Genomic DNA, 68,141 nt, shown 5'->3' on the forward strand with positions numbered 1-68,141 from the left:
TCAAAATTTCCATAAATTTTACACCTCTAGTCTCCTCTAAGTCGGGAGCAGCCATTGGATTCGGGGTGGATAAAAAAATCAATGTTTAAAAACAAATGGATTTTTAAAAAATTAAAATCTGATACGTTAAATATAAATTGTCCAAAAGAATCCATTTAAAAAAAAATTTGGTACTTCCATCCAACCCACCCTTGACAGAATGGAGGCCTTTCTGTCTCTGAGGGGAGACCAGATAAATGAGGGTAAAGGGTGGTTATTAACCCTGATTGATTACAGATCCTCCTCATCCTGATGCCATGGTTTTAATATTTTTGTTCAGAAAAAAAACATGTTCTTGTTATTTGATTATAATCCCTTTTCTGTACATTCCTTGGGGGAGTTTTTTTTTATTTTTGTTGAAGAAAACCATTGTTTTTATTATGTGGTTATATCCCCTTTTCTCTACCTTCCTTTGAAGGGTTTTGATTTTATTTATTTTAGAAAGAGAGAGATAAACTATTTATTTATTTGTTTATTTATTTAGAAAGAGAGAGATAAATAAACTGAGAAGGAAAGCAGGCCCGCAGGCCCGCCATGAGGAGGCGCTGCCCGACCGAGGAAAGCCCGGCGGCTCTGAGGCGACGCGCTGAGGCGGGGAAAGCGCGGGCCCTCAACATCCCGCCTCAGCCCGCTGAGGCCGCTTCCTTCCCCGCCGCCACCGCCACGACGAGGACGAGGACCAAGGCCGGCTAGGCCCGTAGTTCCCCTGGGCGGCCATGGCCATGGCGGGAAGAAGCGGGCCGTGGTGGCCGTCCTGGTGGCGGCGGCGGCGGCGAGGAGGAGGAGGAGGAGGTCCCGGTCGGGGGCTCCTCCTGGCCGCCTTGGTGGTGCTGCTGGCGGTGGCCCTCCCGGGAGCCCAGGCGGCGCGGAGCCGGAGCGGCGAGAAGCAGAACAGCCTCCGGCGGGCGGCCTCGGGCGTCTACCAGGGGGTGAGCGGCCTCTTCGGCGAGGAGAACGTGCGCGCCTTGCAGAAGGTGAGGCCCGGCCAGGCCAGGCCTGGAGCGGGGTTGAGTGGGGGGGTAGCCCGGGACCTTGAGGCGAAGGACGGGGCCAAGGCGAGGGCCTCCCTCCGGCCCCAAGGAGACCCCCCTCGGGCGAAGGGGCCTCGACCGCCGCCTCGGCTTCCCACTTCGTCCCAGGGCTCCTTCCTCGGGTTGGGGCCGCTTTCCCTGAAGGAAAAAAAAAGACATTGTCGGGAAGGGTTTAGGGTTATTCATATTTATAAGGGCAAATTATGCATTTATCCTAGGACAGAGCAGGACTGTATTTCAAAGCAAAGCTTGGGTTGGGTTTCAGGGCTGCTTTTGAGGAGAGAGGGAAGGCATTGGGGGGGTGTTGTTCCTATAAATGGCAAATTTATGATGTCGCGATGCAATAACTGGAGGAATTGGGGTCTGCTTGATTTGGGGGGCTAAGAAGTTCCCCTGAGGAGATGAGAGACCTTGGGAAGGGTTTATTTCTGCAAATTATAAATTTATAATATAGCAAATCCAGGAGGGTCTCCTCTATTGAGAGTGGGGCTGTTTTCCCCTGAGGAGATGAGAGACCTTGGGAAGGGTTTATTCCTGCAAATTATGAATTTATAATATAGGAAATTACAGGAGGGTCTCCTCTATTGGAGGCTAGGCGGTTGGATTTATGGCCATTTTCTCTTGAGGAGAGGGGAGATTTGGGGGGGGCTTAGAAGGGTTATTCCCATTCATAATGACAAAATGCCTTTATAATGATGTGTTATAATATTGCCATGCAATATCCTGGCAAGTGTGTAATACTGTGTGTAAATTTCATGTTTGTAATTTATGGTCATGAAACATGCTGTTATCTCCAAGACCTCAAATGGTGGGTTTTCTCGCTTTCCCCCAGGTTTGTTCGACTGTTTGCCAGGGAAACGGTCCGGTCCGTCGTAATTGTGACAGAGCAAATTGAAATGCTTTGATGGTTTTATGACTATGAAGAAATTAAAGGGAAATAATTGCTTATTACACCCTAGGGGGTGGGGAGGGGGGGATTGTTGTCTATGGCAAAAGGGGGACGGGGGTCGGTCGTTTTCTTCATGACGGAGTGGCTTTTTGCATAAATGTGGCTTTTCGAAGTTTTTAAGACGTTCCAGCTCTGCAATTTGATGATTTGAGGGTGATGATGACGCAGGGAGGTGATCTGCAAAACTCTGAACCCAGGACACTGAAGGACGGCCGTATGACAATATCGATCTTCTTCAAATGGGTTGCCCATACGAGGGTGCAATATGGAAGGAGTAGGGAAAAAGTTGATTGTAGGCCTTTCAAGAGTATTGTTTTATTTCTCCACTGGACATCTCGAGCTTTCTAATTGTTTGGTGTCTATGATGTAGTTAGATCAGTGGTTCTTAACCTTGGGTTACTCAGGTGTTTTTGAACTGCAGCTCCCAGAAACCCCAGCCAGCACAGCTGGTACTGAAGGCTTCTGGGAGTTCCAGTCCAAAAACACTTGAGTAAACCCAAGGTTAAGAACCATTGAGTTAGATCTTAACCAAATTTTCAAGATATCTCTTGCCCGCTCCCCCCAGATTCATATTTTCATGTATGCATTTGTGCTTTTAATAATTTGAGGAAACCAGCATCCCCATTTCATGTTTGTTGTAAAGGAGAGTAGATAAAAAGATGGCTAGAGATGCAAAGAGGTTAGATCTTCATCTTTAATCGTCTTAAAACAACAGAGCTCGAAGGGTTCCTGTGGATCATCAAGTCCAGCCCGTCAAGGAAACACAGTTGAGGAATCGAACTCCCAACTTCTGGCTCTATAGCCAGAGACCTCCACCACTGAGCTGTCCGGCAGTTCCTTGAATTCTTGCATCTAAGAAGACGGATTTTGTGTCCTTTCGGAAAATCATGTAGTGATAAGTCTGTTCATGTTAAAGTGGCTGTATGGCTATGGTGTGGAAGGAAGAACGGCAGTGGGTGCAACTCATATACTGTATGCCTTTCCCAGATTTCCTTTCGCTCCTTCTAAAATGATTTCTCCTGCCCAGCTCCTTACAAAGGCACGCATTTGGTCCCATGTTTTGCAACCGGACACAATCATCCCCAGCAGCGTGTTAAGGGAGACGTCTCCCTGAACTGAGCCAGAGGACGTACAGTATTATGGGTTTGTTCACATAAATAGTGGACAGCAACCTTCTCATTTTCTGCAGAAACACTTCTTTAGGCCATGAATGAGTTGGAGCTCGAAGAAACTCTGCCCTTGAAGCCCACGGAGGAGTTAAAATCAAAGTAGGGAAACTGGAAGGGGGAGAGAGAAGGTTTTGCACTCTCCCCAGCACTTTCCTATTTTCCCTGCTTCTTGCACACACATGAAGGCCCACTGGGCTTCCATTTTAAGCTTTTCCATGGAACATTTTTCCTGGAGCTAGGTTGCCGGATTATGAACAACAATAAGGTTCTTGTCGTTTGCAGGAGCTGTGGAGGAGAAAGGAGAGGTTTCAATAGGTGCCCCTTTTCCCAAGTTGCACTTGACAGTCGGCACCTGCTGAAATGCCCTCCTCCATTCTGCTACTTCCTGTAGCCAGAGGGTGTTGCTATGTGCACACATAGATAAAGGCAATGAGCCCATAAGGCTTGCTGGCAGGAGAGTGAGGGGTGGAATATTTATGTCTTTCTAGCAGAAGGAAAGCTTCCTTTGAGCTGGAAGGCGGAGGGACAAGGCTTGAAGGATTCGTAGGGCACCAGGGACAATGGAAAAGGCGCTCTTCAGTATTACCCTAAGTTCATTTCTGCCTTTGTCGGTTCCCTGTCTGAGCTGTCTTTTTACTTTCTTGCCTGACAAGCCTGCACAGGAAGCCCTGAAATTGGCATTTTTTCTCCTCCCTGGATGACCTCCGTTCTTCTCTCCCTGCATGACAATGCTCTTTGATGGCAAAGCTTCCTGCTGGAGTTCTTTTTAGAGATGCTGTCACCCATGCTTAACTCTTCTTGCCCCCCCCTCCAGCAGCCACAATGGAAAGGTCATAGATCTAAAAATAAAACCACTTTACGGAGATAGGAGGTGAGAAGGGAAGAGAAGGATGTGGGTACGAGATTATATCAAAAGCATTTATTATTATCAATAATGCAGGGAGTCATGGGAGAGAAATATGCTGATTGGTTGTTGTTTTTTTCTGAGTGCCTCCTTCCTTTCCCGTTCATCAAAAACGGATGCCTAAGAATCTCTCCAAATTTTAGATCTTGAAAAGAAACTCTTGAAGCCAGAGGTCATACTGACTCGTCACAGTGATTACATCAAAGCTTCTGGAAGGGTGCCTTGGGAAGAGTCCTGAGGCCCCCTTCCAGGACTTGAAGGATGCAGGAGCCAAGAGGACGGTCAAAACCGTATGGCGCTTCGTGGCATGTTCTCTGTCCTTGAAGGCACGTTGCTGGCACCTGCAGTGCCTGTGCTAAGATCTGTTTTATACCAACCTGTGTGTTTGATTGAGAGTGGATGCTTCAGCGCATGGGAGGAGCAGAGTCCCCTTGTTGGGCCAAAGGCAGCCTATAAATAAGACAAATAAACAAATAAAATCAACAGCTCTAAAGGCATAAATGTAAGCATGTAATAGAAGCAGCCCCTTTGTGATGCCTTAGTGAGGAACCAACAAAGCCAGATGTCCTGCACGAATTAGGAGAATCTGTGTCTCCCAGATGGGTCAAACTACAGTTGATGTGATCCTAGTCATTCCTGCTGCTTTTGCATAGCAGATGTAGTCGTGAGCGCTCCAGGTTGTTTACCTGTGGTTTGTCAACCAGGTATTGTATCCTGTGCAAATTAGGTATCCGCCTGGAAAACCTCCCCATTTCCAGCCCATTCTTTAAATACTGTCAGTGGACTGAAATCTTCCAACGCTTTTTCTCAACTCTGCTCTTACAGTTTTTCTCCAGACTGACGGAACGATTTGTATACGGCGTAGATGTTCTAGTCGATACCCTCTGGAGAATATGGGCAGACCTTCTGGATGTTCTTGGGATTGATGGTAGGTGTAGAGGACTAAGTTAACTTTCGCTTTCTCTCTCTGGTACATCAGAGCCTCTTCTTGAAGCCCAGGTTCTGAAACAATTAGTGACAGGGGCTATGAAGGGATGGAATAAAACTGTTATATGCAGCTGTGAATATTAGATCAGAGATACTAGCAGAAGAACCCCTGGTTCATTCAAGCATAAACAGAACACCGGCCAACTGTTGTTAAAAACACTGGGGTTGAGCAAAGAGACCAACAGCAGTTTAACCACAGTTTCCTTTAAGGCAGTTGGTGGTACATTCTTGCGTGCAGAGGCATTCAGAACTGCCTGTACATATCTACAATGTTGGACCACCTCTGGCTGTCTCAATTTCTTAATCTTATGAGCCCTATCCTCCTCATAACAAAACAAAACTTATTACAACAGGACAAGCAGATACCAAAAATCTCTTGCATTTGTTGAAGTTCCCAAGGGTAGCCCCACGTCATGCACATCGCCGTGGCCGGCTGAAGATTTAGTTGATGTTTGTAGGACTCCTCCTTGCATTCTCTCCCTCCCCCTCTCCCATGCTAGCAGCCCTTTCTCTGATGGGACATTCTCCCTTAATTTCCAGGTTCCAACCTGAGCCATTATTTCAGCCCCGGATCTCTCGCCAACAACCCCACCCGTGCTCTTCTGCTGATGGGTGCCGTCTTGCTCGCCTATTGGTTTGTCTCTCTCCTCCTCGGGTTCTTCTTTTATCTCCTGCACGTCCTGTGCGGCCGCTTCTTCTGGATCGTGAGGGTTGCCCTCTTCGCTCTCTCGTGTGTCTACATCCTCCAGAAATATGAAGGGGAACCAGAACATGCGGTCCTTCCTCTGTGTTTCGTCGTGGCCGTCTATTTCATGACCGGCCCGGTGGGCTTCTACTGGAGGAGGAGCAGTCACAGCACCCTTGAGGAGAAGATTGATCATCTTGACAGCCAAATCAGACTGCTGAATATACGGCTTTCTAGGGTGATCGAAAACATGGACCGAGGCAGCGACCAGTGAAACGGAGGATCCAGGTTCACCTTTGACACCAGCTCTCTAGGAAATCACAAAGCACTGTCTAGTTAAGAAAAATTAGCAAAGCAACAAGCCGACACTGGGGTAAACAATGTGCAACATTACGCTGTTAAATGTTATGAATAGTAGTTTTATCTAGACAATACACTGAAAGAAAAAACAAAAGTTACTCTTGTAAGATAACATTCTCTAGCTGTATATTCAGAGATTTTTCTCCATGAGTACAGTTTTATCCGCTTACATTTTTCCAGGCATTTAAAACATCTTTTGTAAGTTTAAAAGAAAAAGTTTTTATAAAAGCCTATGGAGTAATCTATATAAAATTACTGCAAATTCAACATAAGCTTTAGGCACGTTTGGCATTTGGAACGAAGAGAGCGAGAAGAAATTCTACCAAATGCCTCTGCAGAAAAATGTGATTTGTGTGGGGGCATCTGCTTCTCATTTTTATTTTTATTTTCACTTTTGGACCTTACTCTTTATTTTTTTTTCCATTCCTTGGTGGCTTAATTTCCATTGCCTCAAGTTGCCTTTTCCCATAGTTGGCAAGAAAGGCGATTCTCCTAGCGAGATGAGAAGAATTTATCCACCATGGTTTTTAATGGCCAAGAAGGATGTCTTTGTGACACTGTGTCCTTTAAAGACCCAAATATGTATTTCATCCGTGTGTGTTTTTCCCTCTTTAGGGTTGTCACATTAGAGACAAACAGCCATAACGAGAGTGCTGGCGAAGGCGTACTAGTAAATGCAAAGACTCCCCCTTTCTCTTAATGTTTTCTCCCCTTCATTTCAGGGATGAAGGTAGCCCTATAGATCCACGCACAGAACAGGACATTCTCCTTCCACTGCAGAGAATGAGGTGGATTCACCTATGCAAGAGCACATTTTCGATAGGTCTTCTGCACAGGTGGATTCACCCATTTATGACAGTGGATTCTGAATCCATCCACCTGCCTGTGCAAGTAATGAAGCGGCCAAAGAAAGGAAATTAAAAGCACGACTCTGCTCTGTGGATCTCCCCACTTGCTGTTGCAGAGGTTAAGCAGAGGAAAAGAGGTGAGGTTTTAGCTTCAGTGATACCAGACATAGTTGGAAAGAGGACAGTAGCACACAATAGGGAAAGGTGACTTGGACTTTGCAATAAAATACGTAATGTATATATCTAATTACACATCACCTTCAAAGAAGAAGAGGGTGGGGAGCTCTCCAATTCCAGGGCCCTTACTGGCTCCATTGGGGGGGGGGGGCAGAAAGAAAGGCAGATAAAATAGCACTGCCAAAATTTTGGCTACTGAAATCTTTTTCAGGACCAGTTGCCGGCAATAAATTAAGCAAAATTATAAATCATACTTTTGGGAAGATTCAGTGCTTTCTTTGGCTTTAAAGTGACATTCCCTCCCCCCCTCCCAATTTGGGTCCGAGGGGAGAATAGTCCCCAAAAGAGAGGGAGAAACTGGGACCAGCCGCAATCGTTCATCAGAATGACCTATGGTGAAATTTTGTTCTGTGAAAGATGCTCATAACTTAGTGACCAGCCTGGGCATAGTTCCCGTCTCTTGCTCAGAACCAAATCCTTCCCAACCCAAACCCTGTAAGACTTAATTGTTTAGAACAAGTCATGCCCTCTGGCATGCTTTCTCTTAAGGCTGCTGGGAGAATCGAAGGAAGCCGAGGAAAGTTGCTGGGAGCATAGAATTTCTTGTTCATGAAGGAGGCTGCAGGATTTGACCAGGGTACCTTGCACTGAATTGATGATGATGCCAGAATTGCCATATTTGTTTTTAAAACTAGGTTGTGTTGGGTTTTTTTGGTTGCTGTTTATATTGACAATTGTTGGCATGCCAGATTTAAAAAACAAACAGTTGCCCAGTAGATTTTTTTAAAAAATCATGACAGCATTTATGGAAAGCTGGGTTATTCTTTGCTGCCAATTTGTTCCAGAGTTACTATCATTGATGTGAAGCCGAACTGTTTCCTAGTAGGTTTACCGAAGACTGCATCCATTCTCTGTAATGAGATGTTCCAGCTACGGTCGGAAAGGTTAAGTCAAGCACTGGATTTATTTCGCTGTTGAGAAAAACACATGTGAAACCTTTATCCCTCTTGATCTTAATGAGTAAGAATGTATTTATTTTTATATATAAAATGTTTCACTGTATAAGATGATTGTTGAGAGAATATTGATGCCAAGATTTCATTTACAGCATTTGATCAGTTTGTGTAAAAATTGCCCCCCCAATTTATGTGTGATGTGTTTTTAAAATTAGACAGTAGCACAAAGTATTCTCCAATGTACTTGAAAAATGTTCTAACCGTGATTGCATGGTGCAGCTGTCATTCTTTAGAAGGTAAATTTGATATTGTGTTGAATTTTTCTCAGTACCTATTGAACACAAAACACTGCTTTTCCTATAGCTGGCTTCCCCGTCCTGTTTTTCATAATCCCCTCCTACGGATAGTAATCGAATTTCCCTGTTTTTGTGCTGCTGCTATATTTGAATGTCTGTGGAGGCACTTTAGGCAGAAGAGGGCAACTTTATTGTTCTTTGACGTGGATATGACAAGAGACATGGGGGGGGAATGCAATGACAAGAGTGCCGTTACTGCTAGTCATGGACAAAGAAAGGTGTGACATCTGCCTCTTTTCCCTGTGGTTGTGCGATTTGCTTCACTATGTATCACTGCTGTTTGAACTGCTTGTGCTTCTGTTGGATTTGTATATAAGTTCAGTTATTTCTTCACAGTGTGGCCTTGTATTCATCTCATGGAGTTCATCACAGGTAAACCCATGTTAGTGAGCATCTCAGACGGCAAGATCGATGTTTATTAGATCATAACATAACATGCCTGATTTCTCATTGATAAATCAAAACATTTCCTCCAGTTCCCTGGTGGAGTGAGCCTTCTTCTCCTTTCTGTTGTGGTAGTGCTTCATCCCTATCGGCAGTAACCTTGAATAATATTAATGAGGCTTGTCCTTGGGACAGCCTTAGTAGTCTTGCTCTTGATTAACAAGGGTGGATTTTTAAAAAAATTCCACACAGTGGCTAAAGCAAACCATATAAGAAAGAAGCGTTTGCATCCCAGAAAAGAGGAATTAAAGGAGTGGGGGGGGATGGATTTGAGCCTTTGTGCCTCCTGCCTGCAGGTGAAAGATTGACCCATTGTAAGTTTAACATTCTCAGCGTGAATGCCATTTATACACCTGGAGTAGAAAAAAATGACCATGCGTATCTATCCTTCGGTATTCATTTTTGATACGAGCCACTTTCCCTTCCGTAACAGCTGAGGGCTGTAGCTTGACAGAATACAAGGCCTGTCAGAACAGTGGTTCACAACTATTTAGCAACAGAATCCTGTCGAGAGGTTCCCCAGTATCCTTTGTATCTAAAATCGAACTGCCATGCAGAGTCTTGCTGTAACCCATCAATGCAAATATAGTAGAAGCACCAAGTGTTGTATCAACCATGTTGATAAATAGATCAAGAGTTTCTGTATTCTGAATGTAATCCTTTTTGAAAAGTTATATTGGGTGTTCCAAGTACTGTACTGTATACCAAACCCTAATGCCCTGTTTGTCCTCCCACATATAATCTGCTTTTTAAATGCTTCTTTGCAAAAAAGAAATACGAATAATATGGCCAGTTCTTAATTTCTTCTATAGCTTTTTCTTCTTAGTAAGGCTTTTTTTTTCCTGCGAGTGAACAGCCTTCCCCGTAAACTGTATTTGGCAGCTAATTATCTGTCTTGACCATTTGCTTTTATCTCTTCTTTTGGTAAACATGGAAGTTTTACTGTGTTCTACATGTGAATTTAAACTTCTAGGATGATTCCATTGAGCTATGATGCCAAGTGCCATGTTTAGAAATTTGTCTCTCTCTTTTTTTCTGTTGTAAAGCAGGGGAGATAAAACATACTGATCGTAACACTGATTATCTGCACTGAATATAGTGACTTCGTATCCTGTTTTGGACATCTGATCTGAAGTATTAGATAGTTTTTTAAAACACTGTATACCAAAATTGTGTGTTCTATTTAAAAAACAAAGATTTTGGTCAGAAGCAAAAGTTGTATGTATCCTTTCAATCTACGATCTTAGGAAAATATTAGCTGGTGATAATGTTGAGTAGCCATGAATTCAGAGCTGTTTTCTATTCATGCATTTATTTATTACCTGACCACCAAATCAATGTACTACTATTTAGTGGATTGTTTGTAGACTGATTTCACAACTAAACTATGGTGTTGTGGCCAATTAAAGCTTAAATGTTTACTGTAATTTTCCAGTCAAGTGCTTGGAAGTCATCTTTAACGGTTTGGGAACTTAGACAATGGAGTTTATCACAAAGAATAACGCGGTGGACCAGCTTTGCCGAGAGAAAGTCTGTGTAAGAGCCACATCAGGTACACTATTTTATTTATTTGCACCCCCCCTCTTTCCCCTCCTTCAGCCACCAAAACGACACTCACATTGTAAGACATTCAACATGAAAATTAAGACAGGTGAAAAACATAAAAAGGCACCCCTAAAAGAAAGGGTGCCAACCAGACCGTTCAGCCACAGTCTGTCTTAGCTGCCCAAGGCCTGTCCGAATGAAAAGGTCAGATTCTCAGGTTGGCAGATAGAAAGAGGACCAGCCTAGCCTTTCATAACGGGGAGTGCCAGAGCTTAAAAGCAAGCGGATGTCCCTCCGCCCCAAACCCATTTGCTGCCCCCTCTCTGGCTAGCGGGACGAGGAGGAAAGGCTGTTTCCGAAGTTCTTAAAATCCAAGCAGGGTCATACGAAGAAAAGGCCTAGATGGCCTGGTCCCGGATCGTGTGCCGGGCCTTATGCAGCGTCACAAGCGTTCAGAATTGTGCCTAGAAACGGGAGCGGGTGGTGCCATGAAGCCGACGTCACAAGGGAGTCGTGCGTTCCCAAAAGTTGATTTGAGAACCCGTGACTCGAAGGAATGCTGCGCCAAGCCCTTGCTTTTCGACAGCGGTGGGCGTGCAGAGCAGTGGACCGTGGTCCCAAAGGGGAGGTTTCTGAACCATGGGTTGCTATGACCAAATCTGACCTGAATGGAGTGAATTCACTTCTGGCCTCCCATCAAAAACTGGGCCTGCAGAGACTCAGTATCTCTTCCTTCAGGTGCTACAAGAGCAAGATTCTTGTAACCCCCCGTCCTCTGTTCTGTGTGGATGTGTACCATAAAAACTGTCCCCAGTCCTTTTCAGCCCAAGTTTTTTCTTGGCAGTGTCGTTGCTGTTATGTGCCTCCGGTAAATAAGGGATCTCCAAAATGTCTGGCCCTCAACCACTGTGCTCAGCTCTTGTAAACAGCAGCCCGTGCTTCCTTTAGGGAGCCAGTCCATCTCGTATTGGGTCTTCCTCTTTTCCTGCTGCCTTCCACGTTTCCCAGCATGAGGGTCTTTTCCAGAGAATCTGGCCTCCTCAGGATGGGCCCAAAGGAGGACAGCCTCAGCGCCATCATTTTTGCCTGCAGAGATAGTTCAGGATGGATTTGCTGTAGGACCCACTTGTTCATCTCTCTGCCCATCCAGGGTATCCACAAAGCTCTTCCGCACTGTATTTCAAACAAATCCATTTTTCCCTCTCAGTTTCCTTTGGTCTCCAGCTTTCACACCCATACACAGTGCAACACAACAAAGGTTGCCTGACACTTTAAAGTCATTGTGTGTTTTTTTTTAAATTGCTTGAGGGTAGGCCAAAACTGGTACTGCATGCAGCATGGCATCTCGTGTTCAGTTTACAGGGCTGCAAGGTTCTAGACCTCACACATTTTGGGGGGCTAAATGAAGTCCCTGTCGGACCTAGCATTCATAGGGACCCACTCCATGGGACTGCTTTCAGAAACGCAAAAGAGGAGGTAGCAGAAGATTGGCACCCTGCGGCCAGCCCTGCCATTGGGCAGAATGAGGCAGTGGCCTCAGGCAGTAAATGCTGGTGGGTCCCCATCACCCCACTCAGAGCTCTACCCCCCCCAAGAGGAACTGGAAGGGGGGAAAACTCCCCTTGCTGCTTCCACATGAACCTTGCTCACACTGACCCACATTTTTCTATTGCTGTACCTCCTTTCTTTCCAAATCTGGATTGTAAGCTCTCTGGGGCAGGGACCTGGCAGTTGCTAAAATTACTTCCGGCAATCTTAACCAAAGATGGGGCGAGGTGCTTCTTTATAGCACAAAGATTTGGGTAGGACTCGATTCTGGGACTTGCAATGCCCCCAAAATAATTTGCCTTGAGTCCCATGGTTTGGGGGGGGGCGGGAAAGCAGCACGGAAGTGCAGTGAATTAAATAAATGCAAATGAAATAATTAAATGCAATCAACAGGTATCAGCCTCCTTTGCAAAAGGATGCAAGCAAGCATCCTTTTGCAGGCTTCGAGAATACTGTACATTGATGCAAGCAAGCCTTAGGCTGCACAAGGTTTGAGGACTCCAATTCCCATGAGCCTGCCCCAGCCCAGCGAGCTGTGATGCATGATGGGAGTTGCAGTCCAGCCATCTCTGGAAGGCGACACCTTCCCGAGCCTTCACCTTAGTAGGGTCCTGCAGTTCATCTAAAAATGGAAAAGAAATAGATTTTAAAAATAAAACCCGCCACAGAATAAAATCCTGTTGCTTGTAGCCTTTGCTCCTGTAAAAAGAGGGTAAAAGAAAACATCAGAGAGAGTTTTCTTTAGAATACAAATGCAAACATAGGCGATAATACGTATGTCTCTCCCCCTAGCCCTGCGGCATGCTGGGAGTCGTAGTCCAAGCCGGCTCCTCCCCCTTCTTCCCAGGGTTCGTTCCTTCCAGTTTGGGGGAGGGAAGGGGGAAGAGGCACGGCCACGCCACGTGACTGTGGCGGCTGCTCTCGCGAGATCCGGCTGGAGAGGTGAGGCGGAAGTCCCGCTGGGAGGCGCCCTGGCTGCTGGGGGCTCCACGTGGGTGGCGGCTGTGGGCTACGAAGCGCCCCGATGGGGAGAGCGCGCAAGAGGCACAACTGGAGGGCCCGCGGGCCGGGGGGACCCGGGACGCCGGCGGATCCCCCGCCCCAGGAGGAGGTGCAGCTGGAGCTGGGCGGTGAGTGGGACCCCGGGCTCCAAGAAACGTTCCTTTTTTTGGACTACTGTACAGAAAGTAACGATCCCAAAAGCTGGCTTTTTAAAATTTTATTTTTTTATTTTATTGGCTTGGTTGTTTCGGGAGTAAAAGTCCTGATGGGGGGTGTGTGATCCCTTCCTTGGGCTTGTTGATCCCTCGGCGTCGTCTTAGGTGCTCCTCATGAGCTGTCAAGTCGAGTGGGGAGAAATCCTGCGCTTGGAAGGATCGTAGCAACAGCTCCGTCTAGCCCGCTCCACGGTTTCCAACGGCGGGGGCGCCTCGGGTCGTGGTTAGAGCGCTGGGGCGGCGAGGCTTGGGAGAGAGGCAGTTCCCCCCCCCCCAAAAAAAAATTCATCGGGATACCTCCAGCCAGTCCTTCATCGCTCAGCCTTGAACCACCCGGGGGGGGGGGAGTTGCTAGAATTAAGCAGGGAGGACTGTCAACGCGCCCCCCCCTTGAACTTGTGGGAGGAAAAGCATAACTTGAGTGTCAATTGATGGATATACAGTAATAGGTGTTCAGTGGTCAGTATGGGTAGAGGAAACGAGTTAAAAGCATGGAGAGGGGATGAGGAGGGGAAGGCTAAGGTGTCTTCTGAGGGGTATGTGAAAGGGGTGAGGTGTCCCTTTTGACTCACTCTTGTCTCAAAGGAGCCCAACATAACACAGCCGTTGTGGTTTATCCAAATGCGAGGATGCAGGAAGCTATGAATAAGTTGGAAGTTTTAGTGGCTTGGAATTGTCACGGAGAGTGGAGTTCTGTCTAGTTAGCCTGGGAGTCAGTGTCGGTTTCTTCAATAATAATAATAATAATAATAATCTTAGATTTGCAGAGCTGGAAAGGACCCTATGGATTTTTCAAATCCATCCGCTGTCATGGAGGCCCAGTAGGGCATCGAACTCCTCACCTTAAAGTGCTGAGCTGTCTCAGCGGTTCATGGGACTTACTTTGGAGTAAACACATCCAGGGCAGGGATCAAAAGTAACCTCTCTCGCTGGCTCGGTGTTTTTCTTCTTCTTCTAGATGAAGCCCTCTTGAAAGGCGTCGATGGGAGCAACGCGCTGGTCCTTCCGTCGCGGAAGAACAAGGAGAAAACAGTCCCTCGCGAACAGAGCTCGGCCAAGAAACCCCTGAGCAAGAAGCAGAAGAAAATCTTGCAGAAAGTTTTGGAGCAGAAAGCGAAAAAAGAAAAGGTGGGGTTTGGTGGTTGGGGGGCCCAAAACAGAGGGTGGGAGAGAAAGCTAGCAAGCAAACCCGTTTAAGGGTTCTGAAATTTTATCTATTCACCTTGGGTAATTTTTGCATTTGGACTTCTCTCTGCATTCTTTATACCATTCATGATTGCACATGCCTCTAACGGTGTCATCGTCTTGCTAGCCTTTATTCCGCAATTAAACAGCCCTTCCAATCGTAGGGAAATTGCTCCAGTCCCTTCATTATTTGGGGTTTCCCTCTCTGTACCCCGAATGTGTGAACCCCCGCAGCATGATGAGAGTTTATGGGGAGTTTAGCCCAGAACACAGGGAAAGGTCAAGAGTTTTTCTCTCTATATGTCACCCTGCTTGTTCCCAGCATGCAGTGCTTAGGGGAGAGGATGCTTCGTGTGTTTGACTGGATGAGCTGTTTGAATTCACGTGGCTTCCTTTTTTAAAAAAAAACTTCTAGCGCGCTGAGTTGCTGCAAAAGCTGAGTGAAGTCCAGGCTTCGGAGGCGGAAATGAAGCTGCTTTACACCACTTCCCAGATCGGGACGGGAAAGCGGATGTACCAGGTGAAAAGGTAAGAAGGGAAGGGCCTGACCTCACCTAGGCTCCTGGTTCGAGGCCGTTCTGGATAGCTCCTTGGTTTAGGCAGAGGCTGGGAGTTTGATTCCCCAAGGGGCCTCCTTGAAAGGGGCTGGACTCGAGGATCTACAGGGTCCCTTCTTTTGAGATTGTCGAGGGGTAGCAAAATGTGCGTGGAACAGATCTCGGATTGGTATCCCTTCCCCAAAAAAGAATGGAAGGAAGGGTGTAGAATTCAGCTTGGTGTTTTCATCAAAGTGGCATCCACGCTCGTTTCCAGTTCCGGATCTGTGTCCAGTTTGAGCCTTCGCCTTGTCATCCCCCCCCTGCCGGTTTGACCGCGAACCGGCCTGCCTTTTGTGTCTGATGCTCTAAAGCGCCTGAGAAGGTGGGGTCATGGTTACCATCCATCTGTTGACCTGTCAACCTGGCGTTGGTCTTTCAGGGCGGTCCAGGAAGTGAACGCCTCCCATCCGGAAAAAATCAGAAGCGTTGGTGGCGCAAACAGGAAAAAATGTAGGCTGGAAATGGAAGAAGAAGCCGGGAATTCCGGAGAGGAGGAGGAAGAGGAAGAAGAGGAGGAGGACGAGCCAACGCCGGAAGAACAAATTGAAAAGGTGCCCCTGGAGGTTCCTAAAGCCAACATGCCGTCAAGTCCGGTGGCAAATACAGTCGCACTTCCACCCACTGCACCGAAGCAAAGCGAGCCAGCTTTTAAGCCACCGTCAGAGCCTGCGGTTTTTATTCCAGTGGACCGATCGGCTGAGATTCAGGTTGGTGTTGAATGCCGAATCCGTTGCCTTAGAGGGGAAAAAACAGTAGGTCCTTCATGTTAGGCTTGTGATTCTCCTTTGTTGAAAGTCCTTTTATGCTGGGGGGGGGGGGTGAACTACAACTCCCAGAATTCAGCAGGCAGCTTTCTGTCAAAAAACACCGTCTTTCCACCTCTGGTCTCTAATTACGATTAAGCCAAAATTGGTAAAGACACGTATGTTGACATTGTTGTTCATCCTCTGTTGAGGAGTACCGGTTGCAAGGGTGTTGAGATCTGGAACTCGAGGCGCTGTCCGGGAGGTGGTTGTTTGTAAATTGGGAGCTGAGGTGCCCCGTGGTAGAAACGCGGTGGAATCTGGAGCAAAACCCAAAAGTGTGGAGCTCTGAACAGGGATGATGAGTTTTCTCCTTCCCGAACCATCCCTGTTCTTGCATCGAAGCCTCCTCTGCTGTTTTGCATAGTGGGACTTGTTTTTGAATAAACATTGAGAGGATCGTACGGTACGTTTATGATCCCAATAGAAATGCTTTCTGGGCAAGCAAGACCCATTAGCCTTAGAAAAGACCCGCTTCTTAATCAGTGACATGGACCAGTTTGGCACCTTGCAGTTTAATGCTTTGGTTCCCTTGTGGGTGGACGTTCAGTAGCCGTCTGACACCATCCCAGGGGGGTTGGCTTCTTTATCCATGGAAGGCCTCTCTTACTTTTGAAAGGAAGCCAGGCTGAAGCTTCCGATCCTCGCCGAGGAACAAGTCATCATGGAAGCCATTCACGACAATCCCGTGGTCATCGTATGTGGAGAAACGGGCAGTGGCAAAACCACGCAAGTGCCTCAGTTTCTCTACGAGGCAGGATATGCTAGGTGGGTCCAGCCTTCTTCTGTAGGGTGGGAGCAGGGGAAGAACAGCGAATCCGGACAAAATTTTAAAAACGTCCAGTTTTTAAAAACCAGGACTTTGGAGTGCTGAACCGTACGGGCCAGGCCTGCAATAGTTATTTTTTTAAAAGGCATCATTTCAAGGGCGGTGGGTCATCTGTTTCACTAAGATACCTTTTAGTTTTTCTACCGATGGTTATACAGTGGTGCCCCGTATAGCGAGGTTAATCCGTTCCGGATTAACCTTCACTATGCGAAAACATCGCTGTACGGGGCAGGAAAAGCCTATTGGAATGCATTAAACTTAGTTTAATGCGTTCCAATAGGCGCCAAAACTTACCCCTCCAGCGATGTTTTCGCGGTCCGGCGGCCATTTTGGAGCCGCCGATCAGCTGATTGGCGGCTCCAAAATGGCTGCCGGACGCCCCAATCGTCGCAAAGCAAGTGCGGCGATTGGGGCAGCTCCGTATAGCGATCCCCAAAAAGGGATCGCTATACGGATTCTTCGTTGTACGGTGCACTCGTTAAGCGAGGCACCACTGTATATATTTACCGTACCTTCCTTCAGAGGAGAATCGCTACCGCTAGGAACTTCCAGGAGTGTTGCTTCTCCTTTTGAGGAACCAAGGGGGTGGGGACAGTTTTGGGGGGGCCCCAAGAGCGAAATAACGGCTGCCCCCTGACTTATGAGAATCAATTCTACTCCCAGCTCCAGAGGCATCATCGGAATCACTGAACCCCGGCGCGTGGCGGCGGTGTCCATGTCTCAGCGCGTAGCGACGGAGATGAACTTGTCACATCAGTAAGCGTGCTTACCTGGACCCTTCCCGAGGCTTGCGTATCGGATGCTTGGGTGGCCTTTGGAAGCATTGCAGCATCCTTTTTCCTCTCCACCCAGGGTGGTTTCCTATCAGATCCGCTACGAAGGGAACGTCACGAGCGACACCAAGATCAAGTTCATGACGGACGGCGTGCTGTTGAAAGAAATCCAGAAGGTAAGGGGGGGGATTCTCCTCCCCGCTGAGACACAAATGGAAACACACCGGCATCCGGAAGGAATGGTTCTCACTTAGGTCGCATCCTGTCATGTGTTAGTGGGAGCAGGAGACGGAACTTGGGAGAGAACTGAACGGGTCGATGAAGGCTGGATTACTTCTGCTGTCCCTTCTCGCCCCCCCCCCAGAAGAAAACACAGGTTGGGTTTTGCAAAAGGGGGGGAAACAACCGCAGCATGTCCATTAAGGGAAGCGTGCAGACTTGCTTTCTTCCGTGTGTATGTGTGTGAATGTCTCTATGAGAACACCCATTTCTTCCTCTCACATTATGTGACAACCTGTAATTTTTATCTGTGCTACCGCTCTTTACAAAACACAGAAGCAACTGTGGAACTACTTTTTCATCTTGCTTGCTTGTTATTAGTTTATCGCTAACCTTTTCTCAAGACTTTCTGCTGTTCCTCTTCCTTGTTGAGCAGCTGAGGTCTTGCAAGGACCCCTCGTTTTCCTACAGCAGATGAGCTCTTGCAAAGTTCGTTCGGCTTTGCTTACAAGCCAGAGACCTTTGTTGAGGGCATGTCAGCCAGGAAACAAACTGAGTTCCAACTTGGTTAGGTCACCGTTGAGCCTGGAGCCCCCAAATCTCTGTTGATGAGTTTCCCTGGATTCTGACCACTTCCTTTTCTGTATCTTCAGGATTTCTTGCTGTCCAAGTACAGTGTCATCATCCTCGATGAAGCCCATGAAAGGAGCGTGTACACGGATATCCTCATCGGCCTTTTGTCTCGCATCGTACCACTGCGGGCGAAAGTAAGAGAACACGGAAAGGTTCAGTTCTGCTCACGCTGTGTTACAAGGCGGTGTGAGCATCTTGTAACACCCAGGGAATGAGTTGGCTGGGCTTGGTCCCTACCAAGAAAAATTCTAACCGGTGTGTTCCCCTGTTTGCGTATTCCCAGAAAGGACACCCATTGAAGCTGATCATCATGTCGGCCACGCTCCGTGTGGAAGATTTCACAGCCAACGCCAGACTTTTCCGAACTCCTCCCCCTGTTATCCAGGTAAGGGCAGCAGCTGGACAACATCTGGAAGGCGTTGGGTTGTGTCACCTGTTTTCCAGCTCTTTTCCCAGTTCAGGGGCCCAAGGGGGGGGTGAGCCTCAACCCCTACTTCTGTAGCAAAAGCATGGGGTGGCATCCAGGCACACACCTTCCCCGGTGAAGCCTGGCATCTGCATACCAAAAGCAGCAGAGAAGGATGGGCAAGCTAGACGGTTGTTGTAGAGACAGCGATGCTCTCTGCACGTGCTTGAAGGGATTCCTGTTTCCCTATCTTGCATTTTTTGTCACGGATCTGGGGTGTGTTACTAAGGAGGGGCTGTCAACCCAGTGGCTTGCCGCTCACCCATCTTGAAAAATCCTGAAAAGTCCCAGCAAGCTGGTCTCGAGGATATGTGAGCTCGCCGTGTCAGTCCTCTGGACCTCTTTCGTGGTCTTCCTCTGTAGGTGGCTGCTAGGCAATTTCCCGTGGCCGTTCATTTCAACAAGAGGACCCCTCTGGACGATTACGCTGGGGAATGTTTCCGGAAAGTTTGCAAAATTCACCGCATGCTACCCCCGGGTAAGTGCACGCTTCCCGTGAATCTCCCTCCCACCAGCTCTGCTGCCATCGTGACATTTACAGGCTTTTCCTACCTTGCAGGTGGGATTCTGGTGTTTCTCACGGGCCAGGCTGAAGTGCATTCGCTCTGCAGGAGGCTGAGGAAGGCTTTTCCATTCCACAGAAACGCATCCCAAGGTAACTCCGGGACCTTCGTCAGCTGCGTCGACGTTTCCTTTATGAAAGCGCTTGGCCATTTCAGACGGTCGTTCTCAAATCTGGACCATCAAATGCTGTTAGATTTCAACTAGGGATGGCATTTTCATTATTCTCAGACTCCCAAACGCAGGTGTTCTTTCACATTTTATTTTTAACATTCGCAGGACTTAATAATAAAAAGGCTACTTTCTTTTTTCCCCCCAGGAGATGAAGACAAGGAGGATTCTGTCGAAGAAACCCGGAGATTTAAGAAATCTAGGCGGGGGAAGAATGTGGTAAGTGTGATGTCCCCATTAACGTCCCTCTCAAAGTTAATCAACTTTCAATACACATCCAGGAAATGCCCGCCAGGCAGAGGGTTGAAAAACCCAATGGATTTTCCTGCCTCTAAATTTCCCTCTTTTGTTTATGAAAATTCAGTGCTTTTGTTTTCTTCATGAGGACTACATGCTTATGCTGTTTGTTTGTTTTTAAAGCAAGCTAGAATCCAGGGTGGGAGAAAGTATCTTATGAAACTCAGTGTGACTGGCATAGTTTTAATAGACGCCGATGGTCTTTTAGAATAGCCTTCCAGGTAAACCCCGCATCCGTTACCAATCCATCTGCACCACCTTGTGTGAAACTGTTGATCAGTGGCACAAATTTCTGATTTTCCGTAGGTCTCCAGAGATACTGCTCATTTTCAAGCATGTTTCAAAGTGGAGGAAAAACCCTTCTTTTCGTGTGCTTGATGGTGCTTTAACATTTCAAACCGAGAGAGTCACAATGGCAGCTATTTCCTTTCCCTTCTTAGGCGCTACCCAAAATTGACCTGGATAGTTACTCCGTGCTGCCGGTGGATGAAGGCGATGAGGACAGAGAGGCTGGAGCTGATGAGGATGAAGAAGAGGCCGACGCCGCAGGCTCCGATCTTGACCTGGATTTGGGGGACGGTGGGGTGGAAGAAGGTTGGTCTCTTAGAAATGCGCCCTACGTTGGGGCAACACATGATCCTTAACGAGCTGAGCTTTTAAGCAAGCGAGAGGCAGCTCTGTAGCCTCTGGATGATTCCCACGAAGAGGCATCTCTTTGAAGGCGTCTACCAAGTAAAACTGGGTAGTCGGCGCAAGATTCTTGCTTCTGTCTAGAAGGGTTTGGGACTGTAAATGACCCCTGTAATCCACAATGGTGCATTCTGTTCTCTTCCCCGCCTTTCGTTCTCTGTTGGCGCTCCTAGCAAGAGTGGCCAGCAGAGCAACTGACGGCTATTTATGGACTTTACAGTTCTGTTTTCTTTTTCATCCCCTCTTTTTTTTTCTTTTAACACAGAGGAGAAACAGGAGTCTTCCCTCCCACTCTACGTGCTCCCCCTTTACTCCTTGCTAGCGCCCGAAAAACAAGCCAAGGTAAAGATCCAACGCCTTGGGAAGGATGGGGCCCAGTGGATAATGTGACAGTTGAACACTTTAACCTCAAAAAAAAAAAAGGCACCTTGTACGCTTTTATTACAGTAGATGTATCACAATTCAGTTTCAAGGTGCGGATTCTTTATACTAAGGATGGACAGATCTGAGGCTGTCAGGAAGAGCTTGGCTGTTTTTTTCCACTAGAATAACAGGATCCACTAGAACTCAAAATTTCTGGAATGAAACAGTAGCAGGCGAAGGCAGGCAGGCCATGGCTTTTCCTGACTGTTCAGTTTTCAGTCCCAAAGCTAGCATTCTCACACAAGTCTCCTCTTGTTTTCCCCTTAAGCTTTCTTCATTTCCTTAGCCTAGTAGTTCTGAAGGAGAAAGAGATTTCTCTTTTCATGGTTACTCAACGCAGTGAGTTTGAAACACTTTGCCAATCTCCTGTAAATAACCCCGAGACCTTCCACTAAATCTCGGTGCACCCAGTCTGTCATCTCTGGCTTTAGGCTGTCAGAGCAGTGTGATCCACATAATCTACTTTGGGAGGGGGGTGTTGAAAAGTGAAAAGGAACCTTTCATTTACAGAAGTATGAGAAAGTCTTCCAAGGGGGAGATGCCTTGCGGGACTTCTGCAAAACCTACTGAACAGAGGGCTTGAGTACAGTATGTTCCTTGGGCACAGGTTGTCTTGCTTTTGAGTAGGCACAGAAAATAGGGGTAGGAAGTGGACTCTTCTGAAAAAAGGCATAACTGGTTGGAAGTCTGGACACAGCTCCCCGCGACCGCATTTCATTGCAGCGCTCCCCACTTTCATTAAAAAATAGGGAAGGGTCACTGTCACCCTTGTTCCGTATGATGTGTTTTCTCCAGTGATCAAAACAAAAACGGTGTGTCTTGTCCCAGGTTTTCAGACCCTCGCCTCCCGGGACAAGGCTGTGCGTCGTCGCGACCAATGTCGCCGAGACATCGCTGACCATCCCCGGCGTCAAATACGTGGTCGACTGCGGGAAGGTCAAGAAACAGTTCTACGACAAAGTCACGGGAGTGTCTTCTTTCAAAGTCACGTGGACCTCTCAGGCCTCGGCCAACCAGCGAGCGGGCCGAGCCGGGCGGACGGAGCCCGGCCACTGTTACAGGTCAGCTCGTGTTCCTCCTCGGCTCAGCCGATAAGGATTTGGGAATATGTGTGTTTAAAACCACCTCCACCCCGGGAAAGCCCTCCGAGAGCTTTTCAGCGGTCCTCGGCCAGGTGATGCTACCCCTCTGTTAGAGCAGCCCTGCTTTCTTTCCTCCTAGGCTTTACTCTTCGGCCGTCTTCACGGACTTCGAGGAGTTCACCGCTCCGGAGATCACCCGGCGACCGGTGGAGGATTTAATTCTGCAAATGAAGGCTTTGAACATCGACAAGGTGGGAGTCTGTTGATCCTCATCTTCTTGGAACGGCATGGCAGGAAGGGATCATCGCGTCCAGCCTCTGGGCAAGGAGGCCCAGTGGGGGAATCGAGCCTAAACTCCCGAGCGATCCGGCATCTCCGAACCGCTTCCTCTTCTGTTTGTGTTTGCTTTTAATAACTTTGCAGCTGGGAGCCTCCGAATTCAATTCTTTACACGTAGGTCGGCGTGGAGGCAAAACCCTTCCTACCCAATGTCTTTAGGCAGTGGCCCTCAAGAAGAATAATTTTAAATCCGTGCCCTCGTATTAATCATCTCCATGTGCCTTCAAGTCAGTTCTGATTTCTGATGGCTCTTTTTCAGGATTTTCCAGGTAGAGAATACTCAGAAATGCTTTACCCTTCCCTTCCTCTAGGGGGCACCCTGGGACTTGTGCAGCTGGCCCAAGGCTACCTAGGCTGACTCTTTTCCCAGAAAGCACAGTGGGGGGAATTGAACTCCCAACCTCGAGCTAATCCTGCCCTTCTAGACAGTGGAAAGTTACATAAAAAGTTTGGAAATTTTCCTTTTTAACCAACAGCTCCAGGAATTCTGCCGCACACAGGGGAGGGGGAGGAAGTGTTGCCCTCTGCTTCTTTATGGACTACACTTCTCAGCATTCCTCGCTCTTTGTGGGGGCTGATGGGAACTGTAGGCCGGGAAGAAAAGCCAGCTACAGAGGGAGGCACCACTGCCCAATCTTGCTCCAAGGCCTGACTGCGTGTTAGAACCTTGTTAACGCCCGTTGCGTGATGTGATCTCTGAACGGGAGCTGTAGATATACAGGCGTGGGGAGAAGAAGCAGAAGGTTGGCTTGTTCTGTACATTGGCTTAAAGCCTTACAAAAACACATGAGAATAGAAGCCCGTTGTTTTATTTCTGCAGAGAACAGATAATCCACTTGGCGCAGAAGGGGAATGACTCGTCCCTGGTCATTGGAGGGTGTAATCCTATATTGACATTTATTTAGGAGAATGTGTCACTGCATTCGTAGGATTTACTTCAAAGCAGATAGAGACAAGCTTGGGGAAAATGTGTGGTTCAGGGTGTTTTGTGAATCTGACATTGGAGTCTTTCGTTATACCTCCCCCCCCCCTTGTTGGTTGTTTCTCCCCAAGAATCTTGAGACTGTTACCCCTTGGTACAGGGTTGAGAGTTTTGGGTGGGAGGACCCAATTCCTCCTGCAGATCCACCCGTTCTTGCTCAGCTTTGCCCCTTTCCTCTCCAAAGAGGGAAAAGCAATTTGTTTAACTGATTTCACTCCCCCTCCCCAAAAATAGGTCAGCAAGATGTCAGTAACGTTACGGAGGCCAGACTGCTATGGCGGGAGACGTGGCTCGTTCAGTCCTGTTTTCTTTGCATTGCCTTTTATCCTTGTTATTATCTTACAAACGCGGAGCTGGGAGAGACCCTACGGATCATCCGGTCCAGCCCCTGTCAAGGGGGGGCCCTTGCACAGAAGTTGTCTTTTTCCTGGGGTTTGACCTGGGGTAAAAGTTTTGAAAAATCAGTTCTCCTGACCTGTAGAAGCTCAGCCTCGCCTTGTCGATTGACGGAGCGAAAGTGGTTCCTCCCGCTGCATTCTGCAGTGGTTGAGATCACATGACTTCATTTCGGCTGGGATTCTCTCCCCTTCCTTCAGGTGGTCAACTTCCCGTTCCCGACCCCACCACCGACAGACGCCCTCGTCGCTGCAGAGGAGCTGCTGATTGCCCTTGGGGCCTTAAAAGAACCCCCAAAAGCTGGAAGGTAAGGCCTCTTGATTCGCTAAACCACCGTTTGCTAAATCTTTGACTTCTTTTCCCCTACTCCTTCCTTCCCCCTCTGTTTTTTTTTCTCCTCCGTTGCTAGTTTCTAAGAAACGATGGATGGATTTTGGGGAACCCTGTCCATAGATTTAAATAAATTTGGGGTAAGGTTTTAATCAGCTGATGGTTAATTGCTTAAAAAGCTTGCTGCGTGTGACTGCAACTTCAGTATACATGCTCTTTCATATATATGCAGAAAGAAGCATGGAAGTCACTGGAGTTTAACCTGCAGAATTTTTTAACAGTGCCTCCCCTACTGCAGCAATTATCCTGGGATTAAAATGGGGGGCAGTTGTTTACTTGTTTGTTTATCTATGTATTTGTTATTATTTTTCCCAAATGCTTTGGGCAGAATGACCGTCCTGTTCTTCTCCTTCCAGGCTGAAGAAGCTGCAGGAGGCGAAGCTAAGCTGCCCCATCACCCCACTTGGGAGCACCATGGCATCTTTCCCGGTGTCTCCTTGTTACGCCAAGATGCTCGCCCTGAGCAAGCAGCACAACTGCCTGCCCTACGTCATCGCCTTGGTGTCTGCCTTGACCGTCCGGGAGTTTTTCGAAGAGTTCAACCGGTGAGGAGCTGCCGTTTCTCAGAGAGAGAGAGAGAGTTCAGTCTTTGCTTCTTGAATCTATTTTCTTTTTCAGATATTTGTTTCCAATTATTTTGAATCAAATGCCTTTTGCAAAGTGTTGCCTCCTGCAGCCTCGTGATGCAATGGTTAAACTGCAGTACTGCACTTAAGACTCTGCTCAAGACGTGCGTTCCAATCCCGACAGGCTCAGGTGACCAGCTTGAGGTTGACTCAGCCTTTCATCTTTCCGAGGCTGGTAAATTGAGTCTCCAGCTCGCTGGGGGCAATGTATAACCTGCATAATTAAAAGTGAGAGTGCTTTAAATGTTGCGGGGCGGTATATAAGCTGCACATTTTGATTTTAATAAAAGGTCCGGGGTCTGCTCATGCCCTGATGGGATATCACTTTTCAAATGTGGCACAAGACCGAGAAGAGATGGATAGATCGGGTCCGTTTGCAGAATGGAATGTGTTGTTGTTGTTGTTGTTGTTGTGCTTTTTGTTTGGCTGCTCTTCCAAGGGGTAAACCGAAAGGTTTAACTTCCTTTGTTAGGAATCCACCAGCTGTCGACCAGACCAGATGGGCGGGATATAATTCAAATAAATAAATAAATAAATAAATACAGTTAATAACAGCACTTTTTGAACAAAGAAACACATCCACAGTAGGCGGGGCTTCCTCCCCTTGTCCTTTTTGGGATCACATGGCCTCTGGGCTCGCCCGATGTTATCCTGATCCCCTACGGCGATCCAAAGTCCTCTCCAGGCGAGTCGCCAGGCCCCTTGATACTGGCTGGACTGCTTTTTTTTGTTTTTGGCACGTTGCAAGCAGAATGAAATGCTTACACATCACATCATGATACGAAAAGCTAAGCCCTCCTGAGTTTACTGGAACCGATTCACGACAAATTTTGCAGCCGTAGATGAATCGTTAAACCCGGAGGCTTTGTTTGAAAGGCTCGCAGCAACTTGAGTCGGTTGGGACTGTTCTCCAGAAGACAAGTTCTCCCTGAAAATGATCTCTATCAAGGATCCCACAGCATTCTGGCTCCTGTATGTTTGTTCCCTTCCACAGGCCTGCTGTTAGCGAGGAAGAACAAGAGGCGTTGAAAGGGAAAAGGGCGCGAGTCGCCCAAATGCAGCGGATCTGGGCCGGACAAGGGCCTTCCCAGAAGCTGGGGGACCTCATGGTGATGCTAGGTGGGCCCCTCTTCATTCCTTCGTCTCTGCGGCATATATATTTTTAAACAAAGGAGGCTGGGATTCTCACTTGCTACAAATCTCCCCGTCTCTTCCAGGAGCTGTGGGTGCCTGCGAATACGCCGGATGTACCCCTCGGTTCTGTGAGGCCAACGGCTTGCGCTACAAAGCCATGATGGAAATCAGGCGCTTGCGGGGCCAGCTCACCACCGCAGGTACGGCGGGACAGCCGAGTCATGGTGGGGCTTGGGTTACTCCCCCAAAATGTCCCTTTGACCTGATTCCTCTGAACCGCCGCTTTTGACCCCCGATATTACTGACTTTGGGGATGATAGGAGCTGTAGTCAGGACATTCAGAGGGCATTTTGTAGAGCTCGGGAAATGACCGTAAAAAACTTTTCCTTCACATGATTTGGTATGTAGCATTTTGAAAACCGTTGTTGTTTTTTTGTCGCGTCGTGCTTTTGAAACAATTTTTATACAGCTTATTACTTTTCTGTTCTAACATTTAAAAGGGCTTAAGCAATGTTATTTGTTCCACCCATCTCATTCACTTCATTCCGTCGGTTACTTTATTTTTGCAGCGTAACTTAGGGGCATCCTTGTTACAAAAAAAAGACAGAGAGAGAGAGGATAATTTGCTAGTGGCGACTTTTCCAGGGGCCGTATTCTGACCTCTGAAAGCTGCCTGAGGTTTCTCCTGATCTTGTACGTTGCTTTTCGTTGCTGGGTTTTTCCCTCCCACCAGTGAACGCCATTTGCGCCGACGCCAACCTCTTTGTCGATCCGAAAATGAAGCCTCCCACGGAGACGCAGGTGAACTTCCTGAGGCAGATCGTCCTGGCCGGGCTGGGCGACCACGTTGCCCGAAGGATCCGGGCAGAGGAGCTTCTGGATGAGAAATGGAAGAACGGTTACAAGGTAGACGGGGGGGGGGTGTGGATTCTCCCAGCTCGGATTTTCCCCCCTGTCTTTCCTTTTAATTGTGTCACATTTCCTGCCAAAACGGATGTGGGAGGGTCTCTGGCACAAGGGCCTGAGATTAAAGTGTGTGGCTTTAGTACCACCAGATGTACAAAGCCAGGGTGGGCAGTCCAATCGTTTTTGTAAAATCTGCTTTTCTATTTATACTGGAAACCTATGGATGGTGAACTGGAGGCAGATGCAAAAGAGAGGGGAGGGTCTGTGTGCTAGGAAGCAAGCCCTGACTCATGCAGAGAAGCAACAAGAAGCCTCTTCTAGTGTATTATTCTACTGTCCCTTTGGAGACACAGAGAATGAATGTCCCCATGGGGCAAATGATGTTTGGCGGGAGCTAGAGATCTCACCGGCCTCTCATGTTTGAATTTCCTTCCTTCCCCACATTGTCGTCCTTCTGCCAGACGCCTCTCCTGGACGATCCAGTATTCATCCACCCCAGTTCGGTTCTCTTCAAGCAGCTCCCCGAGTTTGTTGTATATCAGGAGATTGTCGAAACCACCAAAATGTACATGAAAGGTAAAAAAAAAAAAGATCTCCCTTTTTAAAAACGACATAGGGAAGCCATTGAAACCCTCAAGCACCAGCAGAGCTTCAACAAAAAAGAAGGGAGTCTAAAACTCTACAAAGCCTAGCTCCCAGCATTGAAAAATACAACATGCAAAAAGGTTCAATGAACTCTACCCAGCCACGAGGACCGGTGATCACTGCACGCAAAACACTAGCTAATGACACCCATCAATCACAGTGATAGATCATCTCCCCCTTCCTATCACAACAAAACACCCATAATAAAAAACACCCTGATCACCATAATCACCCAGTCTCCTGAAAAGGACAACAAGCTGATCCCAACAGCTACAAATACTCAACTATCCCACACACTACACCAAAACACAGACAAGAGTTCTAATTCCTGTCCTCTGAAGATGCCCGTCTCAGAGACAGGCGAAACATTAGGAAGAAAAACCTCCAGAACACGGCCAAACAGCCCAAAAAAACTACAACCACCATCGGATCTTGGCTGTGAAAGCCTTCAAGAATACAGATGCCTTTATGTTTGTTTGTTTTTGAGCCACATTTCCCTCCTGCCTTTTTTTTTTTTCATCACTTGTTTCTGTTCTCCCGAAGGTGTTTCGGAGGTTGAAGCCGAGTGGATCCCGCTCCTTTTGCCTCCGTACTGCCACTTCGGAAAACCGCTGGAGACGCCGCCTCCTTCTTACTGCCCTGAAACCGGCCGTGTTCGCTGCCACAGGCCAAGCGTCTTCTGTAAGTTTCTCAGGATCGTTTTCCTTTCTCCGGGAAGATGCCTTCCTTCACCGTTCATCTCTTCATGTTTTCTCAGCCCAGCTGTGCTGCGTTGGTTAGGTACATGTCGTAAGACAACAGTATCGATGCCGGAAAACACTGAAATAGCGAAAGCTATATATTGCATGGTCTCTGGCTCCTAGTGGCCGATTCTGGTAAATGCACCTTGGAAATACATATAAATACAGTGGTACCTCGACTTACGAATTTAATCCGTATTGGAACAGCGTTTGTATATTGAAAAGTTCGTAAGTCGAGGCAAACTTTTCCATAGGAATGCATTGAAAACCATTTAATCTGTACCTGCTGTTATCCGTTCATATGTCGAGGTGCTGTTCATAAGTAGAGGCATTAGTTCCCATAGGAACTACAGTAATGCAAAGCCGGTTAATCTGTACTCTACCACTGGGGGGTGAATTTTTTTTTCTTATTTTGACCTAAGATGAACTTAGGTCAAAAAAAGGGCAGGAAAGGGTTTTTTTTTTTCGGTTCGTAAGTCAAGGCTCCATTCGCAAGACGAAGCAACTCTTTGCGAACGGAGCCATTCGTAACTCGAATCGTTTGCAAGTATGGACATTCGTAAGTTGAGGTTCCACTATATGTGTTTCTGGGGTTTTTTATTTAGAATTCTCTCTCTCTGTTTCTCTCTCTCTATCTCTCTGCAGATCGAGTGGGCTGGGAGCTCCCAACCGTGGAGACGGATTACCCAGAAGGAGCCGAACGCTACAAATACTTTGCCAAGTTCTTGCTGGAAGGGAAGGTAGGCGTGTTTCTTTTTTCAGAAGGAAAACGAAGAGAAACGAGAGCTGAAGCACTGGATCGACTGAAGCTCATGCGATGGATTATCTCGAGATTCAATTAGGGGGGCTGCCCGACAGATCGATGCATGAACCCCCACCTCTCCTTCTCTTAGGTCATCAAAAAGTTGGCCGCCTACAGCCGCTGCTTGCTGTCCAGTCCAGTCACGATGCTGAAATCGTGGTCCAAGTAAGTCATTACATAATTATTGTGGATCATTATTTAGACAGGATGGAGTTTTCTTTGAGAAGTAGCCAGCAGTCTGCAACAGGCTGGGAATTACATGGTCTCAAAGAGCAGTCCTGGGTTTTCAGGAATTGGGGGGAAATTCTTTTTAGGAAAGAGGAAAAGAAGACAGATCACCAGACAGGTGGAACCGGAATGGAGTATTTTGAAGGAGGACATGGCTGGGCAAAATCTTGGATCAGAGCAAAAAGAAAGAAAACACTGCAAGAATTTGTTGCAGTTTGTCTCGATTTATGCACTCGGCTGATCATTTGTGTTGAAAATCCCTGCAGGCTCCAGCCGAGGACAGAATCCCTGCTCCAAGCCCTTGTCTCGGAAGAAGCAGACCACCGAGATGCTTTACTGGCTGCGTGGGAGAAGAACCCGAAATGTAAGCTTTTTCCCTTCTGTCTTTTTTGGCCATGCTGAGCTTGAACACAAATGCGCCATTTCCCTTAGAAGGACGTTGCTGTGGCAGAGAGAACCCCAGTCTTTTAACCAAGCCAGTCTTCTTCGTTGGGTTTGTTTCCTGAAATAACGCCGCTTTGGTATGGTTTCTGAAACGCCTCTTAAGAGCAGCTCTCGAGGAGGCGAGCCACTTAGTACACCCAGGAGACTTGACCCTCCATGGCACTGAATGGGGAAGCCATTGTGAGCAGAGATGGTTTTGCAGGCAGCTCTATGAAAATTAAAGTCATGTGTTTTGGGACCCCGATGACGTTGGGGTGGTGTTCACCTTCTCAGCGGTGGGTGGGAGACATGGGACCCGACACACACCCCGCAAGTTTTGTGCTCCTTACATGGACTGGCCCATAGCTCAGTAAAGCTTGCATCACGCGTAGATATCCTTTAAATTCAGCCACCAGTATCTCTAGATCACGTAATTTAGAAGGGAAAAGAGCAGTGGTGTTCAGGTAACCTCCAGTTGCATCCAAAGGTCTTGTTTCAGCCACGGGGCTGTCCTGGAGCTTGGAAAAAGCGTTTCCTACTCTCAGAGCCTGCTTACCTTACTCTAGAGTAACTCCACCGAAGCGGAAGCAAAATTCTCTATCGCACACCTGCTTTTGAAACACCCCAGAGAGACTTTCAATGGAGTGTTCCCTCAGATCATACTGTCTGTTGGTTGCACATTTATTTATTTACAGTTTTTTTGTTATTATTGTTGTCGTTGATTCTTTTTTACTTACTGCCAGACTCCTGGAAGGCCAGGATGTAAATGTTTTCTCCAAATCCATTCCAAGTGTCATCGTTACCCCCCGGGGGCCAATTTAATATGTAATGAAACATTCCATCAAATCACAATTCTCGGCCAGATTTCGCTTTTTTTAAAAAAAAAATTCCCCTCCCTTGATAACCAAACTCTTCTGTTTTCAGATCTGTTGGCAGAGTATTGCCAGTGGATCCCCGAAGTCACGCACAAAGAGGTCTCGAAAATCTGGCCGCCTGTACAGTGAGGTCAGGAAAGGTCGGGCTGCGAAGATGCCTTCTGGAACCAGCACCAGCCAAGGAAATGGAGAAATGCAGGAAACCTGGCTGACTTTGGAAGGAGAAAAACAGGCTCTGAGGAGCCAGCAGGATATGGTCCCTCCCAAGGAGTCTCAGGCTGACTAGAGATCTTTCAGTTCCAGGCAACCACCAGACCTCATGCCCAGAAAGACAATTATACATATAAAGGATTGTCTTCCATTGAATTGAATGGAGAGGCCATTATGAATGGGGGACTGCACTTTTCTTGCTTGCTGGCTAAAATAAAAACAAAGCGCTGGGCGATGATCCTATTAGATTTCGGCGAGTAAGTTTCGGGCATCGCCCTGACCCAAGCGAATACCTTCCTTCCTTTTCTTTCTTTGGGTTTGTGGTTCTTTTTAAAGACGATGCCGGAGCACGGGCCGGATCAAATAAAAGAATTAAGCGAAGAAAAGGGAGCTGATCACTTTGAGGTTCGTAGGAAAAGAGAGACTTAGCCCCCAGTGGGCTTTGATTGGCCTCTTGTCTGCCAAAGAGCACCTGAATAAATGAGAATAGAAGCCGGAGGTTTTGCCAAGGGAGTGCCGTTTCCGAAGGCTGCGGGGAAATGGATGCCGTTTTGTACCACGTGGATACGTGCCTATTTCAGAGTGTGGCGGAAAGGATCTGTATAATGAAGGCAAGACACGAGAGGTCCTGCAGACAATAGCGGTTGTAATTTTAGAATTATTTTTGTCTGACCTCTGAAATGGCAGCTACAGCGCAGTCTTTCACATGTACATAGTTCCTTTTGCCATCAATTCATAAATGTATACTTTTTAATAACTGTTTTGCAGTTAATAAATATATACTTTTAAATTACTGGTGTCTTCCCCCCCCCCTCTGTGTTTATCAGTCTCTTCTCCATTCTGCTTTACAAAATAGAATGATCCCCATCACCAGCCTGTTTTCTTGTATTTTAAATCGAAATGGGAGGCACCTTCATATGCAGCTAGAGAAACAGCATCTTGGTTCCGACTTGTGCATGCACAAATATCCCTAGATTCCTTAATTTCTTTTGATTAATTATTATTATGTTCCTGGCCCTGCCCCAGAACAGAAGCACACGAGGTGGCCCACCAGTATCAAAATTGTGTTTTGAGATGATGGATAGTTTTTGAATGCTTCTCTCATTCCCCTCCTCTTCGTGCTTCAGAGGAATAGATCTGGGGGGGCAGAAAATTCCCATTCCGATCAGATTTAATGCCCGAGGATGATGATATAATAATATCTTAGAATTGCAGAGCTGGAAAGGGACCGTGTGGATCAGGGAGTCCAGCCCCTGTCTAGGAGGCACTGTGGAGGAAATCAAATGTGCGACCTCTGGTTCCACAGCCAGAGAGCTAAACCACTGAGCTATCCAGCAGTTCATGGAAGATGCAACCCAACCACGTCGGGGGGAGGACTCGATTTCCCCTGCTTTATCAAACTACAGTGCAATTTTGGGGGAGTTCAAGAAAGGATTTCCTTCCATTTTGAAGGAACTCAACCCCGAGTGCTCACTGGAAGGACAGATCCTGAAGCTGAGGCTCCAGTCCTTTGGCCATCTCATGAGAAGAGAAGACTCCCTGGAAAAGACCCTGATGTTGGGAAAGTGTGAAGGCAAGAGGAGAAGGGGACGACAGAGGATGAGAAGGTTGGACAGGGTCATCGAAGCAACCAACATGAATCTGACCCAACTCCGGGAGGCAGTGGAATACAGGAGGACCTGCCATGCTCTGGTCCATGGGGTCACGAAGAGTCGGACACGACTCAAAACGACTAAACAAGAAAGGATGCCAGGAGCTAAAAATGAAGACTTGTGCTAAATTGATGGAATAAATTGGATGAACATATTAGAGTCCAACAAGCCCCCAAGAACCACGAAGAAGCTTATGGCATCCATGAAGAAGCTTATGACATCTTGAAGCTGGCACAATCCTTGAAAAAATTCCACCAGGACACATTGGTTTTCAGGGGGCACATAAAGCTTCCTTTAAATTTTTGGAAAGTCAGAAGCCGGAAAGAAAAACAAGAAGTGGAGATGCCGGGGATTGAACCCGGGGCCTCATACATGCAAAGCATGCGCTCTACCACTGAGCTACATCCCCTGGATGGCTGCTGGGGCCGATCTGTGTGGTACAGACTCGAGACAGTATTGTGTCTGCCTTTTGCAGAGGCGCCCCAGTGTAAAATTTTAAAAAATGGATATTTTTATGGTCCTCGCCGTGTCCCTGTGCCGAATATATAAAATTCGGCACAGAGACTGAATTCTGCAAGGGTTAAATCTTTGCAAGCATGCATCGTTGGTAGATCCATGCTTGCAAAGATCTAGCCCTTGCAAAACTCGGCTTCTGTGCCTTTAAGTCTTCTTTCTGCTTGCTTTATCAGAGCTGTTACAAAAGCATTGACGCAAGCACTTCCTCGTTAGTATAGTGGTAAGTATCCCCGCCTGTCACGCGGGAGACCGGGGTTCGATTCCCCGACGGGGAGGCTGTGAGTTATTTTATTTCTCCTTTTTCTTGCTTTTTTCTTCTTTGGGACCACAGCTGCCGCGAATCGCCCCCTCAGTGCAGGATCATGCAAAAGAAGAAGGGGATGGATCATTTCCCCCCAACCCCGCGGTGAGGGAAGACAGATTCTTGGAAGGCTCCAGCAGAAAGCCCGGGCGTGCACACATAACGCACCGATCGGGTGCTTTGGAAGCATCAGTACAGTATTTAAAAGGAAACATTCAATGCATGCAAAGAGAAAGCCGGCGGTGCAAGCAAGGGGGATCGACATGCATGCATGCATGCATGCATCCATTCATTCATTCATTCATTCATTCATTCATTCATTCATTCTGTTGAAGTTAAACTTTCCTTTGGAGGGATGTTTCTCTCTCCCCCCCCATAAAAAAAAAGCGAAGTGCAAAGCAACGTGAAATGCTTTGGTAAGGAACAAATGGGCAATTATAAACGTGAGTTTCCGAAAGACTTTGCTGCCATTCGGCCCGGCTGATGTCATCAGCGAGTAGCGCTGTTCCAAACTCCTTTGCACGCGCCGCCGAAATAGCTCAGTTGGGAGAGCGTTAGACTGAAGATCTAAAGGTCCCTGGTTCGATCCCGGGTTTCGGCAGGTCGTTTTGCTACTTTTCTGTGTATTCATCTATATACGTATTCATTTTTTTCCTTGGTGGATCTTGGCCGGGTGAATGAATCTCAGGGGGAGGAAGAGTCCCAAAGGCGAACGGATGCGGTCCTCCTGTTCTTCCCATGTTGAACAGAATGCAATCAAGCATTCAATTTCGAACGGGGAAGGCGGCGGGGAGGGGGTGGTGGTGTTTGAGTTGTCTGAACACCCTGACGCGTGTCAGTCTTTGCAGAACGCCTGGATCCAGGGATGGGCTTGTAGCTGAGCTTTCCAGAAACCACAGGAAAGGGCCCCCACTCCCTGGATCAGGCCAGATCTCTCGCTTTAGGACCTTTAACCTTAAATACCGCCTGTTCGTCTGAATGGGTGATCATAATTGGGCTGTTGATCTTGCGATTGATTATAAACCCGCATCCGCATCGGTTTCTCGGCCGTGACTTCCCCATTGACCACCGTGGAGCCATTTCTTCCTTATTAGTGCCAAGTGACGTTTTTTCCAGCTTTCGCCAAAGCACTTCCTCGTTAGTATAGTGGTAAGTATCCCCGCCTGTCACGCGGGAGACCGGGGTTCGATTCCCCGACGGGGAGGCTTGATTATTTTTCTCTTTTTTTTTTTTCTCTTTAACTGCCCCCCCCCCGAATGCAGAGGAGGAAAGGATAAAAAATTAGAAATACTGTACAGGATTTCCTTCTCACGCGCCCAAATAAGACTTTGGTATATAATGCTTTTGGGGGTCCTGCTTTTTGGCAAAACCGTGCAAACCAGCACAAATCAGGGGTTTCCTTCCCCACTTCCTTTTATTCATTAGTTTATTTATTGGTCCGCCACGCTCTCATTATTGCACAAAAGCCAGCCTTGTCCTTTCCTTGCAATATCATATGTTCCAGAAAGGACAACCTACGGCCAGGGGATGTAGCTCAGTGGTAGAGCGCATGCTTTGCATGTATGAGGCCCCGGGTTCAATCCCCGGCATCTCCACTTCTTTTTGAGTTGTTTTTTTTTTTTAATATCATTTTATCTCTGTTGTCAAAGTCGAACGTGGTTTCCACCATGGCAGTATATCTACTAAATAAAATGTGCGCTGATCCGTTGCCATCATAAATGCCGTGTAGAGGAAAAAGGGCCCCCAAGAAAGCATGGAATTTCCCGCTAGGAATTTCCAATAAGGAAAAAGCTTTAAATTCCCTTGATATTTTTCTTTCTTTCTTGGGATTTTAAGGGATCTGTTGTATGCTGCTTTGAGGGGGGGGGGTTAGCTTGTGGCTGGGATTTTATGTGCAGCAGGAATACAGTACACAGGGATCATTGCAAACTTCCCTTCTGTCAATCTGTATTTTTTTTAAAAGGATCCAGCTGCATTTGGAGGGGAAATTTAAATAGCCTATGGAACTAGAAGGTGAATAGGAAGAGATAAATAGTATTTTCCTGTGTATAAGACTATACTTTTGTCTAAAATCTTTAGACTAAACATTGACGGTCGTCTTATACACAGAAGTAAGCTGAGGAGAGAACAAAAACAAGTGGAGGGGAAAGCAGGAATCAAAGCGATCCTCCAGCGCTTTGATCCCTTTCCCCCCTACACTTGCTAAGCCCCACTTAGATTTCTTAATTTTGGATTAGAAAGGGGGGTCTTATACATAGGGGCATCTTATACATGGGAAAATACGATAATATGTTGAATTTTTGTGTCTGAAAAAGTGGATGGTCGTGCAGGGAAGCTCGCACCAAACTAGACTCGGTTGTCTTAAAAGTATCACAACACTTTGGATTTGTTTTTTGCTAGGGCTAAAATAATGGCCTCTCAGTTTTCCCCTCCCTATTTGTTTCCCTCTTATTCTACTTATTCTTCCTTATTTCCTGCCATCAAGAGGTAAGGCTGAAGGCCATGGTTTCTTTCATGGGATCCGGGCATCGCACATGTTCAGTCTTCCTCTTTTCCTGCTGCTTTCCACAGCAGGGACTAGCGCTCTTGATCTCTCACAAGTGGACATGTAACTCCCTCCTCTCTTTAAAAAAAAACGGCTTTTTCTCCCCTCAAAACCCACAATCCGTGCGTTTACACACAGCGTGTGGCCTTAGCACCAGCTTTTTCCCCGCGACCCATTCCAGCTAAGGAGAAGCGATCCACCCCCGGTTTTCATTCCAGCCAACTTCCCTTTCGCTTTTCCTTTTACGCCCCTCCCCTCGGACTTTTTTTTTGTGTTTTCGTTTTATCCTTCCGCGTTCCTCTGCCGGCAGAAGGCGGAGCTCCAAATGCCCCAGCCCCGGGTTTCTTCTCACCCGATTGGCGAGCGGCGGAGGCGCGCACGCGCGGAACGGGGTATATAGTCCCTGTTCCCGGATTGGCGGAGGAATCGTCGTCGTGGGAAGTTATATAAGGGTGCGTCACGGGCAGTGGCGTAGTTAGACCAGTTCGCCTCTCGTCTTTGAGTCCTTCTTGTTTGGGTCCGGCTCGAGCTCCGTGGTGGGTGTTTTGACTTTATATTATATATTTATATAAATATATAGTGTTAATGCGGTGACTCGGTGAGGAAAGGGTAATTGGGGGCGACAGTTGGGGCTCGTAAGGGTGAAGTTTATGAGGCGGCGGGCCACAGAAGACCGCGTAAACTGAGGGGGAGGCCGTTCAAAAGCGGTTGGGCCTGACCGATAACCGTGCCGAGGACCGGGGGACGCTTTATTCTGATACTTTTTAATTTTAAGTGTAGGAGAACCTTGTGGGGAAAAAAAAACTCCCCCTCAGGCTGGGAGTTGCCGGTCGAGGAGGGAGGGGTGGGCTTGAGGTGGCGGAGAGGGGCCGCCACCCAAAATGGCCGCCGAGGAAGGAGGGCGGGGGGAGGAGTGGCGCGGAGGGAGGCTCCGCCCTTTCGTGACGCCGCTGAGTTCTGTGACGTCACGTGGCCTGGTCGGTAGGGAGCTGCGCGCGCAGCTTGCTGGTCTCTTGCTACCTGGCTGAGTCCAAGGGAGGGTGGAGCCTCCGTTGGCTGCGGTTGGTGCTTTTGCGGCTGCCGGGCCCTCCTGAACTTACCGATTTTTTTCCCTAAAAACTGTATTGTTTCTCCTTTTTCTTTTAACTGTTGGCAGGCAAAATGCAGATTTTTGTGAAAACCCTCACTGGCAAGACCATCACCTTGGAGGTGGAGCCGAGTGACACCATTGAAAATGTCAAGGCTAAGATCCAGGACAAAGAAGGCATTCCTCCTGACCAGCAGAGGCTGATCTTTGCCGGCAAGCAGCTGGAAGACGGCCGCACCCTCTCCGACTACAACATCCAGAAGGAGTCCACCCTCCACCTTGTCCTGCGTCTGAGAGGTGGGATGCAGATCTTTGTGAAGACCTTGACTGGCAAGACCATCACCTTGGAGGTGGAGCCGAGTGACACCATTGAGAATGTCAAGGCCAAGATCCAGGACAAAGAAGGCATTCCTCCGGACCAGCAGAGGCTGATCTTTGCCGGCAAGCAGCTGGAAGATGGCCGCACCCTCTCCGACTACAACATCCAGAAGGAGTCCACCCTCCACCTTGTCCTGCGTCTGAGAGGTGGGATGCAGATCTTTGTGAAGACCTTGACTGGCAAGACCATCACCTTGGAGGTGGAGCCGAGTGACACCATTGAGAATGTCAAGGCCAAGATCCAGGACAAAGAAGGCATTCCTCCTGACCAGCAGAGGCTGATATTTGCCGGGAAGCAGCTGGAAGACGGCCGCACCCTCTCCGACTACAACATCCAGAAGGAGTCCACCCTCCACCTTGTCTTGCGTCTGAGAGGTGGGATGCAGATCTTTGTGAAGACCTTGACTGGCAAGACCATCACCTTGGAGGTGGAGCCGAGTGACACCATTGAGAATGTCAAGGCCAAGATCCAGGACAAAGAAGGCATTCCTCCTGACCAGCAGAGGCTGATATTTGCCGGGAAGCAGCTGGAAGACGGCCGCACCCTCTCCGACTACAACATCCAGAAGGAGTCCACCCTCCACCTTGTCTTGCGTCTGAGAGGTGGGATGCAGATCTTTGTGAAGACCTTGACTGGCAAGACCATCACCTTGGAGGTGGAGCCGAGTGACACCATTGAGAATGTCAAGGCCAAGATCCAGGACAAAGAAGGCATTCCTCCTGACCAGCAGAGGCTGATCTTTGCCGGCAAGCAGCTGGAAGATGGCCGCACCCTCTCCGACTACAACATCCAGAAGGAGTCCACCCTCCACCTTGTCCTGCGTCTGAGAGGTGGGATGCAGATTTTTGTGAAGACCTTGACTGGAAAGACCATCACCTTGGAAGTGGAGCCGAGTGACACCATTGAGAATGTCAAGGCCAAGATCCAGGACAAAGAAGGCATTCCTCCAGACCAGCAGAGGCTGATCTTTGCCGGCAAGCAGCTTGAAGATGGCCGTACCCTCTCCGACTACAACATCCAGAAGGAGTCCACCCTCCACCTTGTCTTGCGTCTGAGAGGTGGGATGCAGATCTTTGTGAAGACCTTGACTGGAAAGACCATCACCTTGGAAGTGGAGCCGAGTGACACCATTGAGAATGTCAAGGCCAAGATCCAGGACAAAGAAGGCATTCCTCCAGACCAGCAGAGGCTGATCTTTGCCGGCAAGCAGCTTGAAGATGGCCGTACCCTCTCCGACTACAACATCCAGAAGGAGTCCACCCTCCACCTTGTCTTGCGTCTGAGAGGTGGGATGCAGATCTTTGTGAAGACCTTGACTGGCAAGACCATCACCTTGGAGGTGGAGCCGAGTGACACCATTGAGAATGTCAAGGCCAAGATCCAGGACAAAGAAGGCATTCCTCCTGACCAGCAGAGGCTGATATTTGCCGGCAAGCAGCTGGAAGATGGCCGCACCCTCTCCGACTACAACATCCAGAAGGAGTCCACCCTCCACCTTGTCCTGCGTCTGAGAGGTGGGATGCAGATCTTTGTGAAGACCTTGACTGGCAAGACCATCACCTTGGAGGTGGAGCCGAGTGACACCATTGAGAATGTCAAGGCCAAGATCCAGGACAAAGAAGGCATTCCTCCGGACCAGCAGAGGCTGATCTTTGCCGGCAAGCAGCTTGAAGATGGCCGCACCCTCTCCGACTACAACATCCAGAAGGAGTCCACCCTCCACCTTGTCTTGCGTCTGAGAGGTGGGATGCAGATCTTTGTGAAGACCTTGACTGGAAAGACCATCACCTTGGAAGTGGAGCCGAGTGACACCATTGAGAATGTCAAGGCCAAGATCCAGGACAAGGAAGGTATTCCTCCTGACCAGCAGAGGCTGATCTTTGCCGGCAAGCAGCTTGAAGATGGCCGCACCCTCTCCGACTACAACATCCAGAAGGAGTCCACCCTCCACCTGGTCCTGCGCCTGAGGGGTGGTATTTAAAGTTAATGCTTGCTTAAAACCACCCAAATAAACTTCTCTGCACCTTGTTTCAATAAAGTTGTTGCATTCCCAAATGTTTTTCTGCATTTTATTTTAGTATGTGGTTTAGAATGATGGGAGGGCGTGGAAATGTTTAGTAAAATATAACAGCATTTGGAGAATCTTCACTCTAGTCCTTGTTACCTTTTCACTATGAGTGCTCTTTCCTTCTTTTCTATCTGGAAGGATGCTGGGAAAGTCCATTTACCTACAACTACCCTCAAATCGAAAATGTCATTAGGGCCTCTGTCAATCAAACTCCTGTTAGCTCTCTTCCTGGTGGGTGCTCCTCTCTAGGGTCTGTCTCAGCTTTGTTTCTCTGCTGTCTTGTATTAGGAGTCCACAAACAGAAGGGCCCTCCCAGTGCTCACAGCTGCTACTTACTGCTCTCAGCATTTCTCAGGATATGCCTCTTACCTTGAGCACATGGTGCTTCTGAATGGGGAATTCCCCGGGGCTGCTCCAGGCCTCTTCCTGCTGTTAATCTAAATTGGCCCTTCTCAACTCTTGGTTGGCAGCGGCCATAAAAACATGAAAGACAGTGGCCAAATCAGGACACTCTCAGTTGAATAAGGAATCTTACAAGGTGCTGTGGAGAACTGTTTCCAGTCTGGTACCATTTAGATGTCCCAGGGACCCCCAAGAGGCCATATGCCCCCCCAATGAGAATGGCTAATCGCTTCTCTGACTTAATCTCCCCTTTTATCTCTCCAGTAGACCTTTTCTTGACTTCCACCAGCTCTCCCTGGAGTGTCTCAGTTTTATTCTGCTTTCTTGGGAGTTAGCAGATAGAAAATTGAGTTTGTGGTTGTGCCATCTGCAGTGTCAGAAATTCAAAGTAACTTTAGCTTGGCAAATAATGTTTTATGTTTATCCATGTTAAGTAGAACAGTTCTTTCAATGGCAATGTGGCAGCCTTTCTTGGGACCTTTGCCTGCCTTACGGGCTCCTTTTTTTTAAAAAAGGAAATTCTTGAGATCTAGCAAATGTTTACCTGGCCTATTGAACATAAACAATTTCTGGCCTGTCAAGCCAGGAAGGTGATCTCTCAGCTGATCTGGGCCTGGGACTCTGTCCATACAACCCAAATTAAGGTTCCAACCCTTTCATATGTAATGTCATGCCTCACAAGATTGATTTCAGCATGATTAAGCATCCTTCAGTCTCGTGAGACTAGGGTAACGTGCTCTGTATGGAGGACTTGGAACAGCGTCTAGCGTGGCTGAGAAGGCCAATTCGAGAGTGACCATCCCTTCCACACAGAATAAATACAATCCATCCCCTGTCCAACTCCCGGATTTTGCTGCAAGGGTCTCTTCGAATTGGGAGAGGCTGTGATGCACCGCCTGCCTCCAGGCTGAAGGGTCATGTTAAGGTTTCCCATCTGTTGAGGTCCGCTCCTGAGGTTTTCAGATCCTGCTTGCCCATCTGATGACCTATTTCTCAGTCTGGTTGCTGAAATCAGATCCCGCTGGATTTCAGCAACCAGACTGAGAAATAGGTCATCGGATGGGCAATTTTTTAGCCCTTGGAACAGCTACAAAGCTGGAAATCTGAAGCCATGCCAAAGCCCGGGATGTTTCTCAGCCTGCCTCTTGCCTGTGGATGCTCTGGAGCGCCCTCTTTCTCCCCCCCACCCCCCCACACACATGCCAGGGAGCTGCTTCCGCACATGGGAAGGCTTGACAGTTTGCTAGTGGGTGGCGGGGAGGGCGGGAATGGAAGGAACCGCCCCGGGGGGGCTGCCTGCTCTTGTCGCCCTCCACGCCCGGAATGATTTGCAGCCCTCCACAGGTTGGGCTGCCATTTTAATCATGCTTCGCAATTAGTTAAGCTGCTTAACTAATTGTTAAGATAGATTGGCATCTGTCAACATCTGGGCTGGTGTGTGTGTGTATATCGATATATATATATATATATATATATATAGAGAGAGAGAGAGAGAGAGAGAGAGAGAATGCTCTGTTTGTTAGGCTGTCTTTGTAAAAAAGAAAATAAATCCTCCGACTTGCCATACCCAAACCCAAATAATGGAGGTGTGCATACACCACCACTATATAGTATCCCAGCTGTGGTTGCAGGGGGGGTCCCCGCGGCAAGCCCGGGGAGGGCTGAGTCAACACGTGTCACCCGTGCCCACGTATCCCGTCGTGAGATTGGGGGTTGGCAGAGGGCGAGAATCCCGTGGGAGCGGCCCCCCTAAAGAGAGCCGGGGACCCCCCTTTTTTTTCTTTTTGGCACCACCGCTCCCAGAAGCGTGACGACACCCCCACACACCCCACGGCGAGTGAGATGGTGCGGGAGTTGTAGTTTGGGAGGGGGAAAGGGGGGGGACGCCTGCTGGCCCCCACCCTGGCCGCTCGGGGCAAAGGTGCCCGCCTTCCTGCCCAGGCGGGCTTCGCCTCCAGCGGCCCTCCGTCCCTCCCTCCCTCCCTCCGTGGGGGCGGCGGGGCGGTCCTCCTTCGGGGCGGGCGGAGGGGCAGGCAGGCCGGCGAGCGGGCGGGCCATGGGGCCGGGAGCCCGTAAATGGGGCCGAGGCGGGCCGGGGCGCCTGGGGATGCCGGCGCGGCTCCTGCTCGGGCTCGCCTCGCCACCATGGCCTCCGGGAAGGAAGAGGGCGGCGGCGGCTCCCGCTCCGGCGGCGGCGGCTCCTCTCCGGGCGGCCCCTGCCGGGCGGCGGCCTTGGGCCTGGGCCTGGCCGGGCTCGGCTGCCTCCTCTGCGGGGTCCTCATGGTCGTCGTCGTGCCCGTCATCATGAGGGAGCAGGTCGGCAAGGTATGGTTTTTTTGGGGGGGGGCGGGCCTGTGGAAAGGGGGGGTGGGGGTGGGAGAGGGAGCAGCAGCGGGCCTTCTGGCGGACTACAACTCCCAGCATCCCCTCAGCCCGCCCCCCCCAGCCCTGCCTGCCCCTCAGGCGAGGAAGGGGGGGCAGCTTCTCTCTGCGGGCGGCCCCCCCTCATTATAGGGCAGGTATTGGGGCCCAGGTAATGCTGCTCCTAAGCAAAGAGGCTCGGCCCAGAACTTCCTCCCCCCCCAAAAAAAAACATAAAGCCTGGTGGGGTTGCCCCACAGCTCTCCCCCCCCCCCAGCAAGTTCCTCCAGAGAAAAAAAAGAAGGGGGGGGCAAGGAATGCGTCCCTAGAAAACCCTGGAAATTAGAATGGCTCTAATTAGAATGGCTTAAGGGAATGCTATTATTATTATTATTATTATTATTATTATTATTATTATTATTATTATTATTATTATTATTATTATTATTATTAGACACCTCACGCAGTCCGCCGAAATTATTTTTAAAATGGACTGGTTCTGTATAACAGCAAGTTTCATCCAGAAGCCTAAGATCCGCGCCGCATGCAAGCTGTTCCTAATACTGTACTGCCAGGTTTTGCATTATTATTAATATTGCTGTTATTTTAACCTTATCAGCCTCTTGCAGCAAAACCCGCCAGAGCCCCTTGAAAAGCCGCGTGAGCCTGCTTGGACTCTGGCACCGTTCAGCAGGATGTCTGTGTTAACGGCTGACGTTTGGTTGCCAGCCAGTGTATTTCAAGGAATTGGCCCGGCCAGGCTGTTGTTCTCCACCGAATTTCCCCGAGCGCTCAGGTGCAAGCGATTCCTAGCCCCTGCGCTGTATGTAGAATACCCCAAATTTTGGCTTAATATCCCGCGCTTTTGACGAACCGCTTCGGCTCTCGCCTGGGGACGATTTAAAACCATAGACAGGTGTGAAGAATTTTAAATACCTGTATCAGATTTTAAATGTGTTAAGCAACAGGCATGACGTGTTCTGAATATCAGATCTAAAATATGTTAAGCAACAGGCGGGAAGAATTGCAAATACCGTATCAGATCTGAAATATGTTAAGCAACAGGCGTGAAGAACTTTAAATCTGTAGTGACCTGCCATGAGATCGTTAAAAAAACAGTGACTCATCATCGCCTGCTTGATAAGTTTGGAGTCATCGCCGAGCCTACAATCCACTCCGGTTGTTGATAATGCCTTTTGCTCCGGTTGAAAACTTTCTATTCTTTGCTTTCAGAAGGGGAAAAAAAACATATCAACTCTACCTGAACCTCCCACGTCTTACCTAAATCCACAGGTACCGGCTGGGTCCTTCAAGGAACCTCAAGAAGCAGAAATTCCTAATTTCCTCGGGAGCCAGTCCTACTGTTAGACGCAGTACGAGAGCTAGCATCTCGTAGGAAGCGATGGCAAGACGCAGGAACCGTACGTTCGCCCTGCAGATGGTTCTCTACCTCTGCGCTGCCGTAGTGCCTTTAAATGTTTCAGAGGGGCAGTCGGCAGTTATGGGTTGCCCCTCTGTATTGTGAGAGCACCAGTTAGTCTTTTTACCTCAAACAAACAAGAACACATCGGTCTGTCCTTGATTTTTCTCCTGTTGTTTTGACCCTTGATTTATTCTGCTTATTCTCTGGCCCTTTTCCAGGCAGTATGTATTGTTTTCGCTTTCCTCCCCAGCTATGCTCCTCAACCACCCTGTGAGGTAGGATAAGGAAGGGAAGAGATTTAAAAAAAACACCTGACCCCATCTCTTTGCCCAGTAAGCTTCATGAATTAACAAAAATTTGAACCCGGAGCTGCTGGGTAGCTCAGGGGCCAAGAAGTTGGGAGTTGCCTTGGCTTTTTTAAAAAATGCATGCTCTCATTCCCTTTTGCCAAACCACAGTCCGGTTTCCCCTCCACAAGGGAGAGATTGCTTCAGCTTCCTTCCTTCCTTCCTTCCCCTCATCCCTCCACCTCCCTTCTCCTTATCCCTCCCCTTCCTTCCTTCCTTCCTTCCTTCCTTCCTTCCTTCCTTCCTTCCTTCCTTCCTTCCTTCCTTCCTTCCTTCCTTCCTTCCTTCCTTCCTTCCCCTCATCCCTCCACCTCCATTCTCCTTATCCCTCCCCTTCCTTCCTTCCTTCCTTCCTTCCTTCCTTCCTTCCTTCCTTCCTTCCTTCCTTCCTTCCTTCCTTCCTTCCTTCCTTCCTTCCTTCCTTCCTTCCTTCCTTCCTTCCTTCCTTCCTTCCTTCCCCTCATCCCTCCACCTCCATTCTCCTTATCCCTCCCCTTCCTTCCTTCCTTCCTTCCTTCCTTCCTTCCTTCCTTCCTTCCTTCCTTCCTTCCTTCCTTCCTTCCTTCCTTCCTTCCTTCCTTCCTTCCTTCCTTCCTTCCTTCCTTCCTTCCTTCCTTCCTTCCTTCCTCTTATCCATCATCAGCTCCTTCCTTCCTTCCTTCCTTCCTTCCTTCCTTCCTTCCTTCCTTCCTTCCTTCCTTCCTTCCTTCCTTCCTTCCTTCCTTCCTTCCTTCCTTCCTTCCTTCCTTCCTTCCTTCCTTCCTTCCTTCCTTCCTTCCTTCCTTCCTTCCTTCCTTCCTTCCTTCCTTCCTCCCTCCCTCCCTTCCTTCCTTCCTTCCTTGTATGTATGTCACCGTTCTCCCCATAGGAAACCCAAGGCAACTCATAACAGATAAAAGAAGAAATTTTAAAGCATTATATAAATATCACATTTTAAAAAGAATAAAACATACATTGAGATTTTTTTTAAAACCAAGTACAAAAACAAGTGAAAAATATTTTAAAATCCCACAAGTTAAAAGCAAGTTACCCTTGGGGGGGGTGCCTGTCATCAGCCATTGGCTCAGGGGAATGAACCAATTAAGTATGGATCGTTCCCTCCTTAATTTTAAAGGCAGCTGTCATGGCTTGTGAGCCCAGATGTTTGTTAATGTTTCGCGGTGTTGTTTTTGCCTTTCTTAAAAAATCATGGCGTGCAGGCAGACAAACAAAGTTTTGTCTGTGCACGAAAATGAATTATCTAAATATGATTGCTTGAAATAGTGCGTGCACATTGGCGGTCAGACTGATGGTATGAGTTATGCAAAAAAACTTCGCCGAGATAATCAGCAGCTGAACAAATGTTGTTGCTTAGTCGTTAAGTCGTGTCCAACTCTTTGTGACCCCATGGACCAGAGCACGTCAGGGCCTCCTCTCTTCCACTGCCTCCTGGAGTTGGGTCAAATTCATGTTGGTTGCTTTTATGACACTGTCCAACCATCTCGTCCTCTGTCGTCCTCTTCTCCTCCTGCCTTCACACTTGCCCAACATCAGGGTCTTTTCCAGGGAGTCTTCTCTTCTCATGAGATGGCCAAAGTATTGGAGCCTCAGCTTCAGGATCTGTCCTTCCAGGGAGCACTCAGGGTTGACTTCCTTCAGAACTGATAGGTTTGTTCTCCTTGCAGTCCAGGGGACTCTCAAGAGCCTCCTCCAACACCACAATTCAAAAGCATCAGTTCTTCGGCGGTCAGTCTTCTTTATGGTCCAGCTCTCACTTCCATACATCACGACAGGAAAAACCATAGCTTCGACTATGCGGACCTTTGTTGGCAAGGTGATGTCTCTGCTTTTTAAGATGCTGTCTAGGTTTGTTATCGCTTTCCTTCCCAAGAAGCAAGCGTCTTTTAATTTCTTTGCTGCTGTCACCATCTGCAGTGATCATGGAGCCCAAGAAAATAAAATCTGTCGCTTCCTCCATATCTTCCCCTTCTGTTTGCCAGGGGGTGATGGGACCAGTGGCCATGATCTTAGCTTTTTTTGATGTTGAGCTTCAGACCATTCTTGGCGCTCTCCTCTTTCACCCTCATTACGAGGTTATTTAATTCCTCCTCACTTTCTGCCACCAGAGTGGTATCATCTGCATATCGGAGGTTGTTGATATTTCTTCCGGCAATCTTAATTCTGGCTTGGAATTCCTCCAGTCCTGTCTTTCGCATGATGTATTCTGAATATAAATTAAATAAGCAGGGAGACAATATACAGCCTTGTCGTACTCCTTTCCCAATTTTGAACCAATCACTTGTTTCATATCCAGTTCTAACTGTTGCTTCCTGTCCCACATATAGATTTCTCAGGAGATAGATAAGGTGGTCAGGCACTCCCAATTCTTTAAGAACTTGCCATAGTTTGTTGTGGTCGACACAGTCAAAGGCTTTTGCATAGTCAATGAAGCAGAACTAGATGGTTTTCTGGAACTCTCTGGCTTTCTCCATAATCCAGCGCATGTTAGCAATTTGGCCTCGAGTTCCTCTGCCCCTTCAAAATCCAGCTTGTACTTCTGGGAGTTCTCGGTCCACATACTGCTGAAGCCTACCTTATAGGATTTTGAGCATAACCTCGGTAGTGTGTGAAATAAGTGCAATTGTACGGTAGTTGGAGCATTCTTTGGCACTGCCTTTCTTTGGGATTGGGATATAGACTGATCTTTTCCAATCCTCTGGCCACTGCTGAGTTTTCCAAACTTGCTGGCATATTGAGTGTAGCACCTTAACAGCATCATCTTTCAAGATTTTAAATAGTTCAACTGGAATGCCATCACCTCCACTGGCCTTGTTGTTAGCCATGCTTTCTAAGGCCCACTTGACTTCACTCTTCAGGATGTTTGGCTCAAGGTCAGCAACCACACTATCTGGGTTGTCTGGGACATCCAGGTATTTCTGGTACAATTCCTCTGTGTATTATTGCCACCTCTTCGTGATGGCTTCTACTTCTGTAAGGTCCCTACTATTTTTTCCTTTATCATGTCCACCTTTCTGGTCATGGGGTTTTCTTGGCAAAGATACTGGAGTGGCTTGCCAATTCCTGCTCCAGGTGGATCACGTTGAGTGAGAACTCTCCAGTATGTCCTGTCCGTCTTGGGTGTCCCTGCACGGCAGAGCCCATAGCTTCTCTGAATTACTCCAGCCCCTTCGCCACGACAAGGCAGCAATCCGTGAAGGGAAGCTGAACAAATAGAGTGAATTAAAAGCAGACCTGGGCAAAGTGCGGCCCAAGGGCCACATATGGCCCGCAAGCCGCTCCTGTCCGGCCCGTGGACAGTTATGAGCATCAAAACCATTTACAGTGGTGCCTCGCTTAGCGACGTTAATCCGTGCAGGGAAAAACATTGCTAAGCGATTTCATCGCTGAACGGAATTTAAAAGCCCATAGAAACGCATTAAAACGCCATTAATGTGTTCCTATGGGCTTCAAAACTAACCTTAAGCGAAAATCCTCCATACGGCGGCCATTTTCGCTGCCTCTTAACCGAGAATCCATCCCTAAACACAGCAGGCGGCCATCTTGTTTACCCACCGACCATTTTGGAACCGCTGATCAGCTGGCCGAAAATGGGGGCTTTGCGATGATCGCTTCCCTGCAATCATTGCAAAGCGAATTTTCCCCATAGGGAACATCGCAAAGCGATCGCTTTTGCGATCGCAAAAACAACGTCGCAAAGCAATTTCTTCATTAAACGGAGCGATCGCTATGCGAGGCACCACTGTATAGCTTTTTCTCTAAAGTTGATCGGTTGCTTATCTTTAACATACCGCAAAAAAAACTCTTACGTATTTGTGAAGATTAACCAGTTTAAAATAAGAACTTTCGTAACACCACTGCTTCATTTTATTTTTAAGTAAAGTTGGTTTGGCCCCCGAACACAGTTCAGATTTTTCATGTGCCCCCCCATAGAAATTAATTGCCCACCCCTGGTTTGAAGGGTCTGTTTGTTCTGGCTCACCAGGAGTTACAGGAGCCAGATTCTGCTCAGAATTCATAACAATAAGGTCCCTTGTCTCTGAGTTGTGGAGCCACAGTCTTGTGACTCGGTCTGTGTGGCGAAATGGTTAGATTGGGTGACCTCCTTTCCCAAAAAGAGGGCACAGAGCCATAAATCAAAACCGTCATGAGCATATGTGTCGGGTTCCTTGGGAGTGAGATGTTGTAAGTTTAGTCGGATATATGCCAAATCAGTTGAAAGCTTTCGCTTGATTTCTTCACCTCCTTATTTTGTTCTGAGATCTTTGTAAAGCTAAGTGCCGGGCTGTGGTACCTCTTCTTCTTGCCAGTGACGGTCCCTAATATGGGGCAAATATTACGACAAACAGAAAGGGGCCAGAAATGTCCCCCACTCACCCCATGTCAAGTAAAATATATATCTGCTCTCAGTATAGCTAATGATCCTTATATTACGCTACCTTGTAAGGTTGTTGTTCTGCCCAGCTTGACAAATGAGAACATAGGCGTAAAGAGGGTAATTAAAGGTGTGGCCACCCTGAAATTTGTCTCGCATCAACTTGCCTGTATCACACCCTGGCATTTAAATCACTTCCGCAGTTCACACAGAAATTTTTAAATATCCTGAGATTTCAAATATCCACAAAGCACATAGCCATTTTCCTCCATCACCCTTCTTTATCATTATTACTATCCTCTTCTCCACCCTTTTTGCCAGGTTTCAAATCCCTTTTCTTTCTTTCTTTTTTTTGCGGGGTTAACGTTTAACAAAGTGAAATAGCGCTAAACTGACAAGGCATGGTAAGCCTTTGAATTTGCCCTGCACCCGTTTAGCACTGTAGCGCTAAACTGAGCGGACATTTTTCTAAAAAATACAAAATTTCAAAAATACCATTTACAAGTTGTGTTGCGGTTGTAGTCCTTTTACAGTGTAGCCAGAAAGGAAGCACAAAGGAGTAGGGTGCACACCTACACCACAACTCACTCTGTGTATAATTAGTGATATCTCGATATGCTCGACAATGGTTTTTAAAGAATCCGTACAGGCCATTATACAAGGCATATATAAGGCAAAATAATGGAAGTGTTACAAAAAAACAACAACATAGGAGTCCTACTAAGCCAAACAAAATATACCACACACTCATGCCAAAAGATCAGATCTGCTTGTGATTATTTAGCGTTAACATCATGTAGTCAACAGAATAAATACCTAATGGTAGAGCCGGCCCATAAACCATTCGTAGGCTTGCTAATCTGAGTCACCAGCCACCACCTGGTAAGCAAAGATTAACCATCTGGCAGATCTTACTCAGATATATGGACTCTGGGAATACTTGGTCCATGATTATTTGAGATGGCTAATCCAGGAGAGAGAGAGGAAAAAAAGAGAAAACAGTAAAAGTATAATTTGTTCCGACTTCTAGATTTTTGGGCACCTGTTTGCAACTTTCGGGGAACCCTTTAAGGCAGGATTGGTACCCATTCGCACAGAATTGGACATTTTTATTTTAGCACTGCTGTTTGGCCTTTGGCTGCCGTGGCTGATGGGAGATGTCGTCCCCAACCTAACTTTTTCCGCGATCGTGGGCGAGTGAGAAGAATTGGCCCCCCCCGGGTGAAAGGTAAGGCCTGTCTAATCAGCCGCCTGACACCCCCCCACCCCTAGAAAGCCCACCCGCAGGAACCACCTTCTCTCTTGAAAACCAGACAATTAAGCAGTCTTTGGGTGGCGAAGCCCCATTGAGGCCCTCTAGGGCTGTCCGTGGTCTCATCTTCTCGGATCTTCACCCCACCTTTCTCTCTTCCCCCTTGCTTTTGAGTGTCAGGCTCCAGATCACAGGACGTGAAACCTTTCACGGTGAAGATTGACTTTTTTAATTTTTATTTTATCCTTCTCCTCTTACAGAGATGCCGGTTGTGTCCTGCGGTTGGCAACCAGCCGCTGGACTGGTCTTATCTACACACATCAGTTTCAGAATATCACAAGCTTACGAATGTCATGGTCGCCTCTCCCTCCCCATAGGCACTTCTGTTCTTGGTCTGGGGCTGTGGTGGATCCACATTTTTATTTTTTTTTGAACCGTGCGTTCCGTCCGGTTGAGGCAGGAATCGTTCGGCACGGGGACCTATTTCCACGTTCAAGAGGGGGAAAGAAACGCAGAGGCGGCGATGGAGCAGGACTCAGGAGGCCTGAGTTCGAATCTCTGTTCAGCCACGGAGGGGAGGACTAGTCAAACCACTCTTCGAAATATCTCACTTTCCCTCGAAAGAAAGCCTTATTAGGCTCTCCGTAACTTGCTCCCAGCGTGAGGGTGGATAACACACAAATCGGGCCAAACTTCCAAGAAGAAACTAGTGTTCTGGCATCTCACAGCTTCCCCCGAGGACGCACAGCGGATGATGCTTGGGTTTGTTTACAAGTTACAGCCTCGGGCAACCCTGATCGTCGTGGGCTGCTGCTCCCAGAATCCCCCGCTGGTGGCGAAGGCTTCTGGGAGTAGCAGGCCAAGAACACCGGAGTCGCCCAAGCTTGGGAACCCCTCCAGGTTATGGTATGGAAGAAAGTTTTTAAGACTGGATAGAGGGGAGGGCATAGCCTGTCGGGGACGAGGAAGACCGGTGCCCGTCCCAGATGCCCATTGGACTACAACTCCCATGAGCCCTGGCAAGACGTCATGGGCCTTTGAGTCCACAGGGCCACACGCTTAATTCTCCTCGTTCTGTCCAGGCTCAGCTTCAAGCAATGTGTACGGGATTAACCTTTGCAGACATCAGCAAGAACGTTTCCTGTTCCAGCCGGCAGACGGTCTTACGCAGATTATTGCTAACAGGCGTGGAAGGGCTGGACGAATCAGGCGCTGGACGAGAGGGGGAGGAGGGGGGGAATCTTTTGGGGACCCCTTGACCTTCCCCCCCCCCCTGTCCAAGAGAGGAAAGCTTCAACCCGAAAAGAGCCAGGTGAAGCCTTCCCCAAACGTTGCTTGGGGAACGATGGGAGTTGGTTCTGCCTCTCCCATATGCTCCGACGGCAGGAAGAGCATAACACGTCGGAAGACCCTCCGTCAGGGAACCGTGCTTGATTAGATTTTTGTCATCTGACTCTTTGTTTAACCAGGGGAATTAAGCAAACAACACAGGGCTGTTCTGAGTTCTGGAGTTTTTCCAGCCACGTTGCAAAACAGCGTCACGAGAGAGCCGAAGAGGAAAGGAACTGAATATTGGGGGTTTTTTCCCCCTCCTCTCTCTCTCTGTGTCTTCCTCTTTTCTCTTTTTCCGTGGAACAGTGTATTTGTTTGTCCGGAAGACTTAGAACCCAACCCCCTAATGTGAAATCTCGGAGCAAGGTTTAAACACAACCCTTTTAAAGCAGCCAAACTCTGTCGAGCAGAGGTGCGGAAGCCGGACTGAATGCACGGTGGTGGCTATTTTCCAAGCTTTGGTGTTACGTCAGTTCTTGCCTTGTTTGCTTTCTGGAACCTTTTCTAGAAGTAAGGCTGGAAGGGAAAGATAAATCAGTAAATGGATTTCTATTAAGAACGTAGGAATCTGCCTCGTACTTGTACAGCCTCCAATCTTTAGTTTACCTAACCTAGCGTAATCAACATCGTCTGCCCGCCGCCCTCCCATGTTTCTCCTAGCGGAACCTGACAATACCAGGGTTTGAATCCATCATCTGTGCTCCCCTGTCCAAACTGCACCCGCCTTTCCCCAATTACTCTAAAAAGCCGTGTCTCCCAAACCCACAACTGGTTTCCAGTCCATGCTAATGGCGTTGCTTTTCCTTGTCGTTGCAGAACGTGAGACTTGAACCCGGCGGCATGGCCTTTGAGCTGTGGAAAGACATTCCCGTGCCATTCCACCTCTCCATCTACTTCTTTGAGGTGCTGAATTCGAAAGAAATTCTCAGGGGAGGGAAGCCCGTGGTGAACCAGCGCGGCCCTTACGTCTACAGGTCTGACCTTTTACTCCTCCGGATTCGTCCGCGTATAAGCTTTGATCCATTTTCCGTTAAAAAAAAAAAAACCTGATTCCCCATCAGATATGTCTTGTGCACAAACTTCACAGTTAAAATGGCAATTACCATAAAGCAACAAGACAGTGCGGTTTACACAATAGTCTGTTGGTGAAAACCAAGCCGATTAGGAAATCTTTGTATGCCCGGAAAAAGAATTCAAGGCGGTGGTGGGGAGTTCCACAGTCTTTCCTTTTGGCTGTTGTGAATCTTCCACCACTCTGTTGCACTCAAATAGGGTGAGACAAACGGAAGGGGGGGGAAATCTATGTATTATTTTATTTTATTAGATTTATACCCCGCCCATCTAGACCAAAGGTCTACTCTGGGCATCCACAACCCACATTTCATTTCTTTCTATCCAACCTTTCTTCCAGTGGATTCTACTTTTTGCTTCTCCCTGCTTTTTCTTTACAACACCCCTACGAGGTAGTTCAGAGGGGAAGAGAGAGATGCCCAGGGAGGTCCCTAGGGAGTTTCATAGTTCAGTGAGGGTTGAATCTCTTATCCTGTCCTCTCTTTTACCCACCCTTTTTTCTCAGTGAAGGACGCTTAGGCATGAGCTTGGATGGGGGGGGGAGGGGGGCTGTGACAACTTTCTCAGTGGCCTAAGTCTCTGGCTTTGGAACCAGAGGTTGGGAGTTCGAATTCCCCCACTGTGCCTCCAGGGAGAAGGGCTAGCCTGGGTGGCCTTGGGCCAGCTGCCCCATGGCCCAGGCCTGCCCCCCCCCCCGAAGAAGGGAATGGGGAGCTACTTGACAGGGGCCGGACCTGATGATCTATAGATCCCTTCCAGCTCTGCATTTCTAAGATGATTAATAGTAGCAGGTATCATTTACCTGGTCTGTACCTGGAAGATGGAGGGCAACTGCAGTGAATCTGTAAAGAGTCTCGGTGGAGACTTGATGGAACGGAGATTTTTGCTGATCTGCTTTTCCCAGGAGGTTCAGCTGCCAGCATAATGCTGAGCTTGTTCCCGGCCTCTATTTTTTTCCCCCTCCCCTACAAAGTGGCTCAGCCTGCTTGTCGATGTTGAATATATGCATTGTGGCGCCATACAATGAAAGCAGACACAGCAAAAAAAAAGCTTCTTAGCCTGAATGCTTTTGGCTGGAGATTAGGTTTAAAGCCAAAGGGGGGTCCCTTCGCCTTCTTCCTTTCAAAGCGGAAGCATCTGGATTTATGGGGCACGCCGTGTAAAGGAAGCCTGGGGAGATGCCCATCCGCTAACTTCATATCCCCCTGATAGGGATGCAGGCCCTTATTTCCTGTCTTTGAGGCTCTTTTCAGTTTTAACCAGAGTTTGGCAAGTTATTTTTTAGAAGTAATTTGTTCCTGTGGCTTGTTATAATGTTTGAAATGTAACCTGTTGCTATTTGCGGTTAGAATGTTGGGAAACTAATTGCATTACTTGTAGGGAAAGTAATTATATTACTTGCTGAAAACCTAATTACATTACTTGTTGGGAAAGTAATTACATTACATGTTGTGGAATTACCTTGGAGGGATCCCTAGATGTGATGAGAGAATTACTTAATAAAAGCTTGGCACGTTCCTGACGAAATGCCTTCAAACAATATGAAGACATAGTACTAGAAAGCAACTGGAAAGCACCAGCCAAGTAACGTTGTTCATGCCAATTGCAGTACTTTTAAAATCTACTTCATTACATTTTCATTACTTGGGCAGGAATCAATTAGTTACTGGTAATTAAGTTACTTGTAACTTGTCAGTTCCAAGCCCTGCTTCTAACAGATTGCTGTAGGGCCCAAGGCTAGTTATTCAACTTAAGGCAGAAGGCGGCTCTCTCAGTTGTATCCCTGTCTGCCTGGTGGTGCTTAGAAGCACAGGAGCCTCCAGAGAAGGAGGAATTGGCAGCCCCGTGCTATTGACAGCCAGAATAGCTGTGTGGCTGGCATCTCATTGCTTTTCATGCAAGCAGGAGGCTGGTTTACGTCAATGAGGTCATCATCCCTGACTTTGTAGAAACCTCTGGGCAGCCTCTGAATGTTCCAGAAAGCATCGGGAAATCCATGTTTGAAAGCCATTCGGCTAACGTCTGAGACATTGGTAGCTGTCCATTGTTTTTAACTGTTGTCCTCCCCGCAATTAAACCCGATGAATCTTCCTTTGTTCTCACCTTGACTTCAAGCGCCCGACGGGTAGCCCCTTAAAACCCAGCCGTGATCTTCACACCCCCACCTTTTGCATGGCGAGGTCTTCTCCCCAGACCGGTCTGTCAAATTGGGAAATGGGTGGCGCAGATTGAAGAAAATCATGGTGGATCTCTGGGGCGAACAGGTGGCGCCCGCAGCTTGCCCGTGTTAGCGATTTCTTCAAGTGTCAGGGTGGAGAAAGAAGCTGGAACCCGTTAGGTTCCGGCTGTCAACACCCAAGCAAAGTTAGGTGTGCGCATGTAAAATTAAGCCTCCAGGTTGTCAGCCTCTTTATGCTAATTGGAGCTGACGAAGATGAATAACCTCAGCTGACAACACTCAGAATTCATTACCCTTACTCTCTATGCTCCAGCCCTGTCTCCCGAATCAGGCAAGCTTCCCCGGAAGCGTGAGCAATCTTGCCTTCCGCTTTCTCTTACAGGGAGTACAGAGAAAAACACAACATCACTTTTCACGACAACGGCACCCTGTCCTTCTTAGAGTACCGGCGTTACCACTTCCAGCCGGACATGTCCAACGGGTCGGAGTCCGATTACATCGTCGTACCCAACATGTTGGTGATGGTAAGCGGATCGCGCACTCTGGGGAGGTGGAGTTCCGTCATCGTCCCATTGAATGCAGCCTCGTTGTACTTGATGGGACGAGCTTCGGAAGTGACGAGCGGAGGGCTGCCCTGTTGGGCTTCCGTTTAATAAGCGTTGTTCATCCTGTCCTGTATTGCTTAATTTGTTCATTACATTTATATCTTCACGGCAAAGCCCAAAGTTAGTCGGTTGTTATTTGCCTCGTTGGGTTGGACTCCTTTGGAAAAATCGATGCAATTTTGGAGAGGGAATTGGGCTTTGTGCATGGTGGGGAAACGGAGTCTTCCACAACACAAGTGATTTGTGAGATAATTGACTTACACACACACCCTTCTCTCCTTTCCTTTCCCTCCCATTGCGCTTGCCCGGGATCCTTAGGGAGCGGCCGTCATGTTGGACGACCTCCCGTTTGCTGTGAAGCTGACCGTCAGCAGTACCTTTGCCTTCTTCCGAGAGACCGCCTTCATGAACCGGACGGTGGGCGAGATCATGTGGGGCTACGACGACCCCCTCGTGGACTTCCTGAACTCCATTAAGCCCGGAATGATCCCCTTCAAGGGGAAGTTCGGACTCTTCTCCGAGGTGAGTCGGTGGAAGACGAGAGGCCTCTGAAGTTTGACTCCGGGAGGTCCAGGGAGGTTCGGGCTGAGCCCGGCTCCCTTGAAGCTTGGAAGCAAAAATGGGCGCTTCGACATCCTTGTGGAAAGAAAGGAACCGCTTGACTTGTGTCATGCTTGTCGTGGGTTAAAAACGGTTGAGTTGCTCAATGACCCCATCGGGTTTCCCGTGTTTCAAAATGGCCAGGGGAAAAAAATTGGTCAGAATTTACCGCCCTGGTAAGCACTAAAAATAATACAAGCTCACGGTTGAAAATTTTCATGAGTTTAAAGAACGGATATCTAGTGAATTATTTCCAGGCTTGAATGGGTGTCTATTTAATGCAAACGGCTCACATTCCTCGTGTGATTACTCTTGCGCAACTACCAAAGCGAGCAGTATTTTAGCCTATGTCTGTGAGCGATGGACTTTTTCAGCAGCCAGAGGGTAGATCTTGACTTCAGTGCATTTCTCTTGCATAACAGGAGGTGGAGAGATTTTTTTTTTCCCCCAGCGCAGTCCTCTACCCCAGAGAAGGGGTAGATCTTTCCAGCAGAGTTTTAAAAATAAAAGCCTTCGGGGTGAGTTGTGGGGAGGAAGAGATGTAACCGGAGTTCCCATCACTTCCATTTTAGTTCAACAACTCAAATACCGGCCTTTTCACCGTGTTCACGGGGATGAAAGACATCTCGAAAGCCCACATTGTGGACAGCTGGAATGGAATGAAGAAGGTAAATCCCAAGTTAATTCTCTTTTTCAAACCCATTGTATGCTCCTTTTTTTTCAAGGTAGGAAGGAAAACAAAACCCCAGCCATTCAGGATCCTGCCACTCAGATGTTTTAACAAACTCACTGTGGACCATGTCAATCTTTATGCACCATCTTCCGGCCCCATCCACTTATTGAAGAATCTTTTAAAAAGAAAGAGAGAGACCAGTTTTTTAATACCACAAGTTTACCCCTTTGAAAACGCTGCGTGTTCTCCTGTCCAAATAGGTGGGGAGAGAACGTTTGTGTCCTGCAGCCTTGAAATTTAAAATTCTCTGGTCTGTGTAGCAATGAGGGGAAAAGGTTGAATCTTTTGGCCATTCTCAAAGAGAAGCGAGCAAAGCAAATCATAGAATCATGGCATTGGAAGGGGCCCTCGAAGGCCATCCAGTCCAACCCCCCCCACTCAAGGCAGGAATCCAGATCAAAGCAGAGCTGACCGAGGGTGGTCCCGTTGTCTCTTGAAGGCCTCGGGCGTTGGAGCGCCCATCACCTCCCGAGGTCATTGCTTCCATTGTCGTACTACTCTAACAGTTAGGAAGTTTCTCCTGATATTCAACTGAAATCTGGTTTCCTGTAGCTTAAGCCCTGAGTCTGGCGCTCTGGGATGATTGAGAACGGATCCAGAAGGACAGTATTGCTTCCCAGAAGTAGGTTGGAGAACTGAAAGAGGATGATAAAAGAGAAGTCACGTCCAAAATTATGTGGTGCAAGAAGAGAGGGGGATGTGATCGGTGGCCGGGGGGAGATTGCGTGTCTTCCCTCTGTATCTTAGTGCTGAGCATCTCCCGTAGGTGTCTTACTGGCGGTCCGATCAGTGCAACATGATCAACGGAACCTCTGGGGAATTGTGGCCCCCTTTTATGACTCGTTCCACCCCTGTGGAATTCTACAGCCCCGATGCTTGCAGGTAAGCTCAGCAAACATCCCAGAACTTGGGAAAATAGCCCCGACGACCGTGCGAAATCTTGGAGTCGTGATCCCAACAGTCATTTCCCCGAGGAAGGCAAAACTACAGGTCTTGTCGATGTTGTCAAGAACCAGGTGGCTTGCAGCAGATGGGACCTGGGAGTCCACCAGTAATAACAATCCTGTGCTGTCTTACGGTGACCTTTTTCCAGGGATTTCTAGGTAGAGAATCCTCAGTTTCCCACTCCCTTCCTCTAGGGGGCAGCCTTGGGACTGTGCAGCTTGCCCAAGGCTACCCAGGCTGGCTCTTCCCCTAGGAGGCCCAGTGGGGAATTCGAACTCCCAACCTCTGTCTCTGCTAAGCCAGAGATTTAAACCCCTGAGCTATCCAGCCAATGTGATTTCCCAAACTAAAGGAAATGAACAGACAAAACAGCAAGAATATGGGGCTGGTGAGGGGGAACCCTAGCCCAGTGAGAGTTTTGAATGGTCAACTCCGTTTTCTCATGCTCCGTGTCTCTCACAACATCCCTGTTTTCCAGGTCCATAAGGCTCGTCTTCAGTAAAACTGGAAAATTTAAAGGCGTACCTACCTACCGTTTTGTGGCCCCAAATACCTTGTTTGCCAACGGAACGGTCTATCCGCCCAACGAAGGTTTCTGCCCCTGCCGAGCGTCGGGAATCCTGAACGTCAGCACGTGCCGATTCAGTACGTCGGACCATTTTTGGGAGGTTTACGAGATAGATTTGAAAAGGACAGAGAGAGGCAGCTTCTGAGGAATTAAGTAGAAGGAAAGGGGAGGCTGGATAAGGTTTCCCGGTCAATGAGAGGCCAAAGCATCATCATTTTCTCCAAGGTTGGACCAGCCATGCTCAACAGGGGCCATAGGGTCACCCTGGAGGGCCCCCCCCCCGGTACATTTAAAGGTGGGCTATAGAGTGGAAACAAGACTTCACACCCACCACCTTCTAAAGCTTGTTCCATGACTTCTACAATCCTGATTTGGCCCCTGTTTTTTTCATATTATGTTTATGGCGGTGGCCAAAAAAAGGTTGAAAGGGACCCTGAGAAAAATATAACACTGATGCGGGCCGTTTCGTCTCTTTTCCTTTGCCTCCCACGACACAAAGGAAACCAGGATTTGAGCTCTTTCTTCCTTCCGCCCTTTATTGCCTTCGCCTTCGCTCCTTTTTGCCCGACGAAGGACGTGCTCTTTTAAAAATGGACACCGTTAGTCGTCCTTTTCCATCCTTTCCTTCGCACCCAGTTCTGTGGACGTTGGGATTTGTTTCGCACCCGCAGGGCTGGGCTTTTCTGCGTTTCCGTCCACATCGCCTTTCTTTTTCACCCTTTCTGCTTTTTAGGGCCTTTCGAAAGGTGTAAATCATACACGTTTCATAATCTGACTCATTTTGGACCCAGAGATTAGGTGAACACGGTGCCGGCTGTTCAGGGGCCTGCATTGGCTGGTGCTTTCCCCTCTGCAGCCGATGTCTGGGAAATCTCTTAATGTCCCTAGTTATTTAACGTTGCCTTCTGTGCCCTCCAGAATTAGGTTAAGTATTTCTCAAGCTGGCCTTAAGTAATGGGCATGCAGTGGGTGCCAGCTTGGTGAAAGGGCACGCAACCTCTAGAGACAGAGGAAGAAATTAAGTTGTTCCTTTTTCACTTTCCTTACCCTCCACCATTGTGAACAAACCTCCTGCTTGGCTTCCCAGTTTTCATGACTGCTGAGCAAACAGAACTCTGGTCTAGCTGTTACGTCTTGGCCCTTACTCATGCTTTCTACTCAACTTCCTACCTTTCGGCATACGCATATTTAATGCAAGCATCTCCAAACAAACAAAACAAAAAAACCTCTCTCTATATATATTGTTGATTAGTAGGTGATGGTTCTCTACGTTTCAAACCAAATCTGGCAGAGCATAGTGCTAACTGGCTAGCACCCGTGAGGTTGCAAACACGTGTCCCTCTCAGTCCCAGGAGAAGGTTTTTCCCTTGGAAAGGGGTGTGTGCCTAAATCTGAGAGGCACAGATAGTGAGGTCATTACACATACATGCAGATACCCACACACATACCTTTCCAATGAGATGGGGGGAAAAACTGCCCCAGGATTGAGAAGGACAGATGTCTGCAACCTCTCGGATACTAGCCAGTTTGTGCTGCACTCAGCCAGGTTGTGCTTTCAAGTTACAGAACCGCCTTCCACCCTGCCCTAGTTCAAAGCCCAGGAAGAAAATCAGTACCGTACCCTAAATGCAGTCAAGATGTTTGCAAGCTGGCTCTCCAGCGGTTTGTCCTGTTTTTCTGCTCTGCCAGTATGATTGTTGGGCTATCCCAGCAAAATGGGAGAGAAGGCACAGCTTGGTCACAAAATATTCTTTTTGGCATTGTGTCGTCTTGGAATAGGAATTTTGCCTGCAGGGAGGGACTCAGTTTGTCATTACTCTTGTTTATTAAAACCCCGTTTCCAGTCCCCGACAGCACACTTGTGCGTGAAGAGCAATTCACCTTTCCTTTCACTTTTTTCCCCAAAAGATGCACCGATGTTTCTTTCCCAACCTCACTTCCTAAATGCCGATCCATCCTTGCTGGAAGAAGTGGACGGCTTACATCCTAGCGAAGAGAAACATGGGCTTTTCCTGGACCTGCACCCCGTAAGTTCAGCCAGTCACCTTTTTTTTTTGTATACATTGCTGCAATGAACTTCCCCAGGAAGCATTTAATTTTGTTAGACTTTTGACAAAAGCTGAAAGAAGGAGCCCATCCAATCCTGATTCACATACTGGCCTGTTCTGGAAGGGAAACCGTTTATTATCTCATCTGGTTAGCTCTGTATCTAATCTGCTCTCCCCCGGTAATCTCATTTTTGTGCCTTACAACCTGCAATTGATTCCATAGTACAAGGGTATTTTTAATTATGATGTTGATTAAGGTGGCTTTAAACCCATAAATCAATTAGCGTAGAGATTTTTGCAGGCGGTGGGGCCACCCTGGGGAGTGTTCACAAGATATCCGAAGGCAGGGAATGTGAAGTTTTGAGAAAAAGGAGGACTTGAACAGAAGTCTTCTCTCCCCTGAGACCAGGTTTAGCAGCATAGCCAGCCAAATACAGCAGAGAAGGACATGTCAGCATCCCTTCAAAGTATTTAGACAAGTGTTGACAAACCTGAGCCACTCTGGACTTGATGAATGACTGCTTTGCATCTGTGCAATACGGCCACTTCAGGGTATGTTAGGTTTCTCGATCTCTGCACTGACAAAGTGTGTTTCTTTTGATATGGTCTAGCGTAGCAGTCAAGGAACGAAGAGGGACTAGAACCGATAGACTTGTGGGCCTCTTCTAGATCCCACAAGAAATGACCACTGCTTAAAAATTATTCACCAAGGGTTTCTTGATGCGGAGGCATAGAGATCATGTTGGGTGGATGTCACGTCATTTTGTGGGAACTTCCCACCACGCCATTTCTCTTTCCCCAGGGCAGTTTGTTGAGCCCTTTAAAATAAAATAAGCTGTCAAATTTAAGCCCCTGGATTTCTTGATTGGGATCTTAACCATGTTTTCTCATAAATCTGCATCCCCGTTGTTTTAGCAAAAGCTTTGGGGAGTCCTTTAAAAAGGCCATTGTTATTCCATGGCCTGGGTTGGGTCTGCCTTTATGGGGGCTGGCATTTTTGGGTGGAAAGTCTCCTTATCCAAAGGTTCTCCTAACTCCCTTTTTCAAAGTTTTACAAACCTTTTAACATCTCCTGTTCTCCCTCTTTTGCACTGAGTTTTGTTTTTTTGATCTTGTAAAAGTTGCTTCCTGGACTGCAGCTCCCAGACCGATCCACCCTACCCACCATGCTAGTTTAAGGATGCTGGGTGTTGTAGTCTGAAAAAAAGGAGCTCCCACCCCCCGCCCAGAAACCAGTATGTCAAGAACTGACTGATCTTGTAGTATATGGGCCGATGCCTCTGACCCGGTTCTTTTTCCAGATGAAGAGGTGGATTGGCCCCGATCCAGAGGCTTGTTATACAAAAGCTCTCAGTTCATGTAACAGAACGTAACGCATGCTGTTCCCGTCTGTTCTCGCCTCCGTTTGCTTTTTTCCAATCAGATTAAATTCTTTGGCCCAGGAATAAAGCTCTGGAAATTCCGTGCACGGCAGGATTATGCAAATAATTTTATGTGGGTGGGTGCGTATATGTTTGGATGTATATTCTGGTATATCTTTACGAAGCAACATGGCGTCTGGCCAAACCTTGGAACGGCCTGGGTACGTCTCGGCGGACAATTATATCATTAGCTGACCTTTGAGCGTTTGCACCGCACTAATTTAGATAATCCTAGATCTAGCCATTCTTCTTATTTTATCCTGTCCTGTTGATTATGGCTTTCCCTGTCTTTTCTTAGCAAAACATCCTTGCTCTTTTTATAACACATGCTGACCCACCTTTCCTTCTAGTTGCTCAGGCTGGCGTTTTAGATTTATAGGAAACTTGTAAAGCGAAAAATAACAGAGACGAGGCAGCTTTCAGGCAGAGGCAGAGAAAGCCTCCAGCAACCATTTTAAGAAAAACTGATATATATATTTTTACTAGCGGTAGACAGTACCAGTCGGACCTCCCTATCCGTGGGTTTGGTGTCCGCTGATTCGCTTATCCGTTGGCTGAAAATATTAAATAAATAAACCTAGAAATCCCTATTGATATGTATTTTCCAGGTGTATTTATCAGAACCGGCCACCAGAGGGAGACAGAGACCATGAAATGACAGAGACCATGAAATGTTCAATGCGTCCACATTTTTAGCATCTACGCAGGGAGGGCTTTGAATCTTATCCCCCATTGGTTCTCTCCATCCTACTGTATGGACTACAGATCCCATAAGTCTTCAGGCAGCTCTCAGATAGAAATGGCTGCCTAGGGAAGCATAATTGTCATTTCCTCCTAAATAGCCACCTTTGGGGTATTTGACTAAATCCTGCATAGTTCCCCGCTAGTGGCCATATTGGGGTGGGGTGGGTGGATGATAGGCCTTGTAGTCCACCTCTTGGGAGGATGCCGTGTCAAGGAAAGTTAGCGTAGGTTTCTCTCTCTGCTTTGAGCGAAGCTGCTGCAAGCTTAGTAAAGCTTCGGCTGCACCCGAGATTTCTGAAACTCCTTCTGCCAGTAACGACCCTAACGATTCCTTAGGGGCCGTGTCTGATCCAAACGCCAGCAGCATTACCAGAAGCCTACTGTGTTTTGAGCGGCAGGCGTGAGGCGACCCCTGACTTTGAAATGAAGCCAGAGAGCCCAGTCATGAAATAAATAAACCCCAGGCTGGAGAAGTCTCCTGCATCCACCCACATCGAAAGAGTTGCTTAATTTTAAAAAAAACAACTAACTCTTTTTTTTCAAGCAATGCAGGGATCACTGGGACCAAGATCATCAACCTTGGTTCCTCAACAAATATCTAGTGCAACACTTTGGGGGGGGGGGGTAAAGGATCGGCCCCTTGCCCAAGGGGCACCCGGGGGGGGGTTACTCCTAATGCTTTCCCTTTCCTTCGGGAAGGCTCCTTTTAAATCCCTTATTATGGGACCATGGAGAGTTTCAATCCACGCAGCACTTAACGTGCGTGCAATTTCTGCCCCACCGCATCTACTAAAGATCTAGCCAGTGGCTGAGAGAACGTGGTTGAAGGGAGCCCACTTCTCCTCAAAACATAGTCCGATTATCTTAACGGCTTAATTTGTTTTTAATTTTACCTCTGTTTGCAACGCCCTGATACAAATAGAAAAAGCAAGAAAAATCAACTTTGGCCCCTAGCGCTGGTTTCTTGCCTTTGCTGAATTTGCTTTTCTTCTTTATACAGTTCTAAAGTCTGTGTGCTTCTTTACTATGTGGCAAGCAGACAATATTGTGTAACGCTACGTCTGCCCCACCCTGCCCCCCCGCCTCGTGGCTACCATAAAAGAAGGGGCCATCATCACACAATCTTTATTAAAATTGGCGCAATTCCGTAGATAAGAGAGGTTCAGAGTGTTTTGATAGCTGTGGTCGGTGCTGGGAGTCTGGATATGACCATGTTGTCGCTTCTAATACTATCTGAAGGGGGGGTGGAATGAATCTGGGGGTGGCAAATTTAGTTGGAAAGCAAAAGCAGGTCCTCCCAGTAAGGGGAACCAGGGTGGAGGGCTCACGATATTGAAAAGAATCAAATGAAAACCAGAATAAATTAAACATTATTTTAAAAAAAAACAATTAAACGATACACTAATTAAAATACAACTGTACAATTAAAAGCAAGTAAACATTAAAAACTGTTCATTTCAAGAAGTCCTTTTGGCTTGTTTTAAAATCCTAGAGTCACAGCGTTGGAAAGGGGCCTCTCAAGGCCATCCAGTCCAACCCCCTGCTCGAGGCAGGGATCCCAGTCCGAGCAGATCTTCAAGGATACTTTATTTGGCTTAGTCTGTTTTTGCCGTGAGGTGCTTCTCGAGGTCCTTGTGCAGAACGTTGTGTATGAAAAAATAAACATCAGTACAAAAGAAACGAAAAACACATTTGTGTCTTCCCTCCCTTTCAACGCAGCTGACCGGGATTCCCATGTCGTGTGCGATCAAGTTGCAGCTCAGTCTTTTTATGAAAAAAGTCACCGGCATATTGTAAGTAGCAAAAGGTCCTTGAACGATGGACTTCTTTTGTTAATATGAGGCTTGGGTTTTTTAAAATGTGGTTTCCCCCCGTTCCCCTCTGTTCAGACTCTTGGCGATTCCATACACTTGCATGCAAGCCTGTGGCCAGCCCTAAATTGAGAGTTAAGTGTTGTTGACAATCAGGTCTTCCGATTCTTATGTTTTGCTCCTCACCTTTCAGGCAAACAGGATCGATCAATCCCGTTGTGTTGCCTTTACTGTGGTTCGCAGAGGTAAGCCGTGTTCGCTGTTTGTTGTCATTAGTCGGTAGGAATAACAACTGGAAAAGTAGGCAACGTAGACAAAAAAATGATGACGGCCCATTCTGTTGTCTAAGATAACCCATGTATGATTTTAACCTTATGGAAGCGTTGACAACTGGCTTCTGGGTGTCGAGGTCTGCTCAGGCAGCCATTACAGAAATCCTATGTGCTGCAGGGAGAGGAAGGAAAAAGAAGTGATCTTAGGAAGAAGCACAAAGGAAGCGAGCCTGAGAGTACCAATCTGCATGCCTATATACAGATAAGAAAAGGAGAAGAAATGCACTCAGATCAGGCCCATCTCACTATCTTCCCGTTCATTGCACACCCCTCGTTCAGATTTGGCCCTCTGTCCCACGCAGTTTGGAGCACGTTTTCTTACAAACACGCACGTTTCCAAAGAAATTTGGGATTTGTACCAAGCAGGAGATTATTGCGGGTTTGAACGTAAGCCAGGTTTAACTGGTTGAAAGTTTGTGGCTTCATTTCATTTGGGAAAGAAGAAGAAGAAGAAGAAAAACACGTGTGTGTGTGTCTAAAGGTTCAGATCCCAAACAAGAACCTTGTATAAGCGGGTTTTGTAACAGTTTCTTCAACCCTTGGCCTACACGAGGCTTGGCATATTCAGCTCTCTTGCTATGAATAAAACTTCTGTGGATGGCTGGGGAGAAAGGCTAAATCTCTGTGTTGGATGAAAGCTCCCACCACCTCTGCCATCGCTCTTGTGAGCTTCCCAAGACAAAGCCACAAAAGAACAATGGTTGTTTATTATTCAAAGCAAAGTGTGCTGTTTTATATACCATCCCATAGCGCTTAAAGCTATCTCTGGGCAGTTTATAATTTAATTAATGCAGGCGACGCATGGTGTCCCCCCCCTGCCATGCATGAGCTGAATACTCAACTTACCGGCCTTCAAGAGTGGGAGGTTGAGTCAACCTCAAGCTGACTATCGGAGTCCGTCTGGATCAAAATCAGGCCGTGAGCAGAGTCTTTACTGCAGTACTGCGGTTTAACCACCGCATCACGCGGCTGTATTGAAGCCGTTGAACTATCTTTATTTCTTCTTCAGTGCTCTTTAGAATCCTGCTTATGAATAAATAAACCCAGAGCCTCATATCTCTTCCTTTTTCTTTCCTTTTTTTCTTTTTCTTTTTGAGCAGAGTGGAGACATCGAGGGCAATGTTTTAGACGAGTACTACGCCTACATGGTGCTCCTTCCTTCTGTGATCGAATACGTCCAGTACTGCCTGGTCGCTCTCGGGGGGTTCCTGCTCATCATGGCGGCCTTCTTTGGTTTCAGAAGCAAGGTAGGGCTGGGACCGACCGCCTCCCCGTCCGGATCGCCTTGGCTCTCGAAATTCTCTGCTTGATTTCCCCTTTGATTCAACCCGATCCAGCTGAACCGTTCACCTGTTCCGAAGAAGGGGTTGTTAAAAGGGAGAAAGGTCTCGGGGTGCTTCCCCTGAAATGGGGATTCGCCACAAGCGTGATTATTTCTGGTGTTTTAAAAGGTAGCGAAAGCAACCAGCGAAGTGCGTCTTGGAAGTCTGGAAGTCTTGTCTTTATAGCGTTAGATAGTTTGCAGGATACGTGGGGCAGAATTGGCTCAAGGCTATGTACGTTACACTATGGTATTGAGTTCCAGCCTGTAAGATTACTCAGGATTCCCATTTGCAAATTACAGAGGTAACGCAGCCAACGTCCCAAAACACCTGGCGCAGGCTGCCTTTATGTCTGTTCCTTGCAGCTCTGCCTAATTGACTTAAGGCGGTTAAATGGCAAATCTCTTTGTTATAAAATCAAGCGTGAACAAACCCTGTTCCGGGAAGCCGGGCTTAAGCAACCGCTTCTGACAGAGCCCCTAAAACCAATTAAGTGCACAGGGCTGGGTGCGTGTTTTGCTAAGGAGCCGATCACATCGCATAGATCTTTGCCTCGGCAGGTGAAAAGGGCCCTGAAATTGTCTTCCGCGTTGTGAATTGTTGAATCGTACTGAATCACTGACAGATTAAGAGGCCTGGGCAGTTGGTCCTGAGTTCAAGAAGCATTGTTCCCTCTCTCTCTCTCTTGGGTAAAGAGAGAGGGTCTCCCAAGTGAGACTGAAAATGAACTGTAGGGTGCAGGGTGTGGTTCTTGCCAGGAAATGCATTTGGGCCACTAGGATGCTTCTGTCCCATAGTACTGCCTCCTGAGAAGTCCAGCTTTTTTGTATCTGCTTTAAAAAGTCATGCTGCTAGTCCCTGTGGGTTTCTAGTCGGCATTGGTCTGTGACGATAGAAAAAGTCATGTAAAACGTACATAGTCCCTGCAAGAAGCAGCTAGAGCATTTTTCATATGCTCAGCAGTGGTCCCCAACCTTCGGGCCTCCAGATGTTCTTGGACTACAACTCCCAGAAGCCTCCACCACCACCTCTGCCAGCCAGGATTTCTGGGAGGTCCAGAACATCGGGAGGCCCAAGGTTGGGGACCACTGCTGCTAGAGGCCCTTAAGGACAGCAAGAAGACATGTTAAAGCAGGGGCAGGATGCAACATCTGGGTGCAACCCCAGATGTTATTAGACTGCCTCTCCCATCAGCCATAGTCCACATAGCCAGTAGTGAGGGATGCTGGGATTTGCGGTCCAACCATCCCTTGGACAGGACACTGATTCCCATCTCTTGTTTTAAAACCTGGAGTGAAAGGAGCCGGGTTTCTGTTTTGTATCGATGATGCTCAAGTTAAGTGGATCAAATGCATTTCATCTGAGCCGACAAGGATTGAAGGGGTCCTTTATGGGAGCTTTGAAAAAAAACCCGCCTGACTTTTCTTCCCTCCCAGGTGCAAAACCTCTGGGCCGCGGCGCAGGACGCGGGGTTTTCTGCTTTGCCTTTTAAGCGCAGAACGTTCCCAGGCCTCGTCATCTGACGACGGGGCCCGTCTTTCTCAAGGGCTTCCCAGATTTCTGGCTTAATGTGGGTTCTTGGTGTGCGGCTGGAACTCGGGAAGCCAGACCGAGGAGTAAAAGAAGGTAGAGGAGGTCTTCCGTTTCCCCGAGCTCTTGGTGTGTTTCGCTCTTTTCTCGCGCTCACTCTCTATGGGCTCCTGGTGTGGTGTCGGGATCGCATCTGGCAGCGCTGGGAAACCCGAATGTGGCCGAAGGGGCTAAAGGAAGGTCTTGCCAACACCTTTAAGGAAAAGGAAGAGGAAGTGTATAGTTTAGGGGTACCCCTCCAGCTCAAAAGATCTTGAGGAGTGTAAGCTGAGAGGGACCGGGGAAAATCGCCGCCAGCCAAGGTTAGGGAACGGAGGTACTAAATGGCCACCCGCCTGCCGATCTCTTAGGCCCTGGCAAGGAAGCAGTGGAAATCCCTGTGACGTTTCCCCCGGGACATGGCAGACCCCGAGGGATAAAGCTCCCTATTAACCGAGGGGTGGTCACTCCCTCCGGCCAGTTGCCGCTGTAACGTCACTTGTGTACGGATGGGCCAGAGAGAGGGAGGGAGTCCCGTCTGTCATCGTGAGGTTCTGCAAAAGTTAAATATAAGACCGTCAGGACGGCAAGGGAAGGGAGCGAGAAAGAAATCCCCCTAGAAAAGTTGAAATGTGTGTGTGGGCTTCCGTTGTTTCGAAACTGCTGGATGGGCACGTTGGTGTGAAAGCCACACGCAGGTTCTCCCGAGTTTGGGGGGTCCGAGGCTGCTTCTTCGGCCGTCGCTAGCGCCTTGTTGTGCAGGCGTCAGGAGCATGACCGCCCCCTACCGGCGGGCAGAGTGGAGCAGAAAGTATGGAAAGAAGAAAAGGAAGAAATTCCACGGGAAAAGACAATGTGTTGGGTGCCACTTCTGTGGCAAAAATAGGGGGTGGCCAAACATCAAAACTGCCCCACGTTGTTGAATTAAAGAATCTTCTCTGAGTCCAAAATACTTCCCTATCCAGAGTAGAGGGTTGCTTCTCTGGGAGTAAGGAAAGTCTGCAGTATTTTTGCTGGGATTGAACCATGCTTGCATTCCCGCCCCCCAATCCGATGATCTTGCCTTGGAAGGAGACAGCGGCTCCTGGGTGGATCATTGCTTCGGACCCGCCTGCTTTTCATCCGGGACCCCTTTTCTTTCCAGACAACAACAAAGTTGGGAGCAGGTTGATTCTCTTTTAAAAAAGAACGCTCTTTCGATGGAAATGTTGAAAGATACAAAACCCAGCCCCCCACCCCACCCGGGCATCCTTCACCGCAACAGGGTGGCGTTAATTGTGGACAGGAGGAGAGCGGGCCAGTTTTTTTACAACAATATTTGGAGGGTCCACTCCGTGTCACCAGAGGACGTACCACGTGGAAGTCCTGTGTGCATCACCCCCCAGCGCTAAACGTAGACCACGTATTGTATTACTTGATTCTTGTAGGCCTGTTATGACTACTAGTCGTGTTCATTTCCCCCACCTTACGGCTGCATGCTGGAGAAATTCTGACATTGTGGATGGCTCTTTGCA

At 47.9% G+C, this 68,141-nt stretch overlaps 4 protein-coding genes and 5 non-coding genes across 13 annotated transcripts in view; 8 read left to right on the forward strand and 1 right to left on the reverse strand.

The window, feature by feature from the left end:
• Window positions 1-623: 623 nt before the first annotated feature.
• BRI3BP (BRI3 binding protein) lies at window positions 624-10,332 on the forward strand. The gene is made up of 3 exons (XM_020788857.3): window positions 624-1,013; window positions 4,918-5,020; window positions 5,620-10,332. The coding sequence occupies exons 1-3, from the start codon at window positions 756-758 to the stop codon at window positions 6,036-6,038; spliced, it is 780 nt and encodes a 259-aa protein (XP_020644516.3). The 5' UTR covers window positions 624-755; the 3' UTR covers window positions 6,039-10,332.
• A 5-nt stretch (window positions 10,333-10,337) lies between these two features.
• On the forward strand, window positions 10,338-31,435 carry DHX37 (DEAH-box helicase 37). Of its 2 annotated transcripts, none has more exons than XM_078381735.1 (27): window positions 10,338-10,457; window positions 14,174-14,343; window positions 14,816-14,928; window positions 15,379-15,706; window positions 16,422-16,570; window positions 17,295-17,387; window positions 17,484-17,580; window positions 18,277-18,390; window positions 18,540-18,641; window positions 19,086-19,200; window positions 19,282-19,377; window positions 19,603-19,673; window positions 20,192-20,345; window positions 20,707-20,783; window positions 21,693-21,925; window positions 22,086-22,197; window positions 23,864-23,970; window positions 24,410-24,598; window positions 25,674-25,798; window positions 25,897-26,013; window positions 26,547-26,719; window positions 27,181-27,295; window positions 27,908-28,045; window positions 28,750-28,844; window positions 28,998-29,071; window positions 29,401-29,498; window positions 30,482-31,435. In XM_078381735.1, the coding sequence occupies exons 1-27, from the start codon at window positions 10,385-10,387 to the stop codon at window positions 30,559-30,561; spliced, it is 3,408 nt and encodes a 1,135-aa protein (XP_078237861.1). In that variant the 5' UTR covers window positions 10,338-10,384; the 3' UTR covers window positions 30,562-31,435. The 2 variants fall into 2 exon arrangements, with proteins under 2 accessions (XP_078237861.1, XP_020644538.3); XM_020788879.3 differs by lacking the exon at window positions 10,338-10,457 and adding an exon at window positions 12,915-13,128.
• Window positions 31,436-32,631: 1,196 nt separating this feature from the next.
• Window positions 32,632-32,703, reverse strand: TRNAA-UGC (transfer RNA alanine (anticodon UGC)). Its single transcript has one exon. It is a non-coding gene; the product is annotated as a tRNA-Ala (tRNA).
• Window positions 32,704-33,013: 310 nt separating this feature from the next.
• On the forward strand, window positions 33,014-33,085 carry TRNAD-GUC (transfer RNA aspartic acid (anticodon GUC)). The gene has a single exon. It is a non-coding gene; the product is annotated as a tRNA-Asp (tRNA).
• A 554-nt stretch (window positions 33,086-33,639) lies between these two features.
• On the forward strand, window positions 33,640-33,712 carry TRNAF-GAA (transfer RNA phenylalanine (anticodon GAA)). Its single transcript has one exon. It is a non-coding gene; the product is annotated as a tRNA-Phe (tRNA).
• Window positions 33,713-34,243: 531 nt separating this feature from the next.
• On the forward strand, window positions 34,244-34,315 carry TRNAD-GUC (transfer RNA aspartic acid (anticodon GUC)). The gene has a single exon. It is a non-coding gene; the product is annotated as a tRNA-Asp (tRNA).
• Window positions 34,316-34,634: 319 nt separating this feature from the next.
• On the forward strand, window positions 34,635-34,706 carry TRNAA-UGC (transfer RNA alanine (anticodon UGC)). Its single transcript has one exon. It is a non-coding gene; the product is annotated as a tRNA-Ala (tRNA).
• A 1,330-nt stretch (window positions 34,707-36,036) lies between these two features.
• Window positions 36,037-39,177, forward strand: UBC (ubiquitin C). Its single transcript, XM_020788886.3, has 2 exons — window positions 36,037-36,192; window positions 36,813-39,177. The coding sequence occupies exon 2, from the start codon at window positions 36,818-36,820 to the stop codon at window positions 39,101-39,103; it is 2,286 nt and encodes a 761-aa protein (XP_020644545.3). The 5' UTR covers window positions 36,037-36,192; window positions 36,813-36,817; the 3' UTR covers window positions 39,104-39,177.
• Window positions 39,178-41,594: 2,417 nt separating this feature from the next.
• The window catches only part of SCARB1 (scavenger receptor class B member 1), a 31,594-nt gene continuing 5,047 nt past the window's right edge, over window positions 41,595-68,141 (forward strand). For 2 of the 4 annotated variants that reach the window (XM_072983613.2, XM_072983614.2), the window contains exons 1-11: window positions 41,596-41,917; window positions 51,496-51,653; window positions 54,312-54,453; window positions 54,853-55,056; window positions 55,707-55,802; window positions 56,634-56,749; window positions 57,291-57,457; window positions 59,289-59,407; window positions 63,313-63,386; window positions 63,598-63,649; window positions 64,837-64,983. In XM_072983613.2, coding sequence (XP_072839714.2) covers window positions 41,669-41,917; window positions 51,496-51,653; window positions 54,312-54,453; window positions 54,853-55,056; window positions 55,707-55,802; window positions 56,634-56,749; window positions 57,291-57,457; window positions 59,289-59,407; window positions 63,313-63,386; window positions 63,598-63,649; window positions 64,837-64,983 — 1,524 coding nt within the window. In that variant the 5' untranslated portion in view covers window positions 41,596-41,668. Of the gene's footprint in view, window positions 41,918-51,495; window positions 51,654-54,311; window positions 54,454-54,852; window positions 55,057-55,706; window positions 55,803-56,633; window positions 56,750-57,290; window positions 57,458-59,288; window positions 59,408-63,312; window positions 63,387-63,597; window positions 63,650-64,836; window positions 64,984-68,141 lie in introns of all 4 variants that reach the window. The other 2 variants (XM_072983612.2, XM_072983615.2) reach the window with 2 other exon arrangements.

Source organism: Pogona vitticeps, chromosome 14 (genome assembly GCF_051106095.1).
Source record: "Pogona vitticeps strain Pit_001003342236 chromosome 14, PviZW2.1, whole genome shotgun sequence".
Classification (NCBI taxonomy): Eukaryota; Metazoa; Chordata; class Lepidosauria; order Squamata; family Agamidae; genus Pogona; species Pogona vitticeps.

Excerpts from the sequence above, each read along its gene's own strand:
- BRI3BP (XM_020788857.3), top strand. The coding sequence starts at position 756 with ATGGCCATGGCGGGAAGAAGCGGGCCGTGGTGGCCGTCCTGGTGGCGG. Across the intron at positions 1,014-4,917 it reads ACGTGCGCGCCTTGCAGAAG|TTTTTCTCCAGACTGACGGA; the intron begins GTGAGGCCCGGC and ends CTGCTCTTACAG. Across the intron at positions 5,021-5,619 it reads GGATGTTCTTGGGATTGATG|GTTCCAACCTGAGCCATTAT; the intron begins GTAGGTGTAGAG and ends CTTAATTTCCAG.
- DHX37 (XM_020788879.3), top strand. The coding sequence starts at position 13,023 with ATGGGGAGAGCGCGCAAGAGGCACAACTGGAGGGCCCGCGGGCCGGGG. Across the intron at positions 18,642-19,085 it reads CTCCTCCCCCTGTTATCCAG|GTGGCTGCTAGGCAATTTCC; the intron begins GTAAGGGCAGCA and ends CTTCCTCTGTAG. Across the intron at positions 26,014-26,546 it reads GGGCCAGCTCACCACCGCAG|TGAACGCCATTTGCGCCGAC; the intron begins GTACGGCGGGAC and ends CCCTCCCACCAG.
- UBC (XM_020788886.3), top strand. The coding sequence starts at position 36,818 with ATGCAGATTTTTGTGAAAACCCTCACTGGCAAGACCATCACCTTGGAG.